At 43.5% G+C, this 72,089-nt stretch overlaps 1 protein-coding gene across 1 annotated transcript; it reads left to right on the top strand.

Annotated features, from left to right (window-relative positions):
- The first annotated feature begins 32,277 nt into the window (after nt 1-32,277).
- LOC125466545 (proproteinase E-like) lies at nt 32,278-66,351 on the top strand. The gene is made up of 10 exons (XM_059638034.1): nt 32,278-32,412; nt 32,592-32,708; nt 34,294-34,351; nt 37,968-38,062; nt 38,146-38,243; nt 38,386-38,514; nt 44,151-44,287; nt 57,848-57,990; nt 64,675-64,827; nt 66,241-66,351. Exons 1-10 carry the CDS (start codon nt 32,278-32,280, stop codon nt 66,349-66,351), a joined length of 1,176 nt encoding a protein of 391 aa, XP_059494017.1.
- The last annotated feature ends 5,738 nt before the right edge of the window (nt 66,352-72,089 follow it).

Here is a 72,089-nt window from a genome sequence, read left to right as displayed (position 1 = left end):
AGGTCAACATTTGGATCTATTTATATTTGACTGGAATTTGAACAAAGAGTCACTCGTTCATGTGATATTCAACAGTGTACTGCTGAAATGTATTCAAAGAAGCATGTTTGACCCTTTTCTGTGCTTGTAACTTCAAAGACCAGCTTTCACGGATAAGGATCACTGGTAAGCAGATGCTCCAGGCCATAATGCAATCTGAACATTAAATGGAAGACATCAGACAGGTATCTCTGAAATGATTTGTGTGGAATTAATACCATAACCACTGTGTTCATTGTATCACCATGAGTTCACCATTGCTGTGTTTCAATTGCTCTAGCTAATAACATCTCCCGAACAATAGGGGCATTATAGGGAAAGGCTTAGAAGTTTATTCTGCTTGTGGGGATTGCTCTGAGTGTTTAAACTGGAGACACTCTCTATGTTTTGCCTTTGTTATGAAATTGATGACCTGTAAACAGCTACTGGATGTTTAAGCACTGCTAGTAAGGTGAAAATTAGGGGAATTAGTCAGACTGCTAGTTAGGCCTCAGTGAGATCTCATTCACTCCAGCCCAATCTCACATGGGAGATCTTAAACATTAGGCTTCTCAGTTTTTCACATCCAGAAGTGCTATCACACGCAACCAAATGATTTCTTCCCCACCACCAAATCACTGTGATTTTTTTTTTACTATTAACTGCCACCAGTTAATCTAGCCAATTAGATATTTACATGCAAGACCTGTTATGGGCAATGCAAACCATCAAAAGTGAATGTGGGTTCGGGAGAGCAAAGTGGAGTTTGAATGGGAAATAAAGCACTGAATCCCCGGCAGTGTCCATGTCTCCGAAGGTATTGAGACCATTGATGGACACCACCTTCTCCCTCTTCAAGAACATCTGGGCACAAATGTAATCTCAGAAGAGGAGCAGAAAGTCACAGCCTGCTACCTAGACCTGTTCATAGCCAAAGCTCTAGGCCTCTCTGCTGAATAAGCAATGGATTAACATCTGTTTCAGATGAACACCCAAGAGGTTAACCTTTACCTTTCTCAATGATGTCATTGGCACATTTCCAGCCTGTAATGAGATGATTCATTGCCACTATACTGTTTGCTTATGTGCCCATTCAATGCCAATCAAACAAATCCAAGATCAGAACATTTGTATCTTAAATCTTCGGCTGCTTCACCAACGTCGTTTCCTCCAACATTAAGGTCAGATGTTCACCGATGATTGCACAATGTTCCGTACCATTCATGATTTCTCACATGCTAAAGCAGTCTGTGTTCAACTGTAACAAAATCTGGACAATATCCACGCTCAGACTGAAAAGTTTGAATGTTTGAAAGAAAGAAATGTTTGTGCCACACCAAGTGTTAGGCAATGACCTTCTCCAACAAGAGAGATTCTAACCATCAATCCTTGACCCTTAATAGTGTTACCATCACTGAATCCTCCACAATCGACTTCCTGGGGATGCCATTGACCAAAAACAGACTGGGACAAGTTACATAAATAAAGGGGCTACAAGAGCAGGTTCGAGGCTAGGAGTACTGCAGCAAGTAACTCAGTTCCTGACTTACTGCCTATGCACCAGCTACAACGCACAAGTCAGGAGTGTGATGGAACACTCTTCGCCCCCCCCCCCCCCCCCGCCTGGATCGCTCCAACAACACTTGGGAAGCTTGATACCATGCAGGACAAAGCAGCTCCATTGATTGGCACCACTTCCACAAACATTCAGTTTCCAAACCATCAATGGTCAGTAGCAGCATTTTGTATTATAAGGAGGATGTGGAAGCTTTGGAAAGGGTGCAGAGGAGATTTACTAGGATGTTGCCTGGTATGGAGGGAAGGTCTTACGAAGAAAGGCTGAGGGACTTGAGGCTGTTTTCATCAGAGAGAAGAAGGTTGAGAGGTGACTTAATTGAAACATATAAAATAATCAGAGGGTTAGATAGGGTGGATAGGGAGAGCCTTTTTCCTAGGATGGTGACGGCGAGCATGAGGGGGCATAGCTTTAAATTGAGGGGTAAAAGATATAGGACAGATGTCAGAGGTAGTTTCTTTACTCAGAGAGTAGTAAGGGAATGGAAAGCTTTGCCTGCAACGGTAGTAGACTCGCCAACTTTAGGTACATTTAAGTCGTCATTGGATAAGTATATGGACGTACATGGAATAGTGTAGGTTAGATGGGCTTGAGATTGGTATGACAGGTTGGCACAACATCAAGGGCCGAAGGGCCTGTACTGTGCTGTAATGTTCTATGTTCTATGTATTATCTACAAGATGCAGTGCAGAAATTCAATAAGGCTCCTTAGACAGTGCTTTCCAAACTCTCAAATACTGTCCTCTAAAATGGCAAGCGTAGACACAGGGGAACATTATCTCCTGTAAGTTCCTCTCCAAACCACTCACCATCTTGGCTTGGAAATATATCACAGTTCCTTCACTGTCGCTGGGTCAAAATCCTATAATTGCCTCCCTATGGACATTGTAGGTCAACCTACAGCATGTGGACTGCAGCGGTTCAAGAAAGCAGCTCACCACCACCTTCTCCAGGGCAACTGGGGACAAGCCACTGATGACCACTTTCCATGAATGAATTTTTAAAATGTCTTTTATAATATGAAAATAAGCTGGCCTATGTGACAAATTAGCTTTCTTCCCCCCTGACTTTGTGTTTCACTGTAATCTAAGAGTTTTACACACGGAAAGTTTCCATATACAGACAGGATTGTTAACACAGTGTAACAACTTACTGTGTTGCTGGATGCATTTGTTTCAACATTTTAGTTCTCTCTCTTGTTGTGCTTGCTTTCTGCATTCACTCTCTTAATTTTAGAGAATATGCCTTTCCTGCTGTCCAAGATGAGGTGCCTCCTTCTGCTTCCTAACTCAGACGCACAGTGTAAACTCCAAGCGGAACTTGTTGTGCATTACAGCTTTTGAATCGTACACTTATGGCTACACTGGGGACAATTGTAATCCTGTCAAGAAGCAGGTTTATCAAAAGGCATCACTGGGGGTTTACTCTTGAGAGTTTGGCCATGTATTCATTGGAGTTTAGAAGAATGAGAGATGATCAGATTGGAACAGACAAGATCCTGAGTCTCGGAGGTTATCTCCCTTTATGGGAGTGACTAGAATGAAATCAGGTGTCCACTTTAAGATGGAGATGAGGAAAAGTCTTTCCTCGCAGAGAGTTGTTAGTTTGTGGAATTCCTTCCCAGGATGGCAGTAGACACAGGGTCACTGAAAATTTAGAAGGCAGAGGTGAGTGACTCCTGACTAATAAGGATGTCAAAGCTAATTGAAGTTAGAATTCTGACTATAATCAGATCAGCACTAATCTTATTGAATTGGCAGGGTAGGCTGGAGGGCCCAAATGGTCTGCTTCTAATTCCTATATCATATTGATATTCATATCCCTGGAGGGTCTTTGATATGGTGAGGAGTGCCCCTACCTCTGAGCTAGGAGATCTGGCCTCAAGTCCCACCTACTCCAGAGGTATGTAATAATATCTCTGAACAGGTTGATTTGAAAATACCTGTTCTCCCTGTCTGGCAGTTATATTGGACAAGCTATGAAAGTCACATTCCACAGATACGTGCGACTCTCAATGTTATGAATTAAACCAAAGCTACCCCCATAGCCCCAAAGGTGCCTCAGAGCTGTCTCACCTTAGCCTTTCTAGACAGCTGCATTGGGAAGTCTACATTGTGGACAGGGTGTGTTACAGAAGCTTGAAGGTGCAGCTGGATAGGAAGCAGGATGCCACATGGTGGCTCAAGGAGATTGAGTCACAATTCCTGAAGTGGAAACCTCTTTAGTAATGCTCCATGACAGGACGGTGCAAAATGGGCCATAAGAAAGGGAGTCAAATCACCTGATTTAACAGGAACTTGCCTTCCTTTTAATATCAGAGCTAGTGAAAAGAAAGGGCAGGACTAAGATGCCAGTGCTGCTCAGTCTGACTCTTACCTGAGTTCACACTGAATCTGGTGCTCAGATAAAGATCATCCATGTTTAAAGGAAAAAAAGATTATGAAATTACACACTGTGGTTATATTGCTTGGTCTTGTCCCATGATGCAGGCAATTGGGAATGTTATGTATGTCTGGCTTAAAGTCCTAATCCAGGGTGGTTTCCTCTGAATTCACTCTATTCATTTCAGAAGCTCCATTCCAACCAGGATAGATGTTGTGATTAACTAGTCTTTCAGAAAGGTCAGGACTGAAGCAGTTTTCCCTTTGAAACTGCTTTTATCACTGAGTTTTAGTTCTCAGCTCACTTTCTCCATGTAACAATGAGAGAGGAGAATATACATCAATGCATTATTTAGAAGGTTGCAAACCGTTTCACAACTCATGAAACATGCTTACAAGTCTTGCAGATAACAATTTCTATCACGTATACCTAGAGGAGCGTTTGAAACTCTATTGGTTCAGGTAGCTATTGGCATTTAACATTAAAAAAATGAGTGCAGGGTCTTGTTGTGTCATATCCCTGACTCTGAGTTCAGAAGCTCTGGGATCTTGCAGTCTATCAGGCTGAGGAAGAGCCTTCATGTCCTTCTGATACCTTTACAGTGAATGGGAGAGGTTTGACACAGAGTGGCATCCCTTGAGCTCCAGCCTTTGGTTTCAGGCTGGTGAGTGTCCTGGGAAATGGAGTAACAGAGAATGTCTGATCATGTATCCCTAGATGTAGGTAGCCTTAACTCTTAAGGGAGAGTGACCCTGGGCAAGTAATAATGGATAAAATCTAGAGGTGGTGCACATCACTATATATCAAGAGCATATGGTATTATAACAATAACAGAAATTTAATCTTTACCAACTCCTCGTTGTCAACATTGTCAAATGTTCAGATCTCTGGAATTATTGGGCTCCATTTTCTGAAGACTGGCAATCTCTCCTTTTTTTGTTGTAAGAAGAAAGCTCTTTCTTTTCTGAGAGGAGACTGTGATCAAGGCCCCCTCAGAAGCATGGAGTTGTACTTCCATCCCAATGGTTCTTTCACAACGCACAACTGCCAGAGGAAGGCAAAGCTTGGGCCCTTTTCACAGCACTCAGCTGCTCTGTTCTGACACTCCTGATGGCCACTCTGTCAGCTCGTATCAAATACCAACTCTTTAAGGCAAGTGTGAGGTGAGGGTGCTGGAAGGGTAGGGTCCCAGGTGCCAGTTAAATAAAGTGCCAGCCAAGTAGGTAGTGGGTTACCAAGTGGGAATGGGTTACGACATCAGGATGTAACATGGTGGCGTATTCACAATATCACTAGACTTCTGAGGTGGGGGAAAGGGTTGGCTATTGGCCTGGTTCAGCCAGGAGAAGGTTCAGGGGATGGGAGAGGTATTGCTGGAGGTGTGAAGTAAGTATGGGTTCTGTGAATAATTGCTGAAGAGTTAGCCTAATGCGTTTAATAGCCTAACTTTTCTTCAATAACTATTTTACTTAATTTCATCAGACTCCTATGAAGTCATCAAATTAATTTAAATTTCAGAGAGTTCCAGGCAGAGAGGAATACATATTCAGGTTGTACAGGATATTGGTGAGGCGTCCTCTGGAGAACTGAGTGCAGTTCTGGTCGCCCTGTCATAGGGAGGATATTATTAAGCTGTAGAAGGTTCAGAAAAGATTTACCAGGACGTTGCTGGGAATAGAGTGTTTGAGTTATGGAGAGAGCCTGGGTAGGCTGGGACTTTTTTCCCTGGAGTGTAGAAGGTTGAGAGGTAACCTTACAGAGGTTTATAACATCATGAGGGATATAGATAAAGTGAATGGCATGTGTCTTTTCCCTGGGGTTGGGGATTTTTAAGGTGAGACGAGAAAGATTTTAAAAAGACATGGGGGCAATTTTTTATATGGAGTCATCTGTGTGTGGAATGAGCTTCCAAAGGAAGTGGTGGATGTTGGTACTATTACAACATTTAAAAGACATTTGGATAAGTACATGAGTAAAAAATGTTTGGAGGGATATGGGCCAAGTGCAGGCTGGCGGAACTAGCTTAGTTTAGAACTATGATTGGAATGGACTGGTTGGATCAAAGGATCTGTTTCTGTACTGTGTGACTAAAATCACCGCCCACCAGTTCCCTTCTCACTGTCAGCTTCTTCCCTGATCCAGCATCGCATCACTGCTCCCAGCCAACCAGCGATGAGTTCAAAGGTCTTGGTAAATTATCTGATATCCAGCTGAAGGAGGGAGAGGTAGAAACAATGTGTTAGGTAGTGCAAAACTTAAATGCTCCTGAAAGAAAAAAATATTTTCCAAAATGTTTAATCTCACAGTCATCAGGATATGTGCAAGAATAACAAATTTCAAATGATCACAATGCATACTGCAAAATAAACAAAGGACGATATAGCACAGGAACAGGCCCCTCCAACCTCCAAACCTGTGCCAACACCTTTCATCCTAAAACTGTTTTCACTTACAGAATCCGTTATACTCTATTCCCTTCCTAATCATGTTATTGTCTAGGTGCTTTCTGAATGTTTCTGTTGTATCTGCTTCCACCAACTCCTCTGGCAGCATGAAGAACTTGCCTCGCCTATCTCTTTTATACTCCCCACATCCCCTCCACTCACTGAACCTGTGGCCCCTAGTCATTGACCTCTCCACCCCCGCAAAAAGCCTCATACTTTCCATTTTATTCATGCCATTCATAATCTTTTAACTTTTATCAAGTCACCCCTCAACCTCCTGCATTCCAGTGAAAAGAAACCCGGTCTATTCAACTGTTCTTCATAGCTACAATCCCCCATACCAGGCAACATCCTGATAAACCTTTTCTGTACTGTCTCAAAGCGTCCACATACTTCTGGCAGTGTGGTGACTAGAACTATAAACAATATTCCAAATGTGGCCTGACTAACGTTTAATAACGCTGCAGCATAACTTGCCTGGCCTTATACTCAAAAAGAAGAAAAGATGCCGATTGGTTGGTATGTCAATGATGATTGGCCAAGGCGGTCCTGGAGAAGGCAATGGGGAGCTATTTGTTCCCCATGCTAACGGATAATTTATAAAAAAATGTGCAAAGTTTGAACATATTCCTTTTGTTTGCTCACCTATATTGCTTTGTGTTGAAATGCTCTCCAGTCAGCACCCTTCTCTCCTAGAGTGTAAAATGTTGTGAGGGTTTGAATTTGGCATTCATGCATTTGTCCAAGATGAGTGCATGAAAAGGTTCAGCAACATTTCTCTTTTCAGTGGTATTTGATAAAGAAACATTGTCCCCCAAAGTGTACATGACCTGCATGGATTCATCAGAGGGCTCAGCATGAATGGCACAACCACAGAAGGGTTACAGCACAGAAAGAGGCCATTCAACTCACAAGACTGCATTGTGAAGCACCACAAACTCTCCATAGAAGATATTTTTGTAAGCTACTATGTTGCTAAGCCCTGCGTGATTGAATTAGACTTTGCCATCCTCTCTGATGGTCTGGGCATTGTTTACTGTGTCTTGTCTGTTAGTAGCATGCTAAGCTTCTGTAATATCTCTCGTAATATCCTTCTCAAGGGTATTGAGCATTCATGGCTGGCTGAGCAGAGCTGAGAGTGTACACCCCCCTCTGGCACCAGCTTCCCACTGCTGCTTCTGCCTCCAGAACTTGTTGGGGGTCAGCTTTGACTAAGCCGCGTGGAGCTGGAGAAACACAGCAGGTCAGGCAGCATCAGAGAAGCAGGAAGGTTGACTTTTCGAGTTGGGATCCTTCTTCAGAAATGGGGGAATGGAAAGGGAGCTGAGAAATAAAGAGAGAGAGGAGGGGTGGGGCTGGGAAAGGTAGGTGGGATGGTGAGAGGTGAGTGCAGGTAGGGAGTGGTAGGGATTGGTCAGTGAGGTGGGAGGAGCGGATAGGTGGGAGAGAAGATGGGCTCGTTGTGTCAGGTCAAGGAGGCGGGGATGGGAAGAAGGGTTGGATGTGGGATGAGGCTGGGGGTGGGGAGATTTTAAAACTGGTGAATGCCATGTTTAGGCCATTGGGCTGTAGGCTCCTGAGGCGGAATATAAGATGCTACTCTTCCAGTTTGCGGTTGGTGTCATTGTGACTCTGGAGGAGGCCCGGGATGGACATGAGGTCTACTCTGAATGGTGAGTATTTGTGCCGGTACATGGATTTGTGATTCCTCAGTGTCCTCACACACCTTCACTCTATACTGTAATAGTCACTGCCAGGTCATCACACAGTGCAGTGGTGCATTCTGAGGAATTATTCTCTAGGATGTCCTGCAATGTTCTCACTGTGCATGAAGGCCCTGGAACTGAAATGAACAGGCTATGATTTATTGATGGCAAGGACGCACTATAACCCTTCACCATAAGCAGCCTGTGCACAGTTCAGTCGTTGGTGAAATTAAAGTCAGTATATTCATATCTGAGATTTGTAATTCCCGCTCTAGTCACTTCATAGAATCATAACTCTATGGAAACAGGCCTTCCAGCCCAAGAGGTCAACAACAACCCACCAAAGAGCATCCCACCTTCACCCTTACCCTAACCCTGTAACCCCATGTTTCCCATGGCTAACCCACCTAGCCTGCAATCCCCACAACTATGGACAATTTAGTATGGCAAGCACATCTTTGGAATGTGGGAAGAAATTACGGCACCCATAGGAAGCCCACGCAGACATGGGGAGAACATGCAAACTCCACACAGACAGTCGCCCGAGGGTGGAATCAAACCCAGGTCCTTGGCACTGTGAGGCAGCAATGCTAACCAGTGAGCCACCGTGCCACCCAAAGACAGGACTGCGATGTATTGGTGATAATGGGAACTGAAGATGCTGGAGAATCCAAGATAATAAAGTGTGAAGCTGGATGAACACAGCAGGCCAAGCAGCATCTCAGGAGCACAAAAGCTGATGTTTCGGGCCTGGACCCTTCATCAGAGAGGGGGATGGGGTGAGGGTTCTGGAATAAATATGGAGAGAGGGGAGGCGGACCAAAGATGGAGAGAAAAGAAGATAGGTGGAGAGGAGAGTATAGGCAGGGAGGTAGGGAGGGGATAGGTCAGTCCAGGGAAGACGGACAGGTCAAGGAGGTGGGATGAGGTTAGTAGGTAGGAAATGGAGGTGCAGCGTGGGGTGGGAGGAGGGGATGGGTGAGAGGAAGAACAGGTTAGGGAGGCAGAGGCAGGCTGGGCTGGTTTTGGGATGCAGTGGGGGGAGGGGAAGAGCTGGGCTGCACCTCCCAGTCGCGCACCATTTCAACTCCCCCTCCCATTCTTTAGACGACATGTCCATCATGGGCCTCCTGTAGTGCCACAATGATGCCACACGAAGGGTGCAGGAACAGCAACTCATATTCCGCTTGGGAACCCTGCAGCCCAATGGTATCAATGCGGACTTCACCAGCTTCAAAATCTCCCCTTCCCCCACCGCATCCCAAAACCAGCCCAGTTCGTGCCCTCCCCCCACTGCACCACACAACCAGCCCAGCTCTTCCCCTCCCCCCACTGCATCCCAAAACCAGCCCAGCCTGCCTCTGCCTCCCTAATCTGTTCTTCCTCTCACCCCAAGCTGCACCTCCATTTCCTACCTACCAACCTCATCCCACCTCCTTGACCTGTCCGTCTTCCCTGGACTGACCTATCCACTCCCTACCTCCCCACCTATACTCCCCTCTCCACCTATCTTCTTTTCTCTCCATCTTCGGTCCGCCTCCCCCTCTCTCCCTATTTATTCCAGAATCCTCACCCCATCCCCCTCTCTGATGAAGGGTCTAGGCCCGAAATGTCAGCTTTTGTGCTCCTGAGATGCTGCTTGGCCTGCTGTGTTCATCCAGCTTCACACTTTATTAACTGCGATGCATTGGCCAGGAATTGAAACCAGGCTTCCCACATGGGAGGTGAGAATTCTATCACCGAACCACTAATGCAACTACAGCAAGTTCTCTTTGTCTGCCTCTGTGGGAGAGGGGGATGTTGATGTAACATTTGTGTCCAGGGTCACCTCCTCTGTCCACTGGATCATTTCTGATGGCTAATCAAGCCCCCATTTTTTGTCCACCTCTAATTGCTCTTGAGAAGTTATTGGTAATCTTGAGAAGGGCATCATGAAGTGCTGCAGTCCATGTAATTTAGGAACATCTCAGTGTTGGGAGTGAGGCATTCGAAGATATTGACTTATTGGCACTGAAGGAACATCAATCATTTTCCAAGTTAGAATGCTTTGTGTCTTGGAGGGGAATTTATAGCTGGTGATATTCTCATGCATCGAGCTGTCATAGCTTCATATGGTATGGAGCCAGACCCTTTGGTCCAACTAGTCAACGCTGGCCAGGTTTCCAAACTAAACTAGTCCCACCAGCCTGCAGTTGTCCCATATCCCTTCAAACCTTTCTTATTCATGTATTTATCCAATTGTCTTTTAAATGGTGTAACTGTACTTGCATCTTTCCGTCCAGCTCATTGATAGAGGTAGTAGGAACTGCGGATTCTGGAGAATCTGAGCTAATAAGGTGTAGAGTTGGATGAACACAGCAGCCAAGCAGCATTGGAGGAGCAGGAAAGCTGGCGTTTCGGGCCTAGGCCCATTTCTGAAGAAGGGTCTAGGCCCGAAACATCAGCCTTCCTGCTCTGCTGATGCTGCTTGGCTGCTGTGTTCATCCAGCTCTACACCTTGTTATCATTGATGGAGGTCACGGTTTGGAAGGTGCTGTCAAAAGAGATTTGGTGAGCTGCTGCAGTGCATCTTGTAGATGGTGCATGCACTATTCCCATTGTGCAGGGATTTTGGAGGGTCTGGATATTGAAGGTGGTGTTTGGATACCCATCTTGTGAACTGTCTTGTCCTGCATGGCATTGAGATGTTTAAAATAAGTGGCTGATCCAGGTAAGAGGAGATTATTCTATTGCACTGCTGATTTGTGTCTGAAAGCTGGTTGAGAGCCTCTGTAGATTCAGGAGTAGATTCAGAAATCTCAGGATCTCCAGCCTCTGACTTGCAATATGACTTGATGAGTTTTTGATCAACAGTAACCAATTAAAACATCTCTGTGGCACTCCTTCAACACTGCACTAACATATCTGTTGATGTTTCCCTGGTCAGGCATCCTCAGGGAGTAATTAGCAGACAGCTAGTGCTGAAGGAGGAACTGCAGCTGATATTTAATACAAAACCAATGAACTCCTAGTACTCTCTGCATCTCGGGGAGTCCTTATAAAAACTACAATGGAAGTATTCCCTACAGGTATCAACACTATAAAGCATTTCAATTCTCCCAAGTCAAGGTTGGGGACAATTAAAGGAAACCGCAAATAAATTCAATAACTAATTCAGGCTAAGTGTAGGAATCACAGAATTCCTACAGTGCAGAAAGAGACCATTCAGCCCATCAAGTTTCATTGACCCTCTCAAGACTGTCCCTATAACCACATTCCTGTGGTTAACCCACCCACCCTGCATGGTCCACTATGGGGCGATGTAGAAGAGTGGAGATAATGTGGAAATGGAGTTGTCGAGTTGAATGGTTTAAATACATTCAAGACAAAGTTACGTAAGCCGATGAAGGACCATTCAGTCCATCTGGCCTGTTCCACCACTCAATGACATCATGGTTGAGCTTCTATCTCAACGTTACTTCCCTGCACTATACCATTAATATCTGGAAATTTATTGATCACTGTCTCAAAACTCAATAACAAAGCCTCCACAGCCCTCCAGGGTCAAGAATTTCAAAGATTCACTGTTACTGAGGGAACAAATGCCTCCTTATCTCATTCTTAAATAGTTTGCTCCACTTTCGGAGACAGGGTCCCCTGGTTTGAGACACCAGCAAGGGGTAATATCCTTCCTGCATCTGCCCATCAAGGGTTGTGTGTTTGAAACTCCAGAGATTACAGGCCCAGTCTCAATGTCCTCTCAGGACAATCCCATTATTCCGCCCCCGCAGAACGGGCAGCCCTCCGCTCCCTCCACTCCAACCCCAACCTCACCATCAAACCCGCAGACAAGGGTGGCGCAGTGGTAGTATGGCGCATTGACCTCTACATCGCCGAGGCCAGACGCCAACTCTCCGACACCACCTCCTACCGCCCCCTGGATCATGACCCCACACCCGAGCACCAAACCATCATCTCCAACACCATTCATGACCTCATCACCTCAGGGGACCTCCCACCCACAGCCTCCAACCTCATTGTTCCCCAACCCCGCCTGGCCCGTTTCTATCTCCTTCCCAAAATCCACAAACCTGCCTGCCCTGGTCGACCCATCGTGTCAGCCTGCTCCTGCCCCACCGAACTCACCTCCACCTATCTGGACTCCATTTTCTCCCCTTTGGTCCAGGAACTCCCCACCTACGTCCGTGACACCACCCACGCCCTCCACCTCCTCCAGGACTTCCAATTCCCTGGCCCCCAACACCTCATCTTCACCATGGACGTCCAGTCCCTATACACCTGCATTCCGCATGCAGATGGCCTCAAGGTCCTCCGCTTCTTCCTGTCCCGCAGGCCCGACCAGTCCCCCTCCACTGACACCCTCATCCGCCTAGCCAAACTCGTCCTCACCCTCAATAACTTCTCTTTTGACTCCTCCCACTCCCTACAGACTAAGGGGGTGGCCATGGGCACCCGCATGGGCCCCAGCTATGCATGCCTCTTTGTAGGTTACGTGGAACTGTCCCTCTTCCGCACCTACACAGGCCCCAAACCCCACCTCTTCCTCCGGTACATTGATGACTGTATCGACGCCGCCTCTTGCTCCCCAGAGGAGCTCGAACAGTTCATCTACTTCACCAACACCTTCCATCCCAACCTTCAGTTCACCTGGGCCATCTCCAGCACATCCCTCACCTTCCCGGACCTCTCAGTCTCCATCTCAGGCAACCAGCTTGTAACTGATGTCCATTTCAAGCCCACCGACTCCCACAGCTACCTAGAATACACCTCCTCCCACCCACCCTCCTGCAAAAATTCCATCCCGTATTCCCAATTCCTCCGCCTCCGCCGCATCTGCTCCCATGATAAGACATTCCACTCCCGCACATCCCAGATGTCCAAGTTCTTCAAGGAACGCAACATTCCCCCCCACAGTGATCGAGAACACCCTTGACCGCGTCTCCCATATTTCCCGCAACACATCCCTCACACCCCGCCCCCGCCACAACCGCCCAAAGAGGATCCTTCTCGTTCTCACACACCACCCTACCAACCTCTGGATACAACGCATCATCCTCCGACACTTCCGCCATTTACAATCTGACCCCACCACCCATTTTTCCATCCCCACCCCTGTCTGCTTTCCGGAGAGACCACTCTCTCCGTGACTCCCTTGTTCGCTACACACTGCCCTCCAACCCCACCACACCCGGCACCTTCCCCTGCAACCACAGGAAATGCTACACTTGCCCCCACACCTCCTCCCTCACCCCCATCCCAGGCCCCAAGACGACATTCCACATTAAGTAGAGGTTCACCTGCACATCTGCCAATGTGGTATACTGCATCCACTGTACCCGGTGTGGCTTCCTCTACATTGGGGAAACCAAGCGGAGGCTTGGAGACCGCTTTGCAGAACACCTCCGCTCAGTTCGCAACAAACAACTGCACCTCCCAGTCGCAAACCATTTCCACTCCCCCTCCCATTCTCTAGATGACATGTCCATCATGGGCCTCCTGCAGTGCCACAATGATGCCACCCGAAGGTTGCAGGAACAGCAACTCATATTCCGCCTGGGAACCCTGCAACCTAATGGTATCAATGTGGACTTCACCAGTTTCAAAATCTCCCCTTCCCCAACTGCATCCCTAAACCAGCCCAGTTCGTCCCCTCCCCCCACTGCACCACACAACCAGCCCAGCTCTTCCCCCCCACCCACTGCATCCCAAAACCAGTCCAACCTGTCTCTGCCTCCCTAACCGGTTCTTCCTCTCACCCATCCCTTCCTCCCACCCCAAGCCGCACCCCCATCTACCTACTAACCTCATCCCACCTCCTTGACCTGTCCGTCCTCCCTGGACGGACCTATCCCCTCCCTACCTCCCCGCCTATACTCTCTCCACCTTTCTTCTTTTCTTTCCAGCTTCGGTCCGCCTCCCCCTCTCTCCCTATTTATTCCAGTTCCCTCACCTCATCTCTCTCTCTGATGAAGGGTCTAGGCCCGAAACGTCAGTTTTTGTGCTCCTGAGATGCTGCTTGGCCTGCTGTGTTCATCCAGCCTCACATTTTATTATCTTGGAATTCTCCAGCATCTGCAGTTCCCATTATCTCTGACCCCATTATTCCAGGAATTAGTTTGGTGATGCTTTTGTTGACTAAGTGTGAATGAATAGGATAGAAAGTGAATCTTGTTAAGTGTAAACACTGATATGGGCCAATTGAACTAAATGGCTGCAAATTCCATCCAATTATATTTGGTGTTTACTTGCTGATTTCCACAATCGTGCTTTCTTTTATGACATTGCAAATCAAAGCCATGAACTTGTCTTTCAGCGCCATCTGCAGGTAAGCTACAGTTTTTCACATTCAGGGCCTAGAGACCAGCCCCACTGGAAAACTTCCACCCCAGAATGGCCTTGCCAATGGTTTGTGATTCCACGTCCTTAGAGAATGCCTCAAACAGCATCACAGCCAGTGTAGTCACTTCTGTAATACAGGATCGAAGTAATATATTGAATTAGTGATCAGGATAAAGGTCTAATCATGGAGGGTCTCGTGATTGGGATCAGGGAGTCTTGTGATTGGCACTTATAAACTCCAGCGACTATAATTCCAATTGACCCAGTCTCTCTTCATACATCAGTCCCATCATCCCAGGAATTTGTCAAACTTTTATTGCACTCCCTCGATAGATAGAACATCTTTCCTCAGATAAGACAACCAAAACTGTAGACAATACTCCATGTGTGGTCTCACCAAGGCCCTGTACTATTGCAGCAAGACATCCCTGCTCCTGTACTCGAACCATCTCACTATGAAGACCAACAAACCTGAATGCTTGTGATTGACTGCACCGGTAAAGAAGCCGTGCTGCAATGACATAGGGTTTTGGTGACACCACACCCTGAATAGAGGTACAGTTGTAGAGGAATATATTTGTTCATGTGGAGCTGCTTGAAGCTATGTGCAACATCCTTTGTGAATAAGTATTAGCTGTGAAGATAGAGCTACAGTCTGTCCATGGGGAATCTACGTAAGTCTCAATGCTACACAGTTGTATTTCCCCACTGTGGGCTTCTTACCTGAGGAAGGATATACTTGCCTTCAAAGGGGTGTGTTCATTGATCATGAAATTGATTCCTCAAAAGTGAGACCTGTCCCATGTGGAGAGAGCAAGTAGAAAGATCTTGTCAAGTCTAGAGTTTAGAAGATTGAGAGTTGGTCTCATTGAAATCTATAGAATCTTCTAGAGTTTGACAGGTTGGATGCTGGAAGTATTTTCTTTCAAGGCTGGTGGGTCAAGAAATCAGGATTTTATCATCTTAAAATGTGGAGTCAACTATTTAGGAATGAGATGAAGACAGATTTCTTCACTCAGCAGATTATGAATTTTTGGAAAAGTCTACTGCAAAGAGCTGTAACTGGTCAATAAACACAGAAATGTAAAAAATAGGAGTCACAATACACCATTCAGCGCTTTGAACCTGCTCCTCCATTCAGTATGGTCATGGCTGTTCATCTAATTCAGTGCCCTGTTCCCACTTCTGCCCCAATATCCTTTTGATCTTATCAGCCCTGAGAAACAGCTCAGTGGCTCACTGGTTAGCACAGCACCAGGGGCCCGGGTTCGATTTCACCCTCGGGTGACTGTCTGTGTGGAGTTTGTACCTTCTTCCTGTGTCTGTGTGGGTTTCCCTTCACAGCCCAAAGGTGTGCAGGTTAGATGGATTGGCCATGCTAAATTGTCCACAGTGTCCAGGGAAGTGTAAACTAAAGGATCAGCTGTGGAGTTATAGGAATAAGGTGGGATGCTGTGAGGGTTGATGTGGATTTGATGGGCTGAATGGCCTGCTTCCACTCTGTAGGGATTCTATGAAATATGTAACTCCTTCCTGAAAAAGGAAATTTGGGATTGAGATTATCACAGGGAACTTTGGATACAAGGAATCAAGGAGACAGAATGGGAATGTAGACTTGATGAACAACCCCAGCGGCTATAGGTTCAAGACCTGCTCCTGTTTATTATGTTCTTACAATGCTATGCCAGTGGAAAATGGACATGATATTTTTTGACAACTGCCTTTAAGTATTTCTTTTACAATAACATATTGTGGCAAAACATTTTACAACACAGACTATTTTGCCCCTCAATGCTAGCTCTCCACCCACTTGCTTTGTAAATGAAAACAAATAGCATTGATTCATTCAAATACAAATTAAATTGACCTTTTTTTAGAATGTCATGTTTTGTGATACAATATCAGAGTGATTTTAGACACAACATGCATTGAGCGAATGAACCTTCTAGGAGGAACATGTGACTTTGGATCGCTGATTGGGCAAGATATATAAATGACTTGGATGTGAACATAGGAGGTATGGTTAGTTAGTTTTCAGGGACACCAAAATTAGAGGTGTAGTGGACAGTGAAGAAGGTTACCTTAGAGTACAAAGGACTTTAAACAGAGGGCTAATGGGCTGAGAGGCACATGGACTTGAATTTAGATAAATGTGAGGCATTGCATTTTGGAAAGGCAAATCAAGGCAGGATTTATACACTTAATGTAAGGTCCTGGGGAGAGTTGCTGAACAAAGAGACCTTGGACTGCAGATTCATAGTTCCTTGAAAGTGGAGTCCCAGGTAGACAGGAGAGTGAAGAAGGCATTTGGTATGTGCACTTTATTGGTCAGTGCATTGAGTATCAGAGTTGGAAGGTGTGTTGTAGCTGTACAGGAAATTGATTAGGCTACTTTTGGAAAACTGCATTCACTTCTAGTCCCTCTGCTATAGCAAGGATGTTGTGAAACTTGAAAGGACTCAGAAAAGATTTATGAGGATATTTCTGGGATTAGAGGGTTTGAGCTATAGGGAGAGGCTGAATAGACTGGGGCTGTTTTCCATGGACAATCGGAGGCTGTAGGGTGACCTTATTGAAGTTTATAAAATCATAAGGGACGTGGATAGGGTGAATGGCCAAGGTCTTTTCCTCAGGCTGGGACCTCGACTGTTTCCAATTTATATAACTGACTCGCATGAAGGGACAGAAATTTGCTGATGACACAAATGTAAATAGGCAACAAAGTTATGAAGAACATAAGGAGGCATCAAAAAGATAAAAGTAAAGTGAAACTGCAAAGAAGTAACAAATGGAACACAAAGGAGCAAAATGTGAAAGTTCAATTTTGCAGGAAGAATTAGAAAGAAATATATAATCAAAGTGGTTAGGAAGTACAGAGCTCTATGTCAGTGTCAGTGCACTCAACAGAAGTGAAGAAAACTGGGAAACAAGCTCAAAACAAGTGTGTTCCTAAGATGCTGCTTGGCCTGCTGTGTTCATCCAGCTCCACACTTTGTTATCTGTGGTACCATTTTATTTTATTGTTTCATGGGATGAGGGCATCGCTGAGTGGCCAGCATTTATTGCCCATCCCTAGTTACCCTTGAGAAGGTGGTGGTGAGCTGCCTTCTTGAACCGCGGCAGTCCGAGTGCTGTAGGTTGACCCACAATACTCTTAAGGAGGGAATTCCAGGATCTTGACACCGTGACATTGAAGGAACAGTGATATATTTCCAAGCCAGGAGACGAGTGGCTTGGAGGGGTACTTGCAGGTAGTGGCGTTTTCCTGTATCAGCTGGCCTTGTCCTTCCAGATGGCAGAGTTTGCAAGTTTGGAAGGTTCTGTTGAAGGAGTTTTGGCAAGTTGTAACTGGCACACATTGCTGATAGCATGTGTCAGTCATGGAAGGAATAAATGTTGAAGGTGGTGAATTGGATGCTGATCAAGTGGGTTACTTTATCCGAAATGGTGTCAAACTACTTGAATGTTGTTGGAGCTGCACCCATCCAGGCAAGTGGGGAGTATTCCATCACACTCTCGTCTTGTGCCTTGGGCAGGCTTTGGGGAAGTCAGGGGATGAGTTACTTCCCACAGAATTCTCAGACTCTGACTTGCTTTTGTATCCACTGTATTGATCCACTGTATCCACAGCTGAATTTCTGATCAATAGTTACCCCAGGACATTGATAGCAAAGGGTTGAAAATACCATTGAAGTCTGAGTGGAGATGGGTAGATTCTCTCCTTATGGTGATGGTCATTGTCTGGGGCCATTCTGGGTAGCCAGTGTGCTACTTGCGTATTACTAATGTACATATGAGAGATGTGTGCGGTGAGTGGGTATAGAATATAGAACATAGAACATTACAGCGCAGTACAGGCCCTTCAGCCCTCGCTGTTGCGCTGACCTGTGAAACCAATCAGAAGCCCATCTAACCTACACTATTCCATTATCATCCATATGTTTACCCAATGGCCATTTAAATCCCCTTAAAGTTGGCGAGTCTACCACTGTTGCAGGCAGGGCATTCCACGCCCTTACTACTCTCGGAGTAAAGAGAGTATGTAGGAGTATAGCATGTGGGTGGGTGAGGTGGGGACAGGGAATTCAATGAAAAGGTCTCTCCCTGTTTACCACAGTAACTTTGTGTCACTGGAACTTTGGAATTTCATAGTCACCGTTGTCATGGCGCCATTCTTTGATGTCACCAATAAGCTTGATTCTTACTGAAAACACCGGATATTATGACATCAATCAGCTTAGATTTCAGCTCCAGCAACATCCCTTATTTCTTGCTTGATGTGTTTTAATGCTTTTGTCATTTCAATCACACGTTACCTTCATTGTCGACTGCCTTTACTTTTGAGATCAGCCTCCCTCAGAACGGCTGCAGGTTACAGGTAAGACATCAACTCAATCCTTCAAGCATTTACTCCTGGACCAGGGACAAAATTCCAAGCAAATGTAGGTTCTGACTTTTAAGAATGCGCTATTTGCGTGATACCACATGCTTTGGATCCCCTTATGTTGAAGGTCTTATTGATACAAATTGTATGCCGAGAAAATCCCACAAGCCCTTATGCTGTCAGAGAAGGGTCTAAATCTCTGATTTTGCTCTTTACACAAAGGCTATTGATGCTACAGACATCACCTTTAGATGACGCAACAAGTGCACATGCACGAAGAGGAACCCAATGCTATTGGGGATCAATAGAAAGCAGCAGCCATTTTCCAAGATGGCGCTGTTGGTAGTTGTGGGCCTGGCCCCTGGAGGCAGCCTCTTGCCTCTGGGAAGGCCCGGCACAGCTGGAGAAGACCAGGCACAGCCTTCCAATATAAGATGGCAAAATGTGGGGCTGGATGAACACAGCAGGCCAAGCAACATCTTAGGAGCACAAAAGCTGACTGATTTCTTGTCCCCTTTGTCCCGCATTATTGGTCTCTTTTCTAGTTGTGTGGCAGCCATTTTCTCATCATGGATAAACACTGTGTTTGGCAAAATGAACCAAACAGACTGACTGTTACATATGTAGCGATATATACATAGATATAGTTTTTTGGGCTACAAGGACCAAGGGGAGAAAGCAGGAACAGGGTACAGAGTTGGATGATCACCCATGATCATATTGAATAGTAGAGCAGGCTTGAAGGGGCGAATGGCCCATTCCTGCTCCTTTTCTCTATATTTCGATGGTCATCACATTGTGCTCGCAGTCCACTGACATTTCTTCTTCAAGTCCACAATAAGTGCACGTTGTTTCTGTCAACATCTCGTTGCAAGCAACATGTTTCCTGTGAGAAGTGTTCAGCAAGGCCCCCTCTACCTTCCCAGGTGGATGTGAAAAAGAATCTAAAACATTCCTCAAATAAAAACAGGGGAGCTGGCCTGAGAGTCCACGCCAATATTTATATGTCAGAAGAAAGCAGCCTGCCAGGTCACTGCAGTATTGGTGACTTAGGGAATATGTTCGTGTTTCCGATGCAGTTTCACTATGAAGTGCTGCAAAAGAATTTTATTGGCTTGAAGATGCTTTAGGGTGTGACAGGCACCCTGCAAAAGCTCCCACCGAGGCACCAGTCTTCTGTCCACCATTGTGGTCAAACTGGAGCCTTGAACATATCTGGAAACATGCCCTTGAACTGAGGGGTTCTGCTAGAACTATTTTAGAGGGCAGTTCAGAGTCAACCACGTGGTTGTGGTTCTGGCGTCACATGTAGGCCAGACCAGATTAGGATGAGGAGATGGCATTCCCTAAAGGACATTTGTGAATTTTTACAGGAATAAAAAAAAAGCTCTCTGGCTAACAATACTGAGACTAGCTTTCAATGTTGGAGATCAATGATCAAATTTGAATCCAACCAGTTGCTAGGCCGAGATTTGAACCCATGTCCCCAGAACATCACAATTACCACAATGTTGCCATCTGCTCCTAAGTACAGGAGGTGTGATGGAAGAGCAAGAACGCCACCCAAATGCAGAAGCCATTGCAATACATTAATGAAGGGAATATTGTACAGGAGGCTGATTCTCTAGCAAGTATTTCTCTCACTATTGATGTTACTCTGGAGTAAGGATTCAGACCCATTTGTAGGTTTATTCATTTATCACGAGTTTAAACTTTTGTTGCAAACACAGCTTGAACTTCACAGCAGGGCATTTTATGTCACCAATACTCTGATTGCATGCTCCCTTAAGGTTATAGGACATGACATCAGTATCCCATTATAACCAAGAAAACAGTGCAGCTTCAGGGTGGTGTGTGATGGAGAGGTGACATTTCCCTTTCCTGTGGGCAGTGTGAAGAATGACAAGCCAATACAGCCATCCAATGCACTCTTCAGGATTGAGAAATAAATTGACTAACCAGTCTACAAGAGGCCCTTCAATCTCTGTACTCTTCTGTCAATTCCCCAAAGCTCTGGCTCCGACAAGCTAAAATGGAGATACTGAATGGATAGGTTCCACTGAGGACACCTTCGGGGCCAGCAATAGATGACCTTACACAACTCTAGGCCTTGACTGCAGGCTGTTAGTATCAAACCCTGTGCTGGCAGACTGAGTGACACCAAGATGGTCAGTGGTGGTGTGAGAGTGGGCAGTCACCTGAAACTCCATAGGTTGGAATCCATCATGGTGGTGGTACCATTGTAGTTGCTTTTGTCATGCCCCTTGAAGCTTTCAATAAGATGAAGGTGGTTTCTGCCACTTTCTGTGACATTGTGGCCATGTTATCTGGCAGGCCGCTCATTGCTATGAACACTGGCTGATATGTGCTCATTGGGCTTCTTTGATGGGCCATGCATCTTCTCCACACTCTTTCCACCTAAAGTTAGCACCTATGTCCTCACAGCAGGATGAGTGCGAGATCTCACCTTTTGGTGAGCTGGTGTCTGTGGCATTCTACTCTCCTGCCCTGGATTCTGCACACCTGTGCCTATAGACTCTGACCTCTTCTAACCTGACTTATACATGTGTGTAGTACTAGTGGCTCAGTGGTTAGCACTGCAGCCTCATAGCGCCAGGGACCCAGGTTCGATTCCTGCCTCCGGTGACTGTCTGTGTGGAGCTTGCACATTCTCCCCGTGTCTGCGTGGGTTTCCTCCGGGTGTTCCGGTTTCCTCCCACAGTCCAAAGATGTGCAGGTTAGGTGGATCGGCCATGCTAAATTGCCTGTAGTGTACAGGGGTGTGTGCGTTATAGGGGGATGGGTCTGAGTAGGATGCTTCAAGGGGCGGTGAGGACATGTTGTGCCAAAGGTCCTGTTTCCACACTGTAGGGAATTTAATCTAATCTAAACTCCGAGCTGATGCTTTCAGAAATCAAGTGACTGAGACATGCTGCCAAAGAATACTTAGAGTCTGCTGAGGAAAGGAAGGAATTAACACTCAATGTTGACCAAGGAGAATGAATACAATGGTAGGCATGTTTTGCACCAGTCCTAGAAAATGTTAGTGAGGCCACATCTGTACTACTGTGCATAGTTCCTTACTGTAAAACGTTCGCAAATGTATTTGAAGCAGTTCAGGAAAGGTCCATCTGACTTATAAGTGGGATACTTGAGACTGGAGTGCTACCTTAAGAGGAAAAATTAACCAGTCTTGACTGGTATCCACTGGAATTCAGAAGAATGGGCAGCAACCTTATTGAAACATACAAGATCCTGTAGGGCTGTGGCAGAACGGATATTGGAGAATGTCTCCTTTTGTAGGATAGACTAAAACTAGGGGCAACAGCTTAACACTAAAGGATTTCCCATTTAAGGTGGAGAGAACTTATTTCTCTGAGGGTCATGAGTCTACTGAGGTGTATTCCTGAGAAAGGGACTGAGCTGAAGTTGTCGAATTTCTTTTAAGGCAGAAGACAATAGCTTCTTGACTAACAAGGGAGTCAAAGGTTTTCAGGGATAGATGGAAATGTAGTGTTCAGGTATAGATGGAAATGTAGTGTTCAGGTATATCAACCATGAGCTTATTGGATGGTGATGCAGGTGTGTAGTAGGTGTATCTAAACATATTTTCATATACGACAGAACTGGTGTTAAAGGAGAGGCCATGTGAAAGTTAAGAATAACTTAACGGTTGGGTGAAGGTAAAGAAAAATAAAGGGATATGGGATCCAGTTTGTTGGATGAAGAAACACCAACACTGGCCTAAGAAGTTTTGTTTCCATGTTGGAATTGTCTGGCGGATCTTTCTTTCCCAAGCAGGGAGACCCCAGCGCTAAAGGTGCACGGTTACCAAAGACACGGGGTATCTTGGGTTCCTCATGTACCCTGTGCATGGGCAGACTGAATATTGGCAATGTATGAGAAATATCATGGCTGAGTCTGTTCCTGTTCTTTGCCAAATTCCATCCGAGGTCACTGGTAAACAATGTGAATAAGAGCCCATGGCCCATTCATCACTCTGCAGCCCATACAGACCAATTTCACTGCCTGTGCAGCTAACCCTCCTCTACATGTCAAAAGCTCTGTTAAAATGTAATGCATTTTGGAGGGACTGACTGAAGCCAAGCGGAAACAGAGAAGTGATGGTTATGTATGTTAATTGAGGGTTAAGTGGGCATATATAGGTAGGGAATAAGTAATTAGCGGTTTAAAATTGGAATAAAACTCTGACTAGTAAAATATATGCCTGTACTCTGATTAACTAACTTCTAACCTCTGGTGTTTATCAACATGAGCCTTTCAGGCCACGTGGCTGGAATGAAGCATTGCTCTTAGCAGTTTAAGATTTTGATCATTATTGAAGTAGCATCATCACTCAAAGCACAAATTCCTGCCTTTAATACACACTGATTCTGTTGACGTGTTCAATTTCTATCCTTGAAGAGAAATTATCTCAGTCTCCAAACAAGCTCCCTACCTCTACCAGTTCTACGTTTTCTCCAATGTCCGGTGTTAGACTGTTCTTAGAACTGTTAATAATTCTGCAATAATTTGTAAAAGAAAGAGACTTGGCAAAAAGGTTTCATTGTTGCATTGTACAAGCCTCAATTTACAGTTTACAGGCAGATCATCTGCTGATGATTAAGTGGCCTGCACTGTAATGGGAGGATAGCATGCTGTACAAAGGAGCCTTGTGTAATAGTCATTTCCACTGCCCTATGATGTGTGAAAGGTTTTGTACTCTGTATTGACTTCTAAATGAATCTTTTTGCTTGCGAATAATTGGACTAATTGAGTGAATGAATTGCCGTTGCTCGTCAAGCTATCTTGCAATAGGAGAGTGATAAACTGCAGCAAATTGCCTTTAAAGACTTCCTTTATAGTTATGTAACACTGTTACATATTCTGCATAGTGGTATCTAATAAATAGATGTACTCCTACCAAGTGAGTAGGTTGTCATGTTTTGAATGCTACATTTTATGTTTTGCCCTTTTGAAAGTACTGTGCACGCATGTACCATTAGAGGGAGTCTGCTGGGAAGGGACAATAGACAATCTGTATGAAATATCTCATGCAGTTGTAATTCCAAATGCCTCTGGCTGGTTATGTAACTGTTTCTGACCCGAGAACTTCACAACAAACAATTCTGAGTTCTGATAGGTCAATTTAGTGATTGACAATGAATAACTTGACACCAGATAAATAAGAGCTGATTTATTCTCAACAAATAAATAACTTCATAGACTCACTACCTCTCAATATTTATCTGCCAGTAATTCTTAACTCAATATCTCTCAGTGGATTCAATATATCTTTTGTGACTTTTCTATCCCTTTACCTAAGCCTTCTGGTTGTAAAATTTTGTAAAATAATATACAGTATGTCAATTTTATTGTTGGAATATTGAAAATAGGAGTATAACACTCAGCCATCAAACTCACTTTGCCATTTAACATGACTGTGACTGATCCTTCAATTCAATGTTATACACCTGCTCTCTCCCCACTCCCAATGATACCTTTAACTTCTAAAAATCTATTTCCTTCTTAAAAACATTCAGTGACTTCACATTCAAAACCTTCTGTGTAGAGAATTCCACAGGCTTACCCCCCTCTGAGTGAAGAAATTTCTTCTCGTCTCAGTCCAAAATGGACTACTCCGCATCATGAGATTATGACCATTCATTCTAAGACCCCTGGCCAGGGGGAGTATCATCCCTGCATCCGGTCTCTCCAACCCTGTCAAACCTTTATAGTTTAAAATGAGGTCCTTGACTGGTCTGACTAGTGCCTTGCCTAGTTTTAGCAAGGCATCCCTATATTTATTCACCATTCCCTTTGATATAAAGGCCATTGCTCCATTTGCCTTCCCTATCACCAGATGAACTTGTATGCTAGCTGTTTTTGAATTTATACACAAGGACTCCCAATTGTGTTCTTGAAGGTACTAATCAATAATTTATTTGGGAGAGCAGTTGGCTCGTGTGAGGTTATGTAACTACTGCTGATGCTTAATGCAAGTTGATTAAACAAAGCAAAAGTGCTGGATGGCCTAAACTAATGCAGAAATTACAAAGTTTCTCCATATATAAAATTTATACAACATGTCTATTTTTAATCGATGTATAAAGACAATCGGTGTGTTTTAAAGTGAGAGAAACAAGGTATTGAGAAAGTCTTCTGACCTGATGACTTTGGGCTTCCAAAGAAAAGTCATTGTCGCCTGAAACATGAACTCTGTTTTCACAGATGCTGCCAGACCTGTTGAGTTTCTCCAACAATGTCTGTTTCTATTTTAGATCCCCAGTATCTGGTTTGATCGATGTATTTTAAAGGCTGGTTCATGTGCTCTAAACTGTCACTTTTATATTAGGAAGTAACTTCTATGTTGCACATGAGAAAGGTCAGAATAAATGGTGGGAGCTTTATAACAGTGGCGGATTTACTTTGCTGGGGAAGAGTCAAATTGTCTGTACTCCTTGTACCCAGGGCAGTCCAGATATGTTTTTGTGTTGGAAGTTAAAACTAAACTGGTTTCAAAAATTCTGTAAACCCTGAGAAGTTATAAATCCTCATTTACTTTGTCAAATAAAAGAAGGCATTATGAAAGGGGGTAATGGAAACATTGAAACATAGAAAATAGCTGCAGGAATAGGCCATTCGGCGCTTTGAGCATGCACTACCATTCACTATGATCATAGCTGATCATGCAGTTTCAGTAGCCCACTCCCGCTTTCTCTCCCCACACCCCTTGGTCCCTATAGCCACAAGTGCCACATCCAGATCCCAATCAATCTAAAGGTCCGCTTGAGAATAGTCCAGAGCAGTTTATGTCATCATGGAGGTGGGTGAAGATTAGGAAATTGTTCTGATTTTAGTGATCTATGTATGCTGAGAAAGTCTTTATGTGCAGTTTGGACCTGATATGGTTTGTAGCCTACTAAAATAAAACCAAAGGAAATAATTATTAGCTCAACCAGCACTAATGGCAGAGAAAAATAATAACTTCTTCATCAGCTGTGTGGAAGGCAGGTGAGGCTTCACCCTACTTGAATTTTGAGAGAGAGCAGATGTTGGAAGATTGCCCACTTGAATCTAGCGTTGTCCATCACAGGGTCTTGTGCCAAAGGTATTCACAAGCAGAATGATTTGGAAGTCTTGAAGTAACCAGAACAAGGAAAGTGACATAGACAGAAGAGAGTAAGTGGAAGTATTATTCCTGGGAGTAGCTGGAGATGATACTATTTCTCCAAAGCCCCATGGCATAGCAGAGGATGGTCCCGACAGAATAAAATAACTTTTAAGATTGATATGCTTGATAGGACAATTCTTGGAGGTGATATAAGGTAAATCTTAATGCGTAGCATAAGTAGTTATAAGCTATTGTATTATTCATTCATATTTGCTTTGTTAAATTTTCCTTCTGTCTGAGAAGGTTTGTTCTGTTGAAATGACATTTTTGTGGGATAGTTCTATTGGGTAAACTGCAATGTTCTGTTTTCTATTTAAAATATGAATGGTACATCACCAGGCAAGAGTCACATTGACAAGTCACAAGTTTACACTCCAAGTTCACGTTCCTAGTGAAAATGGAATCGCTGTAGCATCAAGCTGATTGTGCCAATCTGCTGAATTAGAGTCATGTCTTTTTGCTGTCCAGTACCTATAAATTGCCATGATAGAGTATCCTTTTGCAAATCATTATTGGAAATCTCTACATTTCAAAATGAATTGAATCAGAGGCTGATACCAACTTGTAAACTGTTCAGTATTCTCACCCTCTTTGTGGGGTTGTCAGCTGTACAGAGGAGGACATGAGTGGACATTTTGATGGGGAAGGCTGGAAGGACATTAAGGCTAGAACATAGAACATAGAACAGTACAGCACAGTACAGGCCCTTCGGCCCATGATGTTGTGCTGTGGAATAATCCAAATCCAAAAATAAAATAACCTAACCTACATTCCCCTCAATTCACTGCTGTCCATGTGCATGTTCAGCAGTTGCTTAAATGTCACTAATGACTCCGCTTCCACAACTACCACTGGTAAACTATTCCATGCGCTCACAACTCTCTGGGTGAAGAACCTCCCTCTGATGTCTCCTCTATACCTTCCTCCTAACACATTAAAACTATGACGCCTCATGGCAGTCAGTCCTGCCCTGGGGAAAAGTCTCTGGCTATCGACTCTATCCATGCCTCTCATTACCTTGTACACCTCGATCAGGCCACCTCTCTTCCTCCTTCTCTCCAGAGAAAAAAGTCTGAGTTCAGTCAACCTCTCCTCATAAGACAAGCCCTCCAGTCCAGGCAGCATCCTGGTAAACCTCCTTTGCACCCTCTCAAAGGCCTCCACATCTTTCCTATAATAGGGCAACCAGAACTGGACACAATATTCCAAGTGTGGTCTCACCAGGGTTTTGTAGAGCTGCAGCATAACCTCGCGGCTCTTAAACTCAATCCCCCTGTTAATGAAAGCCAAAACACCATATGCTTTCCTAACAACCTTATCCACCTGGGTGGGAACTTTGAGGGAGCTATGCACTTGAACACCAAGATCCTGCTGTTACTCCACACTGCCGACAATCCTGCCTTTAATCCTATATTCAGCATTTAAGTTCGACCTTCCAAAATGCATCACTTCGCATTTATCCAGGTTGAACTCCATCTGCCATTTCTCAGCCCAGCTCTGCATTCTGTCAATGTCTCGCTGAAGACTGCAATAGCCCTCGATACTATCAACGGCACCTCCAACCTTTGTGTCATCAGCAAACATACTAACCCACCCCTCAACCTCCTCATCCAAGTCATTTATAAAAACTACAAAGAGCAGAGACCCAAGAACAGAGCCCTGCAACAACTCTCTGCATCCTGTCAGCCAACCAATTCTGAATCCAAACAGCCAAATCACCCTCTATCCCATACCTCCTGACTTTATGATGAGCCTGCCGTGGGGAACCTTATCAAATGCCTTGCTGAAGTTGTGCCAAAATTTTACCCTAATCCTAAGGTCTATCTAACCTCCACCCCTACCTCATACTATCATCCATATGCCTATCTAATAGCCGCTTAAGTGCCTCTAATGAGGCCAACTCCACTATCCTGTCCGGAAATGCATTCCACGCCCCGACCACTCTCTGAGTAAAGAACCTACTTCTGATGTCTCCCCTATATCTACCTCCATTCACTTTAAAGCTATGCCCCTTTGTAACAGCTACCTCCACGCTAGGAAAAAGTCTCTGGCTGTCCATTCTATCTGTACCTCTGATCATTTTGTACATCTCTATCAAGTCACCTCTCATCCTTCGTCGTTCTAAAGAGAAAAACCCTAAATCTCTCAACCTTTCCTCGGAAGACATTTCCTCCATTCCAGGCAACATCCTGGTAAATCTCTCTGCACCTTTTCCAATACTTCCACATATCTTTCCTGTTATGAGGTGACCAAAACTGGACACAATACTCCAGATTGGGCCAAACCAGGCTTTTGTATAGCTGGATCATAACTTCACGGCCCTTGAACTCAATCCCTCTATTCATGAAAGCTAACACACCATGTGCCTTCTTACAACTCTATCCACCTGGGTGGCAGCTTTCAGGGAACTGTGAACATGAATCCCAAGATCCTTCTGCTCCTCCGCACTGCCAAAAATCTTTCAGTTAACCCTGTATTCTGCTTTCAAGGTTGTCCTTCCAAAATGAATCACCTCACACTTTTCACGGTTAAACTCCATCTGCCACTTCTCAGCCCAGCTCTGCATCCAATCAATGTTTGTAACCTAGAACAGCCCTCCACACTGTCCACAACATGATCCACCTTCATTTTGTCTGCAAACTCGTTAATCCAGCCTTCCACTCCTTCATCCAAATCATTTACAAAAATTGCAAATAGAAGAGGAACCAGAACAGATCTTTGTGCTATACCACTCGTAACTGAGCACCATGCTGAATATTTTCCATCCACCACCATCCTTTGTCTTCTAGGGGACAGCCAATTCTGAATCCAATCTGTCACATCCCTCCCTATCCCATGCCTCCTTACCTTCTGCACGAGCCTTCCAGGGGAACCTTATCAAACTCCTCACTTAAATCCATGTATACCACATCCACTGCTCCACCTTCATCCACGTGTTAGGTCACCTCTTCAAAGAATTCAATAAGGTTTGTGAGGCATGATCTACCCCTCACAAATCCATGCTGACTATCCCAAATAAAACTGTGCTTTCCCAAATGATCATAAATCCTATCTCTTAGAGCCCTTTCCAATAATTTGTCCACCACTGACGTAAGACTAACTGGCCTGTAATTTCCGGGGTTATCCCTATTCCCTTTTTTGAACAAGAGAATGACATTTGTCTCTCCAATCTTCTGGCTCTATAGCCAGGGACAGTGAGGACGAAAAGATCATCCCCTTATAATGACAATTGTGCGTCTGCTCTTTTCACTCGACCATCCTCCTAATGTCTACCTTATCGATTTTGTTCAGTATTTACTTGGCACCAGGTTTTGCAGGAGCAGTAATCATTAATCTCATACTGCATTATTCCAGGTATCAGACTGGCACAGTGGCTCAGTGGTCAGTGCTGCTGCCTCACAGCACCAGGTTCTTGGGTTTGATCCCAGCCTCATGTGACTGTCTGTGTGGAGTTTGTGCTTTCTTTTCCTGTGTCTGCGTGGGTTTCCTCCCACAGTCCAAAGATGTGCAGGTTGGGTGGATTGGCCATGGTAAACTGTCCCTGTAGAGACAAGGTATTTGCAGGCTCGGTGGTTTAGCTATGGGGATGGGTCGGTTCTCGGTGGGATGCTCTTCGGAGGGTCAGTGCTGATTTAATGGGCTGAATGTCCTCTTTCTGCATTGTAGGGATTCTATGATCATATCATTTACACTGAACCAGAAAAGGAAGCTTGAATTACTTCGTGGAATGTTAACGTCCCTGGCAAGGTCAGTATTTTGTTCCTGTCCTGAACTGCTCTTGATTTGGATGGGTTATTAGTCACAGAGGGCTACAGTGCAGAAAAGGGCTCTTTGGCCCATTAAGTCTGTGCTAGTCAAAAACTATTCTAATCCCATGTTCTTTATTTTATTATATGCTGTTTAGCCAATGATTGAGTGGGTTCATGCCCATCCACACAATCTGTGTGCAAGGGGGAGAGCAACATCAGGCACAGGACATATAGGAATAACACACATTACTGAAGTAACTTCACAGAGGCTGGTATTCTATCACCAAGTCACCCTTTACTTACATGTACACGGTACACTGGCTGTGGCCAGCCAGCTCAGAGCTAGTCCCCCAAACTGAGGAGATTCCAAGTCCCCTGTTTATATATTTTTTCTTCCTACACTACCACCGCGCAGCAGTAGCACCTTTTCCCCCCCTTCAGTACCCATGTTGAGTGTGTGTGTAAGTGAAGACAGCATATGCAGAAGTCTTTATTCAATATTTCCACCAGGAAAACACCTATGTGGTCAGGAACCAATAACACGCAAAGCCTGAGATAGAACATAGAACATTACAGCGCAGTACAGGCCCTTTGGCCTTCAATGTTGCGCCGACCTGTGAAACCAAACTGAAGCCCATCTGTCCTGCACTATTCCATTATCATCCATATGTTTATCCAATGACCATTTAAATGCGCTCAAAGATGGCGAGTCTACCACGGTTGCAGGCAGGGCATTCCACTCCCTTACTACTCTCTGAATAAAGAACCTACCTCTGACATCTGTCCTATATCTATCACCCCTCAATTTAAAGCTATGTCCCTTCGTGCTAGCTGCCACCATCCGAGGAAAAAGGCTCTCACTGTCCAGCCTATCTAATCCTCTGATCATCTTCTATGTCTCTATTAAGTCACCTCTTAACCTTCTTCTCTCTAATGAAAACAGCCTCAAGTCCCTCAGCCTTTCCTCATAAGACCTTCCCTCCATACCAGGCAACATCCTGGTAAATCTCCTCTGTACCCTTTCCAATGCTTTCACATCCTTCCTATAATGCGGCGACCAGAACTGTATGCAATACTCCAAGTGTGGCCACAACAGAGTTTTGTACAGCTGCAACATGACCTCATGGCTCCAAAACTCAATCCCTCTACCAATAAAACTTAACACTCTGTACGCCTTCTTAACAGGCCTATCAACCTGGGTGGCAACTTTCAGGGATCTATGCACATGGACACTGAGATCTCTCTGCTCATCCACACTACCAAGAATCTTACCATTAGCCTAGTTCTCTGTATTCCTGTTACTCCTTCCAAAGTGAATCACTTTATGCTTTTCTGCATTAAACTCCATTTGCCACCTCTCAGCTCATCTCTGCAGCTTATCTATATCCCTCTGTAACCTGCAACACCCTTCCGCACTATCTATAACTCAACCGACTTTAGTGTCATCTGCAAATTTACTAGCCCATCCTTCTACACCCTCATCCAGGTCATTTATAAAATTGACAAACGGCAGTAGCCCCAAAACAGATCCTTGCGGTCCACCACTAGCAACTGAACTCCAGGATGAACATTTCCCATCAACCACCACCCTCTGTGTTCTACTAACTAGCCAATTTTTGATCCAAACCGCTAAATCACCCTCAATCCCATGACTCCGTATTTTATGCAACAGCCTACCATGGGGAACCTAATCAAACGCTTTTACTAAAATCCATATACACGACATCAACCGCTTTACCCTCATCCATCTGTTTGGTCACCTTCTTAAAGAACTCAATCAGGTTTGTGAGGCACGACCTACCCTTCACAAAACCGTGTTGACTATCCCTAATCAAATTATTCCTTTCCAGATGATTTTAAATCCTATCTTTTATAATACTTTCCAACACTTGACCCATAACCGAAGTTAGGCTCACTGGTCTGTAATTACCAGGATTGTCCCTCCTCCCCTTCTTGAACAAAGGGACAACATTTGCTATCCTCCAGTCTTCTGGCACTATTCCTGAACATAATGACGGCATAAAGATCAAAGCCAAAGGTTCTACAATCTCCTCCCTAGCTTCCCAGAGAATCCTGGGATAAACCCCATACAACACAGGGGACTTATCTATTTTCACACCTTCCAGAATTGCTAAAACCTCCTCCTTGTGAACCTCAATCCCGTCTAGTCTAATAGTCTGTATCTCAGTATTCTCCTCAATAACATTGCCTCTTTCCTGTGTGAACACTGATGAAAAACAATATAGATGGGCAATGCTTGCATTCTGACCCCATTTTCGCTGGCTTATTAGGCCAATTCAGAGAACATTTGAGTCAATGTATTATTGTGGGTCTGGAGTCACATATAGGCCAGTCCAGGCAAGGATGGCAGATCTCCTTCCTTAAAGGACATTAGTGAAACAGATTACTTTTATTGTAGTAATCTGATGATGATGCTCGGATCATGGACTAGCTTTCAATTCCAAATTGTAATTGATTGAATTTAAATTCCACCAACTGCCATGGATGGTTCTTCTAGCAGCTCGCAGGGTGTCACTTCTCTTCATTCAGAGATTTTCTGTACAGCACAGTTCTGTGTCCTATCCCTCAGCCAATTTACCACCAACCCCTTACTTTCACGTTATTCCATTACCTGAATATGTGAGTTGTTGGTACTTTATCAAATGCCTTTTGGAAGTTCATATTATCAACAGTCGACTGTCCCTTAGTAATCCACCATCCTACAAATGAGAATTAATGTCATCTTTGATGCTCTGCTGCCTTAATTCCATTATCGTAGTTGAATTTTTTTTAAAATCAGGATTAACCTTTCCTTTTAGGTCAGACAGGGTATGAACGTTGGAAAAAGACACATAATGTCAAATTTTGCACTCATCAGCATGAGTCAAAGGAAGAGGAGAGTGCTGATTGGTTGGAAAGTACTCCTGATTGTTGAGGTATTGCCATGGAAAATTCACCAGTTGGTGATGGTTGGTAGTTGACTGCTAACCTTTGTTTAAAGTTAAACGAGGCAAGTTGACAGGAGTCAAAAGACAGTCCTGAGAAATGAATCTGTGATTGTCATCTATTTTATTCAGTTAAAAGAGAAGCAAAGTGTATCTTCTTTGACTGTGACAGGATCCTATTTTGTTGATTATATATAGCTTCCGATACCCAAATTTTCAACACAGTGCAGGCCTGATTGACAAACCTAATTGTAACTGTAATTCTTCACACAGCTCTCCCCTCTCATACAGCAACAATATTGGTTTCCCCTTGTACTGGTATTTATATGATGTGATCTCATCAGTGCAAGATAAAAACTTTTGACAAAATGTATCAAATTTAAACTGAAAGAAGCGTGGGTGCTGTAAATCAGAAATAAAAGCAGAGGTTGCTGGAAAATCTCAGCAGGTCTGGCAGCATTTATGGAGAGAGATCAGTTAATGTTTTGGGTTGAATGACCCTTTTTCAGAACGAGTTTGACTGGATTGTTCCAGTCAAACTCATTCTGAAAAAGGGTCAGTCAACCCAAAACATTAACTCTGATTTCTCTCCACAGATGTTGCCAGACCTGCTGAGTTTTTATGGCAATTTCTGTTTTTGCATCTAATTTGAGCAGTTCTATCAATATTTCTGCCTACTCCTCATCCTTGTTAATTATGACAGTGTCTGTATCCTTTTCTTTTATAAGGAAGATGTAAAACATTCATTCAGTACCTGAGAGCTGTACTCCACCTCCATTAGGAGATTTCTATTTCCATAATATTGGCACAAACATCCTTTAATGCTTTAACATGTTTAGAAAGATTGTTGGCTTCTCTTTTATGTTTTCCACCAATCTTTCATAATGCCCCTTTGACCTTCTATCGTTCTCAATATCTCCCAAAATCCATTGTATTCTGCCTGACGATTGAATCTGTATCTGGTATTTTTATCATAAATATTTCTTTTTAATTTTAACCCTCCTTTGTCACTATGGACCCATAGCTTTGGAGGCCATATCTTGTCTTCTTTTGGAAATATGTGTTTGGTTTGCCCTAGATTTATTTCTGTCTGGAAGGCCTAATATTATTTACCTGGTCACTATCAGTTTCCAGTTTACCTATGCTCAATCTATTCTCAAATCACTGACATTAACTCTTTTTTCCATTTGTGCCCTTGATATTTCTCCATGACCTTCCTTCAGTGTTATAAATTAATTATGATCATTACTACCCAAATGCTTCGCAGCGATGCACTCCACTTTGGTTACTTCATAGTTGCGGTATATCTGGCATTGCTTCATTCTTTGTTGGGATAGAAGCAGACAGTCTTCCTGTACAAACTTCAGGAATTCTTCACCCCTGCCATTCTACCATCCTACCCCATAACCCCTTTACCCACCATACCCTCCTGCTCAATACATATCTGATACACATACCTTCTCTCTATGGTTTTTCAAAGAGCGTTTGGAAGCATTTAACCTCTTTATTCACTGGAGTACGGCATCCAGTGCTGTAAAAGCTTCAACTCCGATCCACTGTGTTGCTCCGTCTATAGTTTGCTGAACTGAGGCAAGTTTTCAAGGATCCTGCAACTGACAAGGTCTCAGAAAATTGTGAGGAAGCTGCGTGTGTATTTTATTTTGTCTGATCACAGCAGAGAGGGGATTTCTATTCCTGGTTGAAAAACCTAAACCATCGTCACTGTTTCATATTTGAGGGAAAAATGAATTGGCAGCCAATTGGCACATAGCAAAGAGCAGTTTGATAAAGATGACCACATAATCTGTGGTAGTGATGAATTGAGGGATAAATATTGACGAGGACACTGGGAATAGTTCTACTATTCTTCTTTTAAATAGTGATGTGGGTTCTTTTATGTACACTCATGAAAGCAAATGCGGCCTCTATTTAGTGATTCACCCAAGAAGGGCCAATGCTGTACTAGAACATTAATCACTGTGCACAAAAGTCCAGAGTGATGCTCCTTTAAAATTTATACATGAGATGTGGGCATTGCTGGTTGGGTCAACATTTACTGCCTGTCCCTAGTTGCCCTTGAGAAAGTGATGGTGAGTTGCTTTCTTGAACCACTGCAGTCCATGTGCTGTGGATGGAAACATAACGCTATTAGAGAGGGAGTTCCAGGATTTTGATGCAGCAATATTGAAGTAATGTCAATACATTTCCACGTCAGGATAGGGAGTAAACCTGAGCCTGTAACCAACTCTCCTAAAGGCACCACTTGTGCCAAAGCTGCCATTTCTTCCTCTCTGCCATTAATTGGAATTGGTTCAGTAGAGCCTGTACACCTATTCAAACACAGGAGGCGGCTGGGCTTTTTGGGATGGTGTCCAAAGTACCTGCCTGTAAAATTGAAACCAGGTTTTTGTGAACTAAGTGCCAAAGTCTGCTTGTAACTCACTGTGGTGGGTCTTTGACGTTCCCCGCATGGTTCGGGAATCTGGTGGACAAACAGTGAACAATGGTCGATCTACATGACTCTTTTGTTTTCACAGTTCGACTGAAGGAAAATGAGAGAAGTTCTTCTCACCTTTCTGTTTATAGCCAGCAGTAAGTCAGAAACTACACTTTTTTCAATTTCTTCCTGCATTGTATCTTGAAGATAAACATTAATATTGCATCTTGCTTCAGTTATCTGATATTTTCAAAAGGTTTATGACTATTGTGGAGATTAGTGCTGGAATGTTAATATCACAGGGCCAAGTAATCCAAGCCTGTTAATGTTTTGGGGGCCTGGGCTCAATTTCCACCAAGGCAGCTTGACTTTAAAATGCACCTACTAAATCTGAAATTGAAAGCTAATTTCACCAACATGACACAATACCAATTATCATAAAAACTCCTGTGGTTCACTAATGCCCTTTTAGGGAAGGAAATCTGCTGTCCTTACCCAGTCTGGCCCACATGTAACTCCACACCCACAGAAATGTGATTGACTCTACTGCCCTTTGAATTCTGATCATTGGGATGTCTGTACCTTTTAATCTGTAATGCTGAGACAACAAGTAAAGAGTTGTAGATGGTAACAGAGGATTGTATAATTGAGGGGCAGCAGGGAATGGGGGCAAGATGCAGGGACCTAGTGAAGGAGATCCTCAACAACTTGTTGTATTGAGATTAAGGACAAAAGTTATAAGAATGATGGTTGCAGAGGTACCCTAGACACTGTAAAAAAGAAACTAAAACAGAAATTGCTGGAGAAACTCAGCAGGTGCCAGTGTTTGTGGAATCAATGTTTTGGTCCAGTGACCCTTGTTCACTTTTGACAGTAGCCAAGAAAAGCTGGGATAGAAGCTGATGACAGGGAGTGGTGAGGGAAAAGGAGTGAGCAGACGGGTGGAAAGGGCAAGAGAACGACAGTTAGACAGTCAAAGAGAAGGATAATGGTAAGCGTCAGGGGAAAAAACACTGATAATAAGGACCATAAATAGGTGAAAATAGATTGGCTGTGCTAAAAGCAACCCATGTGATTACAAGGGCCTGTCATGTGACTTTAGGTAATGGACATGGAAGAAGATACTCATTATTGTAATATTATTAGTAAAATTGTTGAAGTTGACATTGAAGTCCTGAAGGCTGCCGGGTCCTCAAGTGGAAAATGGGGGGCTGTTCTTCCAGCTTGTGCTGAGCTTCTCTGAAGCACTACAGCAAGCCTGAGACAGAAATATTGGTCAGGGAACAGGGTGGTGTATTGAAACGGCAGGCAACTGGAAGTTCAGGGTTACTTTTGTAGATAATGTAGGTGTTCTGCAAAGCAAACTCTCAGGTTGTGCTTTGTCTCTGCAGTGTAGAGGAGACCACATTGTGAGCAGCAAATACAGAAGACATAATAGGAGAGATAGTAGGCACTGCAGATGCTGGACAACGCAAGATAACAAGGTATAGAGCTGGATGAACACAGCAGGCCAAGCAGCAGCAAAGCTTCAGAATTTCTGAAGAAGGGTCTAGGCCCGAAACGTCAGCTTTCCTGCTCCTCTCATGCTGCATGGCCTGCTGTGTTCGTCCAGCTCCACATCTTGTTAACCCACTGGGAGGATTCTTCCTTGTGTAGTTGCCACTGGCCAAATAGTTTAATAGCTGTCACAGTGAAACCATTTGGAGCTGTTATTAAAGCTGTTATAGCAACTCACTTCTAAAATTTCAGGTCCATCAGGCAAAGTCAACATGGTTTTGTAAAAGTGAAATCATGTTTAATCAATTTGTTGGACTTCTTTGAAGAAGTAACGCACACTAGATAAAGGGGAACTGTTGGTGTATTGTATTTAGATTTCCAGAAGGTATTTGATAAGGTGTCATGTCAAAGATATTTGGGGCAAATGAAAGCTCATGGTGTTTATGGGTAACCTATTGGCATGGATAGGAGATTGGCTGGCTAACAGAAAACAGTAGGCATAAATGGGTCAGTTCCTTGTTGGCAGAGCATAACAAATAAAGTGCCACAGGGATCAGTCCAAAAGCTTCAACTTTTTAGATTATTTAATAGTTTAGGTGAAGAATGTTGGTATAGTTGCCAAATTTGCTGATGACTCAATTAACGTAGTAAAGTAAGTCATGAAAAATAAACAAAACAAGATCACAAAGGGGTATGGATAGGTTAAGCGTGAGGCCAAAGATGTGGCAAATGGAGTTGATCTACCTATATGGCCTGCAGTGGTTCAAGTAGCCAGTTCACCACCACCTTCTCAAGGGCAGCTAGACACTGGTAATAAATGCTGGTGCAGACAGCGACACGCAGTAATTAATTTAAAAAAAGCTTGAGTGCAATGCTGAGAAAATGCTACATTACTGTTTTTTAGATGAGGTGTTCAGTGTACTTTGTGTCTGATCTTTGAAGCAGTGTTAAAGATCCTGAACAGAGGGATTCCACCCCATTGATATGGCCGATATCTATCTGTCTTTCAGTCGTTATTGTTTAAAAAGATTACCCAGTGATTATCTTATTATGATTAGTTCATATATCTTAATATCTTACCTAAATTGGCCACTGCATTTGCTGCACTATGATCAATGTACTTTGAGGGTGCTTCTTTCATTGCAAGAGACGTGGAGCCATCTAGGGGATGCGCAAGTTGCTACATACATGCAAGTCTTTCTACCTTCCTTAATGTTATGTGCAGCAATATGTTAGCGTTAGCATCATGTTTAAAGTTCTGTGAGAATAGATGATGGTATTGTTTTGATCACTGACTATTGATTCTTTGTTTTCAGCCTATGCTTTTGACTTCAGCTGTGGAGACCCAGTCTACAAACCTGATTTAAATGAGAACAGTAACAATGTAATACCATTCAGCTGGCCGTGGCAGGTAAATGAAGACAGAGACATGGTCAGTGCGCAAAATGCCACTGTATTGTACTGCAAACATCATTGCATGTTTGTTACTTCCAGGTTTCATTGCAAGCTAAAAGAGGAATATCATATTCCCATATGTGTGGAGGGGCCCTCATTGACCCAACGTGGATCTTGACTGCTGGGAAATGCATTAAGTGAGTAATGACTGCTGGAATTAGAACTATTTTTCAACCTTAAAATTAGTGTGTGCACCCTTTCAGAAGAGTAGCAATAAGTCACCCTCTCCATCTTTGCATTACCATGACTAACATTAATATCCTTTTCTTCTCTTTAAAGCGAAGACTTGAAATACCGTGTTGTATTGGGGAAATATGACTTGACGTTGACTGAAGGTTCAGAACAATACATTGAACCTATCAAAATGATTTCTCACCCAATGTTTAATCCCAAATGTATCACTTGTGGGTAAGTGCCAGCATGCATTGAATTAAGTGTCCACTTGGAGATTATTACTTGTACAAATGTTGAACATGTCCTTTAAACCTGAAGCGGCATTTGGAATTATCTGACCTCAAGTATGCTCGACTTTAAATTTATTGCAAAATTCATTTGGATTACATTTAGAATATTGATACATACAGGCAAGACAGGAACAGAAAGGAAGCAGCAGGATAGACTAGAGGCTGTGAAAATCTTAGGACATTAACAGTTCTATAATTTGCCAGAGACTTTTTAGTAGTGGAACTGCTTGAGCTGTTAAACATATATCCCATATTCCTCTTGTGAGCAGTCCGCATTTGCTGGTACAAGTATACATGGTAGCCTCAAGTGGACCAAATGTACATTGTAATTTTTCAGTACAGTACAGAGACTGCAAAGGCAGATGGGATATTCGCTTTAGATTGTGAAGATCTTGGTTTTGTTGAATTCTACCAATTTGTAACGTTTGATTAACTTTCTAGCTTTTAACTTGGCTTAACACAGTATGATATTCACTATAGGAGTGAACCCTTTTTTTCTGCTTTGGTGTGGTCTTCTGTTCTGCCTTTGGTGGAGTTTTGATAATCTTTGAAAGTAGCACAAAACTTTAATACAACAGTAGAGTTGGAGACTTGGGGATGTTGTAGTATAAGGGGTTAAATCTGCATGTGCAGTATGGAAATAAAACACTGCATCGCTTCCTGTGGTAATATACATTGTTATAAAACATTGCAGCCTCATGGTAACATAGAGCCACAGTAAGAATGTTGCTTAAATAAAGCGAATGTTTTCTTTACCTTAGCAGGCTCTGTAATTTTTTTTAGCAGTCCAACCAGAAAACAATACAAGAAAAATTAGTGACAATGACAGCCAATGATGCTCTGTCAATCGGAAAGAAAATGGATGTGGGATAAAACAAGCCATTGATTTGCTATCATCTGTTTGGCCCTCTCACCCAACAGAACCTTTGCCCTGTTCACTCTTTTATGTTGGATACCACTTCATGTCTGTCTGCTCATAGTCTTTAGTACTTATTGAAAATAGGAAGGGCAGTAGAACTCATTCAATCTGGACTGAGTTACTATGCTAGTTCTAAGTTCTAACAGTTTATTTCCATGCCTTAAAACATCTTTAAATTTAACCTCTGTAAAATTCTCATTTAATCCCAGTTGGGATTATCTTTCTCGAGAATTTTCTGAGTCAGCAGTCATTGATTATGAGGTCTGACCGCTCCCCCCCCCCCACCCCAGATCCCCCAACCCAGTCTAAAACAATCAAGCACTTTACTAGAATCTGTGATTAGATAAATACTAGGTGTGGTTATCCTCAAGACAGCAAATATCATAACAGATGTAATGGCAAGGCAAGGCAGCTTTGAAACAAACTGAAGTCAGAGCTTCCTGCGCTAAACAACAGGCTGGGATAAAAAGTCTGTTGAACTAGGAACCAAAACTTTGCTTTCATAACCTCTTGAAAACCAACAGGCCTGAAAAAGCTAACTTCAAGCTGTTGATGGGAAGGAAGAATTCATTCATGAAAGGAAGATTAGATTGTCACTGTGGACCTTCCAACCCACTGTTGCTTCAAAAGCTTGAACAATAGCTGGAATCTTTTGAAAGTGAGGAGGTTCATTAGTAACAGTTCTGGATGTTTTTCTGCTTTCCACTTGTAGGCTGGATAGTTGGTCATGTACAATCACACAGCAACTAATGAGTTACATCCTCATAAACATGAAATACAACACATCACGTGGCTTGGGGCTCATGCTGTTGCCTCATGAGGTTAAAGGTCCGGGTACTATCCTTAATGGTCATCTGGGCAGGCATTTATTCCCTCAAAGCCAGGAGCATCATTCTTACATGTCTGAGGGCTTTCGCAAACCACAGTTGCTGCCACCCCTATCTTGAACTGTTAGCTGGACCTCAGGAACTGGGAGCCCCTACTCTGTATTTTCCCTGAATGAACTTCTATCCAACACCCTTGACTCTTATTCCATTGACATTCCCCCAACATGGTAGAACTACCGCACAGTTCCACTCAATCTGTCATCCAATATCTGTCACCCTTGACGTATTGTTTATTACCCTTGACTCAGAATTTCGCTTCTTGTCTTTCCATACAGCCCTTGATCTCTCACAATCATGTGTCCCTTATAGTCTTCTGGAATTTCTTCTACAGTCTGGCTTCTTCCCTGTGACATGAAAAGACTGAACCCTCTCTCTCCCTTCTTCAGTCAGTTAAACCCCTCTGCTCTTCATTGTCTCCTTCCTTGTAGTTGAACAAAGCTCTACATACAAGAAAGTACATGCTCCAAATCCAACAGGAAAACAACCTCACTTACCACATGCCATGTTTATGCAGTCAAACAATCGAAGGCATGTGTTTCTTGTTGGTTGATTACTTCAGTAGAAAGATACACTTAAGTTTGTTCAGCTTATCTTTGGTCACAAAGCACCGTTTCCTCTGCTGGAGTGGAGATTGTGTCCTATAGGATGTGCATGATGGCAAACAATTTTCCTTGTACAAGAACAAAGGTGATTGAGAAGATTACACCAATGACTCCATTTGTACATTACCCTTTGGCTCCAGCTCGTCTGCACACTATACTTCAACTACTGCTGGAATCAGCAGCTTCCTGTTTCAGTCCATAATTAAAAGCGCAGGAAAATAAAATGACATTTTACATTTCTTAGAGTCAGTCTAATGATGGTCTATCCTCAAGCCCAAAAAATAGGAGGCACAACGTGACTTCAGAGCAGGCAGTTCCATATATGACCTTCTCCATTCATTTATTTGCAGGGAAGTGCAAATATTTGTTATAAAGCAGAGGTTGAGCCCCTTCTGACGACAAAAACTGAAACACCCAAAGAGGAGCACTTTACCTTATAAACTATTTACAAAGGTGAATTGCCTTTCAGCAACTTCCAGTAGTTAAATAAAATAAACCCCAACACTTACTTTTACAATCAACAAATAAAACAGTTTATTTATCTAATTCTAAGTGAACAAATCAACTAAATTATTAACAAACCAAATAAACCCCTTCTATTTACTATAGATAATAAAATGTGAGGCTGGATGAACAGGGCAGGCCCAGCAGCATCTCAGGAGCACAAAAGCTGACGTTTCGGGCCTAGACCCTTCATCAGAGAGGGGGTTGGGGTGAGGGTTCTGGAATAAATAGGGAGAGAGGGGGAGGCGGACCGAAGATGGAGAGAAAAGAAGATAGGTGGAGAGGAGAGTATAGGTGGGGAGGTAGGGAGGGGATAGGTCAGCCCAGGGAAGATGGACAGGACAAGGAGTTGGGATGAGGTTAGTAGGTAGGAGATGGAGGTGTGGCTTGGGGTGGGAGGAAGGGATGGGTGAGAGGAAGAACAGGTTAGGGAGGCAGAGACAGGTTGGACTGGTTTTGGGATGCAGTGGATGGAGGGGAAGAGCTGGGCTGGTTGTGTGGTGCAGTGGGGGGAGGGGACGAACTGGGCTGGTTTAGGGATGCAGTGGGGGAAGGGGAGATTTTGAAGCTGGTGAATTCCACATTGATACCATTGGGCTACAGGGTTCCCAGGCGGAATATGAGTTGCTGTTCCTGCACCCTTCGGGTGGCATCATTGTGGCACTGCAGGAGGCCCATGATGGACATGTCATCTAGAGAATGGGAGGGGGAGTGGAAATGGTTTGCGACTGGGAGGTGCAGTTGTTTGTTGCGAACTGAGCGGAGGTGTTCTGCAAAGCGGTCCCCAAGCCTCCGCTTGGTTTCCCCAATGTAGAGGAAGCCGCACCGGGTACAGTGGATGCAGTATACCACATTGGCAGATGTGCAGGTAAAATTCTAGTAGTATGCTGTTCTAATAAATGAGCCTCAATTATATAAAATGAAAAAATATATAAATTTTAGTCTTTCAAAATTACAGCGAGATTGTGTCTTCCAGAATCCTCTGTGCCTCCACTGTCAATTGTTCTGTCAGTAATATTAACTAGTTGTACCGTGCGTACCTTTGGTTTTTCTTAGGTGGTGCTTTCTCTAAAACTTAGAGAAGCCTATGAAACCCAACAATTCTTTCTTGAGAGCTGTTAACTCTGGCAGTGGCAGTTAGTTCCCCTCCCTTTGCCCAACCGCCCTCTTCGTTTATACCCGTGATGACATATCAGTTTCTTACAATAGAATTGGTCCGATGTTATCAAAGCCATCAGGTTTAAATTTAATTGGTTTTTGGTATCTAAGAGCCTGGTTTAAATTTGTTGGCTAAATTCAAAACTAGTCTTGGTATCAAAACAAAACTGGTGTTTTTGGCCCACTAACTATCTACAGCCTTTTGATTCAAATGTTTCAATTCAGGTGCTCTCTGTACTTGCAGACTTCCAAGCAGCTCACAGGCTTTTTAAAATCTCTAAGCATAGAAAAAGCACATCGTCTTTTAAAGGGTCCATGCACTGCTTTCCTCCTGAGTATTTTACAAACACCAAATTCTAATGCTCTGCCTCCCAATCCACAAATACTCTACTCAACTTCACAACACTGTAGTTAATACCACTCCACCTGATTGTTGTGAATCTCACAATGGCATCTGACATGACCGGGAGGACTGGCCACTCACAGATCCAAGAGGAAATTTGCTACCCTCCTGAGCTCGCAACTTTGCGTGGTCCTTCCATGACAAGGAATACAATCAAGACACACTCACAAAGAGAGGAAATTAGGTCAAACCAAACCAGAACTCCTTAGATCATGCAAGAGATACAGGCCATGATTTTTCAATTTTATTTCAAAAATCATGACCTGTGTCACTTGCACTATCCAAAAGCTCTGGTTTTGTTCATCCAGGCAGGCTTTCAGAGGTCAACTCCTTGCCAAGCCCACTTTCAGTCCCTCCAATTGCCCCCCGTCTGGAGTAATTGGAGGACGCCCCCATTAACCCTGTAGGTGCGACAACCTGGATTCCTAGGAAACTAGCCACCTTTCCCATCCACTAGGGAGCTGGGTAATCAGGAAGGTGGCGAGCTGAAGCCGATGTGTGACAATTAATTTATCACTCAAGAGCTTTATTTGGTGATGGGTTAAGAGGGTCACCCATCGATCGCTTCATCCAACACATAATTAGTGAGGTGGTGAGAAGAGAGTGAGTATCTTACCAGAGCTGACTCACCTAGTAATTTTTCCCTTTGTGCCACTTCCCTCACCACCTCCAGGGAGACAAAAATCCTTCTCAGAGTAAGATGAAGCCAGGAAAGAATAGGTTACAGATGTTAGTTTGATAGTACAAGTGAGAAGCAGGCTTAAAATTAGAAACTTCATAGGTGACGTTTAGAAGGTAATAAGAGAGAGTATGAGAGAATATTGGCAGCTAACATGGTACAGAATGTAAAAGTATTCTATAGGCAGATAAATACTAAAAGTGATGGTGTTCCTATAAACCTGCTTGTCTCTCTAGGTGGTGTAGATTTGTGTTTTGGGTGGTGCTCAATAAAACCTTGCTTTGAGAGACATTCTATTTTACTAACTCTTGCCAATAGGCATCTGACCTTTGTACAGTGAATTATAATCTCCAGGTTTATTGTCATATTCAATTTCATTATAAATAGAACTTTAAATTTGATGGTAAGCTGTGCATCATTCTTTGTAGGTTTGATTTAGCTTTATTAAAGCTCTCCTGGCCAGTCGTTTTCACTGACAAGATTAGACTAACCTGTCTCCCTGCAGCAGGGGAAGAACTACCAGATAATTACACATGCGTGGTCACTGGATGGGGAAAATTGAATGGTACAGTATGTAATTTTTCATTAGCTTTTTACAGCCCAAATTCATTTCTTTTAATATAAGTAGACTGTCTGTCTGCTTAGTGCTTCAGCTCAGATTGACTTGGGTCATGTGATTAACTGCATGTGGGAGCATTGAGCTTGTGGAGAAACTGCAGAAGTCTGAGGTACAGAGGGATCTGGATGTTCTGGTACATGAATTACAAATCTTTATAATGATGCTACAGCAAATGCTCAGAAATACAAATGAAGTGTTGTTCTTCATTGCAAAGGGAATTGAATATCAAAGTAGGATGGTTTAGTCCAGTTGGACAAGGAAGTATTGAGAACAGCCCAGGAGTATTGGGTAGAGGTTTGGTCTTGTCATTGAAGAGAGGATGGAATCACATTGGAAATAGTTCAGAGAAAGTTCATTTAGCTGAATCTTGGGATGAACTGATTATCTTAGGAGGAAATGTTGGACAGGCTGGGCCATTGGAGTTTGGAAGAATGGGAGATAATCTTATCGCGACATAGTCTTAGTGAGCTAACAGGGGGCCTGACAAGGTGAGTGATGAGCTGCTGTTTCCCCTTTTTGGGAGACGTTAGAACTAGGGGTCACAGATTAAAAATTAAGGGTTATTCAGTAGGGGAATTAAGGGTTAGGGGGCATTGACAGGAAAGTAGAGTTGAGGGTTATCAGATCAGCCATAATCTCATTGCATGGTAGAGGAGCCTTGATGGGCTGAATGGCCTACTTCTGCCCCGATATCTTATTAAATATTATTAATTGTTTTAACAAAGATCTGTAGCTTGGGTTGCAGTTGCAGTTGTTGGTTGGTTCGCTGAGCTGACTGGTTTTCATGCAAACATTTTGTCTCCTTTCTAGGTGTCAGTGCTTTGTAGCCTCCGCTGAAGCGCTGTTGTTCTGTCCCACTCTGAATTTATAAAGTCCAGGATGATGTCACCTAGAAGGGAGATGAAACGCTTGTATGAAAACCACGCAGCTTGGCAAACCAACCAACAACTCTGTATTATTAACTTCTTCCACTTAAGACTATGAAATTCTCCTCTCTAGAGAGCATTGGAGGCGAGATCACTTTAAGGCTGTGTTATACAGGTTTATGATTGATAAGGGAATGAAAGGATATCATAGATGAACATAAAAGCTGAGTTGGAGCCGCAATCAGAACACTCATGTTCCTTTCGAATTGCAGAACATCCCCAAGGAACTGATTGGTTCCTGCTTCTCATTTGCATACTCATGTGTGTATCGAGAGGGGTGAGGCTGTTATCAGGGAGGATAGATGAGAGCTGGGATATTTACTGACATTTTTCCCCATAGTTAATATGATCACCTGTTAAATACTTTGATCCAATCCAGGTTCACAAATGAATATTGGTTGATGCTTGGGAGGATGAGGACTCCACAACACTTGGCTGGCCTGTGATTTCTTGGGACAGGGTTTGTTTTTTATTCCCCTCCCACCAACTTTGTATATTTTTTTAAAAAATGTCATTCATGCGATGTTGTCCTCACGGCCAAGGCCAGCATTCATTGCCCATCCCTATTTGCTCTGCTAAAGATGGCGATGAGTTTCCATGAACCATTGCAGTTTGTGTGGTGTCGAGGCACCCACGGTGCAGGAAGGCAGTTCCTATATGTGACCCACTGACACTGAAGGAACAGTGATATATTTCTAAGTCAGGATGGTCAGTGGCTGGGAGGGGAACTCGCAGGTGATGGTGTTCCCGTGCATATGCTGGCCTCTTTCTTCTGGATGGAAATGGTTGTGAGTTTGGAAGATGCTGCCACAGTATCTTTGGTGAATTCCTGCAATGCATCTTATAGATAATACACACCCTTCCGACTGTCCATCCTAGTGAAGGGTGTGAATGTTGAAGCAGATGCATGTGGTGCCAATCAGTTGGGCTATTTCATCCTGGAGAGTTTTAAACTCATTCAATTTAGTTGAAGTTGCACTCATCCAGGCAAGTGGGGAGAATTCCATCACACTCCTGACTTGTGCCTTGCAGATGGTGGACAGGCGTTGGGGAGTCAGGAGGTGAGCTGCTCGCTGTGGTATTTCCAGTCTCTGACCTGCTCTTGGACTAATTCAGTTTCTGGTCAGTAACCCCAGGATATTGATACTGGTGGCTTCTGTTATATGTAATGCCATTCACGCTGGCACTTGGGTCACAAAGGACACAAAAGCCATAGGAAATCCAGAGTATCACATTGACCCAACATCAAACCATTGTTCGAATGCATTCATCGCATGGATGACATTTTTAAAAAAATAAACGAAGTTAGTGGGAAGGGATTATTCTCTGTCCCACAGTGAGGACTCGTCACTGGTTATTCTTCAAGGGGCAGGGTTTCTGAGTCCAGTCTAATTTCTGATCCCTGATCAGTCATCTTCCACTTTACTACAGTGAGAACCAGTGTTAAAGATGCAGAAAGGCATCTATAGTTACCCTATAGCCAATACAAATACTTAATCAGTTCGAGAACAACGGAATAAAAAGCCCTGCTGAATTTTAATTTTCCTCTTGAAAACCTTGCCAGTAAGAATTTAATCTGTTGGAAATGGGATGCGATATCTGCATCTGGGTCCCCGCTGCCATTTTTACAGACCTGCTGAGTTTTCCTTACTCCATAAAATAATTCAGACTTTATTCTATGCAACCTCTAAATTCAACCTTGCCAACTGTTGCTTTACCTTTAAATTGATGTTATAATTTCAGCTTCAGCAGCTACTTGTGACATAAATTCCCTGTTCCAATAGCCCTCTGTCAAGCAAAGAGTGAACATTACAGGACAAGAACGAGAACCAGCTGTATGCGGGGTCAAATACATCTCTGCTACAAGAAGTGTGACCTTGTTGAGGGACGCTTAAAAATTAAGTGCATGGGGAATGTTCAAAGTACTCCACAGTGTTCAGAGTCATAGTCGTACAACATGGAAACAGTCCCTTCAGTCCAACCAGAGATAGTAAGAACTGCCGATGCTGGAGTCAGAGATAACACAGTGTGGAGCTGGAGGAACACAACAGAGCAGGCAGCACCAGAGGAGCAGGAAAGCTGACGTTTCGAGTTGGGACCCTTCTTCAGAAATGGGGGAGGGGAAGAGGGCTCTGAAATAGAGAGAGGAGGGTCGGGGTTGGGGAAGGTGGGTGAGATGGTAGGTGAGTGCAGGTAGGCAGTGTTAGGGATTGGTCAGTCAGGGGCGAATAGGTGGGAGAGGAGATGGACAAGTTGTATCAGGTCAGGGAGACAGGGATGAGAGGGAAGGTTGGTCATGGGATGAGGCCAGGTGTGGGGAGACCTCGAAACTGTCAAAGTCCACATTGACACCATTGGGATGTAGGCTCCCAAGGCAGAATATGAGGTGCAGCTCCTCCAGTTTCCATGTGGCATCATTGTGACACTAGAGGAGGCCCAAGATATGGACATGTCACCCAGGGAGTGGGAGGGGGAGTTGAAATGATTCACAAATGGAAGGTGTTGCCGTTTGTTGTGAACAGAACACAGCTGCTATACCAAGTAGTCTCCGAGCCTCCGCTTGGTCTCGATGATGTAGAGGAGGCCACATTGGAAGCAGCGGACGTAATAGACCACACTGACAGATATGCAGGTGAACCTCTGTCTGATGTGGAAGGTTTTGTTTTGGTGCCTGGGATGGAGGTGAGGGGGATGATGTAGGGGCAGATGTAGCACTTCCTGCAGTTGCTGGGAAAGGAGGCAGGGGTGGTGGGGCTTGTTGGGAATGTGGAGCGGACAAACGAGTCGTGGAGAGAGTGGTCCCTATGGAAGGCAGATAAGGGTGGGGAGGGAAATATATCCTTCGTAATGGGGTCAGATTGTGGGTGGCGGAAGTGGTGGAGAATGATATTTTAAATACGGAGATTAGTGGGGTGATATGTGAGGACAAGGAGGATTCTACCTTTGTTTTTGTCGCAGGGAGGGGATGTGAGGGCAGAGGTGTGGGAAATGCAAGAGACACGGTCGAAAGCATTGTTGAGCACCGAAGGGGGGAAGTTACAGTTCTTGAAATAAGAGGACATCTGGGATATAAGGGAATGCAACACCTCATCGTGGGAGCAGACGCGGCAGAAGCAGTGGAATTCGGAATAGGGGTTCGCATCCATGCAGGAAGGTGGGTGAGAGGAGGTGTGGACTAGGTAGCTGTGGGAGTCAGTGGGCTTGAAATAGATATCGGCATTCCTTTGCAGGACTGGGAGAGGGAGGCACGGAGCTGGGGGTAGGCTTGATTGTAGGGCCAGAAGATGTCGGTGGTTTGCTGAGAGCGTGGACTTGAGGAGCCGCAGAAAAAACCTTTTTTGGAGGATCTGGATGTTGAATATTTAGAGTTTGTTGCGGTCTGGGCCAAATTGGGATGGTCTGAATGTGGATTGCAGTCCATTTGGGATGATCCAGTTCAGTAGGCTATTCCTTAGGCGACATGTCCATCATGGGCCTCCTGCAGTGCAACAATGATGCCATCCGAAGCTTGTAGGAACAGCAACTCATATTCTGCTTGGGAACCCTGCAGCCCAATAGTATCAATGTGGGCTTCACAAACTTCAAAATCTCCCCTTCCCCCACTGCATCCCAAAACCAGCCCAGTTCTTCCCCGCCTCCCTAACCTGTCCTTCATCTCACCTATCCCCTCCTCCCACCTCTGGCCGCACCTCCATTTCCCACCTACCAACCTCATCCCACCTCCTTGACCTGTCCGTCTTCCCTGGGCTGACCTATCCCCTCCCTACCTCCCCGCCTATACTCTCCTCTCCACCTATCTTCTTTTCTCTCCATCTTTGGTCCGCCTCCCCCTCTCCCTATTTATTCCAGTTCCCTCTCCCCATCCCCCTCTCTGATGAAGAGTCCAGGCCCGAAACGTCAGCTTTTGTGCTCTTGAGGTGCTGCTCGGCCTGCTGTGTTCATCCAGCTCCACACTTTGTTATCTTATATCTGATATTGACTCATTGTGACTGCTCATTGCTGATTCTGCAAGGTTCTGACATTTATTGTCATTTAAACATTTTTCTGAAAATTGTATTAGTCCATATTTGTTCAGAAAACCTCATCTGCAAACCTGTGACCTTCAAAAAATTTCCAACGAGTTAGTAAGGCAGAAGCTGTGTTGAGCTTTCTTATCCTTGAAGAAAACAAGGTGAAAGTAAGCTGTTAAAGACACAGGGATGAACTCTGCACAACACAACACCCTTGCCTTTAAACTAGCGGACTTGGTCAGGAATGGCAACCTGATCCATAATAACCCCTTTATACTGTGGTTAAAAAAAACTTGCTCTTTTTTAATCTGCAATGCAACTCGCGATTTATCTTTGAGCACAGGACTGAAAGTTGCTGCAAATTATTCATTTGATACCACTGTCACATCTTGTGAATCCATATGAATTTGTCTGAAGCTGCTTTCAATAACTTTCTCCAAGTTTTTAATACTCTTCTAACTCCAGACAGAACTAGTTTGTGGCGCATGATGCCACGAGGTTTGTGCTTGTGGTTTTATTCTGTACATTCTCTACCCTGATCTCTGCTGGTAGTTTGCAGCCTATTATTGTTCTGTCTTGTCTATGAATGTTTCTGCCTGACTCTGCCAGAATCTGCAAATACTTTCATTTCAACTATTATATATAATCCTGTCTTCTCCCCTCCCATAAGACCATTCCACTCCTTCACAGTCTCTTGTACATGACTGCTGTAGCATCATGATATCTATCGGCATCTCCTTATTATGTCAATTCTCCTATTACACTAACGCAATTGTCTTGTTTTTCTTCATTAATCTTGTATTTAAGTCCTCTAATCTTAGTAAAGTATCACCTTTAAATCATAATCCTTTAATTTCTGGAAGTACTTTTATTTTAGTGTAAATTATCCCTGCAGCTAGCCATTTTAATTGCGATTTTCCCTGTCTTTTACAACATTTGCAGGGTCATTGTATTGTGGTCAGAATGATTGAACTGATCAGGAATGGGCTTGAATTTATTTTCTTTATTCCTTCATGGGGTGTGGGAGTGAGTGGCAAGGCTGGCATTTGTTGCCCATCCTTAATTTCCCTTGAACTGAGAGGCTCACTGGGTCATGTCAGAGAGTGGTTGAGCCTCCTCTAGAGTTAAGAGATTTTGCTGAAAAGAAATTGAGTTACAGCACCATCTGGTGGTTAATGATAGCACTTCTGAATTTGCTCCTCTGATGCTGCTTGGCCTGCTGTGTTCATCCAGCTCTACATCTTGTTATCTCTAATGAAAGTACTTGTCCCTTTTAGTTAAGGATTGTGGATTCAAGTCTTAGTTCCAAGAATATGATTTAGATCAACACTGGTGATTAGCTCATTTATAGAATCAGAGTCATATATCATGGAAACAGATCCTTGAACACAGCATGCCGAGCAGCATCTTCGGAGCACAAAAGCTGACGTTTTGGGCCTAGACCCTTCATCAGACCCTTTTTTCTGATGAAGGGTCTAGGCCTGAAACATCAGCTTTTGTGCTCCTGAGATGCTGCTTGGGCTGCTGTGTTCATCCAGCCCCACACTTTGTTATCTTGGATTCTCCAGCATCTGCAGTTCCCATTATCTTTGGTCCAACCAGTCCATGGTGAACACAATTCCAAACTAAACTAGTCCCACCTGCCTGTACTTGGCCCGTATCCCTCCAATGTTTCTTATTCATTTACTTATCCAAATGTCTTAAACGTTGTAACTGTACCTATGTCCTTTACTGGAAGTTCATTGCACACACGAGCCTCTCTCTGTAAAAACATTACCCCTCGTGTCTTTTCTAAATCTTTCTCCTCTCACCTTAAAAAAAATCATAAATCATTGATCATCATAGAATCCCTACAGTGTGGAAACAGGCCTTTTGGCCCAACAAGTCCACATTGACCCTCAGAACATCCCACCCAGACCCAACCCCTATTACCCACCTAATCTACACATCCCTGAACACTATGGGCAATTTAGCATGGCCAATCTACCCTAACCTACACATCTTTGGACTGTGGGTGGAAACCCATGCAGACACGGGAAGAATGTGCAAACTCCACACAGACAGTCGCCCAAGGGTGGAATCGAGCCCGGATCCCTGGTGCTGTGAGGCAGCAGCGCTAAGCACTGAGCCAATGTGCTACCCCAAAATAAGTCCCCTAGTCTTGAAATCCCCTGCCCTATGGAAGAGACACCTGCCATTCACCTTATCTATACTCGCCATGATTTTATAAACCTCTGAACAATCACCTGTCAACTTCTTACACGCCAGTGAAAAAAGTCCCAGCATATCCAGCCTCTCCTTAAAACTCAATCCCTACATTCCTGGTAAGTCTTTTCTGAGCCTTTTCCTGCTTAATAATATCCTTCCAAAAACAGGGAGTCCAGAACTAGACACAGTATTCCAGAAGAGGCCTCAACGTGATGTCCCAACTCACAAACACAAAGGTCTGAGCAATAACAGTGAATGTGCTAAATGCCTTCTTAATCACCCTGTCTGCATGCGACACAAACCTTTTGCAGCGCAGAGTGAAACCAACAGTGTGTATTCAATTTCCACACCCGTTTAGATTACCATAAAGGACTTTCCTTCTCAACCTTTCCCCTTACCTGAGGCATAGAGACTCACATTAGACAGAGAAAACTGCTGGTGTTTTAATGAGAGTGCAGTCCTCTGGTGACTTTACCTTTTTCCCAGTATTAGGACTGTAGGAATGCTGTCCTGTTCCATGGGCTGTTGTTTGAATGAAATTTAAAACAAATGACCCAGGTACCCTCTCAGATAAATGCAAAAGTTGTTACTTTAAGAAAAGCAGGACTCTGCTCTCGGCTCATATCACAGCTATCACCTAAATCAGAATTAAAATGGAAGCAAAATACTGTTTGTTCTGAAAAGCTGGAATAAAAACAGTGGATGGTAGTGAAAGTCAGCAGCTTCTGTGCAGAGAGAACAGAGTTAAAGTTTCAAGCCCAGTACTTGAAACAGTGTTCCAAAGGAAAGAGCCACAACAGACTTGAAACATTAACCCTTTTCCCCTCTCCATAGCTTCTGTCCAGCTGAGCTCCTTCAACTCTCTACACATCCCTGTGTTTGTATGACAAAGATAGATCAGTTGGTGGTTCATTTCTTTACTGTTTGTGGGAGATTGCTGTGCACAATTTGGCCTCCTCGAATTCTATGTTATCACAATGTTTATGCTTTTAAAGTATTCATTGACTGCAGAGCACTTTGAATCACTCTGAAGTAGTAAGGTATGATAGGAATACCAGTCTTTCTTGCTATCTTTCCTTTCGGCCAATGAACGATAAGGTATTGTATTTGGGTACCGGCACCCAGAATTCCAGTAATCACCAGGGAGCAGGTTCTGTCATCTCTCTGTCCCTTCAAACGGTGCTGGCCAGAGGCAACTACACAAGAAAGAATTCTCCCAGTGGGTTAACAAGACGTAGAGCTGGATGAACACAGCAGGCCAAGCAGCATCTTAGGAGCAAGAAAGCCAGCGTTTTGGGCCTAGACTCTTATTTGCTTCCATGCTCATTTTATTATTATTCAAACAACACCTGCACTTTATTGGACTAGAGTTTTAAACTAGAAACAAGCTTTTTTGTAGTATCTTCCCCAACCTTAGGACATTCAAAACTGGACATCCAACGACGTATTTTGGCAGAGTAGTCACCATTGTAGGGAAACTTAATAGTTAATTGTAGAGCAAGGTCCCAGAAAACAGCAATAAGTTAAATGGACAGGGAATTTATTTTAGCTGCTGACTGAGGGATGAATATTGGCTTGGACACCCGGAGAACTTCTGTACGCATCTTCAGGCAGAACTACATGATGCCCACGGCAGAGGGAAGACAAGGCTCCGGTTTAAGGTCTTGACTGATAGATGGTTTCTGCCTTGGACGCCTGGGTCTTTGTTGAATCTGCCAGTGCTGCCTGGTCTCTCACGGGCAGGACCTCTGTAAGCACCTGATGCAGGACAACATGAATAGAATCATCCCACAGTAGTCAGAATATTATTTATCAATATTGTTATAGTATTTGTTAGATGTTCTGAAACATTAACATCTCAAGCTGCTCAGTATCTCATTTCCTGTCATACCTGCAGGAATTGAGTTTCTTTTAAGGTGCAACATTTAAATATAACTCAATCCTAAAGAAATGATCCCAAAACATGACAACAATGAAAGGACAGTCTATTTGGACGTAACCTGTTGTTTTAACTAGAGAGTTAAATACCTGATTCTGAATTGAGCAGACATCAGATACTATTGCACTTACAGTTGAGTGCCCTGTCATTCTCCAGTAGTCACAACATACTTTAAAATGTTCTACTTTGTCACTGATACGGAAATTTTAATCTTCATCTCCATTAGGTTTAAGATAAAATGACTCATCAACGAGGATCCTTTTATGAACAACATAATTATTGATGTATTATAAAATAAGACTTGGAGTCATTAAGTCATACAATATGGAACAGGCCCTTCGGCTCAACCAGTCAATGCCGAACATAATCCCAAACTGAACTAGTCCCACCTGCCTACTCCTGGGCTGTATCCCTCCAAAATTTTCCTATTCATGTACTTAACCAAATGTCTTTTAAAGTTACATTTGTACCCACATCCACCACTTCCTCAGAATGTTCAGCAATATTTCAAATCAAGTTAAAACAATTTGAAGTGTAGAAATATAAATATTTACCTTGTAAATAACACTAGACACATATACCAATTAAAGATAAAAGAACTTTCTCTTTGGAGAATAACCTCAGCAGGTAAAAAATACGAGATAACAAGATGTGGAGCTGGGTGAACACAGCAGGCTAAGTAGCATCATAGGAGCAGGAAGGCTGACGTTTAGGTCCTAATCGGCCAACAATTTCTTGAAGGAAAAAGGAATGAGGTATGAAATATTCAAGATGACTTCTGACATGTCAACAAACAAAGGCAGTTCTCTGTGGGACTTTTGTAGATGCAGTTCATTCAGGAAACATCATAAACACTTCTTCCAGAGGCTTTTCAGAGGACAGTTGGCTCAGTATCTCTCTGACCCCCTCTCTGCCTCTCACTCACTCACTCACTTAGTCCTGTATGCCAAGTGAACCCCAAACAAAATCCAAAACAGTAACTCCTGACGGCCATGCAGGTATGTGATTTGTAGGAAATAAGTCTTAGCAATTAAGTTATCCCTTGTGACCTCCAAAATGTGTCTTTAGAAATAAAATGTTCTCATTTGTCCTTTTAGTAACCTGTTTGTAAATTAAAATGAACCAGTCCAGGTGTCTCCACAGTGTTTTCAAATGAACCATCGTCCACAGTCCATTAACATGAATCCTCAGAGTGGCTTTCATTGGAAATAAAATGGAGGCAAGCACCAGCAGGTGAAGTGGACATGGACAATGCAGACACAATCAGCCAAAAACCAATCATCAGTCTATTTACCAATTGGACATTGTCTAATATGAACTTAACTGCAAGAATGGGCCATTCAGCCCATTGAGCCAATTCTGTTTAATTAGTGATTCCATATTTTAACTCCATTTAGCTAAGTGTGAGGTGCTGCACTTTGGGAGAACAAATGCTAAGGAAAAGTATACAGTTAATAGCTGGACTCTGCACAGCACTGACTTACAGAAGGATCTTGGGTTTCAAGTTTATAGATCCCTGAAAGTGGTCACTTAAGTAGATAGTGTGGTTGGTCAGAGAATTAAGTTTAAGAGTGAGGATGCCATGTTGCAACTTTATAAGACTTTGGTTAGGCTATGCTTAGAGTATCACATTACAGGAAGGATGTGGAGAGGGTGCAGAAGAGGTTTGCCAGAATGCTACCTAGATTGCAGAGTATGAGCTAACAGGAGAGGCTAGAAAATCTTGGGTTGTTTTCTCTTGAGCATCTGAGGCTGAGGGGAGACTTGACAGAATTCTGTAAAATTATGAGGTGCATAGACAGGATAAATGGTCAGAACCTTTCTCCCAGAGTTGGAATGTCTAATTCTATGGAGTGTGCATTTAAGGTGAGAGGTGAAAGTTCAAAGGAGACGTACGGGGAAGGTTTTTTACCCAGAGTGGATGCGCTGCCATGGATGGTGGTGGAGGCAGATGCGATAAGGTATGTAGAGGACTTTTAGATAAGCACGTTAATATATAAGGAATGGAGCAGCATGGGCCAAGGGCAGGCAGAAGAGATCAGTTTAATTTGGCATCATGTTAAGCACAACATTGTGGGCTGAAGGGCCTGTTCATGTGCTATACTGCCCTAATTACCCATTATGACTACATAAACATTAATATACTGCCTGAATCGAAACCTTTCTGCCTCATTTCTTTAAAGTGGCAGCTTATTGTAAATTTCAACAATGTATGAGCTTTATTGGGGCTGGTGCTGGGTGGAGAATTCTTCCCTTTATTGGAATATTCTGTTCCCTGGTAGCAGCCTGGAACAGTGTAAAACTCAACTTAAGGCCAAAGCACGAGTTTCGAGATCACCCTCCCTCCAAACACTCCAACAACCCCCGACAAAGAAAATTGCCTCTCTCTCCTGACCCTACCAAATCATTTAGTTATCTTAAATAGCTCCATTAGGTCATCCCCAAACCACCTCTACTGGAGGGAAAATGACCCTAGGTGGTGAAGTCTGTCCGCCGTACTTAACCTGGTTTGAGAAAGCTGATTTGTTTGCTGAGCTGGTAGGTTGGTTTACAGATGTTTCATCACCGTACTTGGCAACAACATCACTGCGCCTCTGATGAAGCGTTGTTGGTCTCTCCCACTTGTTATTTATGTGGGTCTGGTCTGATGTGGTGGTAGACCTCCTTTCCGGTTCTGCTTTGTAGTGGTTGGCATATGAGGTCTGTTTCCACATATTTGTTGATGGAGTTCTAGGTTGAGTACCAGGCCTGTAGGAATTCCCATGCATGTCTTCGATTGGCTTGTCCTGGGATGGTTGCATTGTCCCAGTCAAATTGGTGGTCTTCTTTGTCCAAATATGGAAGCATGTGATAGCTGGTTGTGTCTCCTGGTAGCTAGTTGGTGCTCATGTACCCTGATAGCTAGTTTTCTCCCAGTCTGTCCCTCGTAGTGTTTGTGGCAGTCCTTACATGGGATTTTATGTATAACGTTGGTCCTGTTGTGGGTGTGGGATCCTTTGTTCTTGTTCATTGTTGGCGTAGTGTAGCTGTGGATTTGTGCGCTATCACAATTCCTAGTGGTTGGAGTAGTCTGGTGGCCATCTCTGATATGTTCTTGATGTATGGCAGGGTGACTGATGCTCTCGGGCGTGTTGGATCTTCCTGTTGTTGTCTGTTGGGTAAGTGTTGGTGGACTATGCTTTTTGGGTAGCCGTTTATAAGGACACTGTGGAGATGTTCTTCTTTGGCTTTGTGCAGTTCTGGGATGTTGCAGTGTGTTATGGCTCTTTTGAACAGAGTTCTGATGCAGCTCCGCTTATGGCTGATGGGATGGCTGCTGTTGCAGTTACACATTTGGACCGTTATGGATGGCCTTCCTGTATACACAAGTCTGGAGCTCACTGTTGGCTCTTTGTTGTACCACTAAGTCCACTGCTGTGACCACTAGGAATCGTGATAGCACACAAACCTGCAGCTACACTACAACAACTACTGATAAGAACAATGGATCCTGTTCCCACAACTAACAGGGCCAGCATTCTGTATAAAATCCCATGTAAGGACCTGCCACAAACACTACATCGGACAGACTGGGAGAAAACTCGCTATCAGGGTACATGAGCACCAACTAGTTACCAAGAGGAGTGCCCAACCAGCACTCGTTTCCATGGCACAGACAAAGAAGGCCAACAATTTGACTAGGACAAGCCAACCAAACACATGCATAAGAATTCCTCAAGGCTTGGCCCTCAACCTGGAACTCCATCAACAAACATGTGGAAATAGACTCCATATACCGGCCACTATGAAGCAGAACCGGAAATGAGGCCAACCATCACATCACATCGACCCACATGAATAACAAATAGGAAGGACCAACAACACTTCATCGGAGGTGCATAGATGGTGTTACTGAGTATGGTGACAAAACATCTGCAAACCAACCTACCAGCTCAGCGAACAAATCAATAACCCCACTTAATTATGGCACTTTCTGTGAGTACAAATGGATGGATGGGATGGAGTATCCCTGTCCGTGAGGTTCTGGGTTTGAGTTTCACTCCAGGCCTTGATGGTCTAGGAAGGTGCATCCATAACAAGGCCAATGGAATGATTATCCACTTGTAAACACTTCAAACACACACCAAAGGCAGATGTATAGACTGAGAGAGATTCCTGGTCACTCACGTGATAGAAAGAGTATTGGAATCTCAACCGTCACTGTCCAAAGCTCTATGCTGCAACATGGCTGCAAAAGTGCATGTTGCCATAACAACCTGGACTCCCAGAGTGGGTCTGTAACACCTCATCCCTTCACAGGTATGAGGTACTGCCAGCTGACGGTTTCTAATTGGATGTTATATTGTCATTCCTTTTTATTTGTCCAGAGTGAAACATTATCTGTCTTTCTATGAACTGATACCCTGTGTTTAATATTATGTAGCCAAAGGGCCTAAACCTCGCAAGATGCAGCAAGCCCTACTTCCAGTAGTCGAACACGATATCTGCAGCAGGTCCGACTGGTGGGGAAGTAACGTGATGGACACCATGATCTGTGTTGGAGGGTATTCCAAGACTGCGTGTGAAGTATGTCATTAAATCTGTACGTTTCAAACATTACTGTGGCATGCACTCATCAAAGGGAGCTGTCACCTTTGCTTACACCTGATGACAGTTTGTAAGTTTGTTTTTAGGACATGGGCATCATTGAGAACAGCAGCCTGTCCTTGGGAAGATGGTGCTGGTGGATCATAGGGACAGGACTGAAAGTGTGATAGAATTCATTGCGTTAATGGCCCTTCACTTCAAAGACCCAACTTAAAATCTAGTCTAGTCAGAAGGGATAAATGCCTTTGCTTTTGGAATTTCATGAGAACTCATTCCATCAGCGAGCTCCCACTAATACCAGTGTGACAATGACCAAATAATCTGTCCTTTTTTTTGTGATGGTAACTGAAGGAAAATTATGTCCAGGACACCAACAATCACTCGTCTGCTCTTCTCCCAAATCTTCTAAAGGTAAGAGCAGAATGGGCCTCCGGTGTAACATCTCATTTGAAGATATTGCCTCCGTGCGCCCCCCCCCCCCCCCATCCCTTCCCTCCCTCCTACCTGCCTGCCCCCATTACCCCCAATAGGGATTGAGGAGGAGCAGCAAGGCAAGCAGAGAGAACCTGCACAGGTTGCAAGAAGTGAATGAAGGAGGTGAGAACATGAGTCTTCAAGAGTAACATGTTGTAACTGGGCCTCACAGAGGAGCAGTGTGTGATGTGACTGTATTTTAGTGAGGAGGCAGTGGCCTTTATATCGGTGTTACCTGAATACTAAAGGCGATGACTTGGAATCTCCTAAAGGTGAGGAAGATGAAGAAGAACACAAAAAGATGCAGAGGAGGAGTTTCACCCACCAGGCCCACTGAACCCCGAGACTGAGAACATTGCAACATTCTGCTGAAACACCCAGAGCACTGACACTCCCTCCTTTCATCTGACACACTGACCCTCACAATGTCCAACTTCGTGAGAGTTCAATTGTGGAGGCCAACAGCTGATCAAAATCTCTTCAGACACGCTCCAGCCTGAATTTGACAAATGGCTATGTAGCTGATGTCTGCTATGTAAACTCTCCCTGAGACTCTTGTGAGTTTGACTACTTATTCTCGTACTTCAAGGTTCCCAATGGAATTAGCAGGTGTCAGGGGCAGTACCACCTCTATCATCATTAATCTCCAGCAATGTAATGATTCAAAGTGCTGCTCTTCTTGTTGACGGTGGTTCTATTCTATTCAAGATAAGTACAACTTGACCACTCGTCTTTCAAGAGTATAGGAGGTGGAAGCTCACTTAACCTATTATGAAGGCATTTGAGCCGGTAGTGGTGGGTGACTGTGATGATCTGTGTCCAGTAAATACTGGTTACAGATTGTTGGGCTTGGCTGTGTTACAATTCTAATCTAACAAAACATTCCTGGTCTTTCAGAAACAAAATGTTCACCCCAAGGTTACAGTACTTCCTCTGAACTGTCTTATCATCATTTCTAGAAGGAAATAAAGCTATTGTTCAAGCCTCCTCCAAACTGTCACAAAAACTTTCAATCCCTGTGCTTTGGAAGCCAAACTCAAACCAATGCTTTTCAATGTTTAGCTCCTGCTGTCATTAACCTCACAGTACAAACAAACTTCCACTAACACTCCAGAATGTTTGCAATGATCTGCTCTCTGACCTAGTTTTAAGCCTTTTGCACCCTTATGCCTCTTGTTTAAAATTCAAATGTTAAAAGTAGCATTTATATATAAATCACACACTTGCAAGGGTGAGTTTTCTGGTTTTGTTGGCAGTCCTGCCTTTTTAGCTTGTCTTGCTTGCCTCCTTTTGCTGTCTGAAGGATTCAGAATCAATACTTGAGAATGCTCCGCAAGTTGTTCTTTCTTGCAAGATTTTCTCTCTGCTCAAGGTGGACATGTCACATTTCCTGAGGTTTTCCTTCAAGGAATCATACATTGCAGAAAAAAGAATCATTTTGGTGAAGCTTTTCATCTTGCCCTTGTCAGGTCAATTTGCAAGAATACCAATTCAAGGGGAAAATGAACATTTTTACTACATTGGCTAAATAGTTTCTTCATGGCAGTGTTTCTACCAATCAGAGCCCATTTTTCAATCAATCAGGAGTCTCCTTATATGCTGTATAAATGTGTGTTTCCCTTTGAATTGGTATTCTTGCAGATTGTTTTGATGAGCACAAGGCTAAAAGACATAAACAAAAAGTCTTTTTTCAGCAATTAGTATGCTTCAATCAACAGAGGACACGAGTCGAGTAAGATCTCAGCAAAATTAAAACAATGTGTTCCATGAATTGCATGGAAGACTGCAACTGCTGACAAAAAAAAAATTAAGGTCTTGAATTAGGGAGCTATTGACAGCGCTCAGAAAGGATTAATTAAGGAATATTTTTGGAATGGGATCAGGAGAAAGTGAAACACTCAAAGTGAGTATGAATAGAACACATATACAGTCTCCATACAGCCCTACAAGTTCATACCAACCCTCTGAAGATCATCCGACCCAGACCCATCTCCTTACCCTATCCTAGTAGCCCTGCATTTTCCATGGCTAGCCTAAACAACCCTGGACAGTATGGTCAATTTTCCATGGCCATTCCACATAGCCTGCACATAATTGGACTGTGGGAGAAAACTGGAGCACTAGAGGAAACTGACACAGACACCGGGAGAATGTGCAAACTCCAAACAGACAGTTGCCTGAGGGTGGAATCAAGCCTGAATCCCTGACATTGTGTGGCAGCTGTGCTAACCACTGAACATCAGAACCATGTCAGCAATGTTCTTGAAACATAGAAATGGGATTTTGGACAGAACAGAAATGAATGGTTAGCACATAGAATTTGTTCTGACATTGTTTGCTAAAATTTAGAATTTACTGGGGTTGAGTTCAGAAAATTATCTTAAAGATGGAGTAATATCTACAGCTGATGAAAAGGTGGCAATTGGGCTCCGGTCTTATTCAGAATATTCTTTACAGAATCAACAGAAGATGAGTAGGAAAATTATCGATGTTGTTACATTAATGCTGATTAATTTAAACTCTTCTGAACCTAATCATTACACATAGTTCCATTAGTTTAAGGCAAGCTGTCCTAGTTTCATAAATATGTAATGTGCAACCATATAAATAATCTGTGATAAGTTGTTTCATTAGGTGTTTATAGTCAGAAACTTTTGTATTTTATAAGTCATCCTAAAGAAACCTTCAGCATAATGACACTTTTTTTTCAATATGTAAGGTGTAATTAACTCCTTTTCTTATATATTTTTATCTAATGCATTTTTCTAATCAACCCGTTCAGTGATCACGTACCACAGGAGGACCCTTTTGTTTTCTCATACACATTTTACTTTCCTGTCCAATCCAGAACTCAAAGAAGGTTGTAACATTCAGGAAACAGACAAAAAGTATGATAACATTTGAGTTCCAATGTCGAATACAATGTTTGACTATTCCAAAATATTAATTACATTCAGTTTTACCTCGGAACAGGGGCACAGCTTAGAGTCATGCATCACAAAAACAGACCCTTTGGTCCAACCAGTCCATGCCAAACATAATCCCAAAATAAACTGGTCCCACCTGCCCATTCCTGGCCCATTAGCCTTCCAAAACATTCGTATTCGCATATTTATCCAAGTATCTTATAAATTGGTAACTGTACCCACATCCACCACTTCCTCTGGAAGTTCATTCCACACACGATTGTGTAAAATAAAAAATTGCCCCTCATGTCCTGTTTAAATTTCTCATTTTAAAAATGTGCCCCTAGACTTGAAATCCCTTATGTTAGGGTAAAGACAACTACCATCAACCATATCCTTACCCCTCATTATTTTATAAACCTTTATAAGGTCGCCTCTCAATCTCCTATGCTCCAGTGAAAATAGTCCCAGCCTATCCAGCCTTTCCTTATAAATCAAACCTTCTGTACCTGGCAACATCCTGGTAAATCTCCTTCCAAACGCTGTCTAGCTTAATAATGTCCTTCTTATAGCTGGGCACCTGGAACTAGACACAATATTCCAGAAGTTGCCTTACTAATGTCCTGTTCAAACTCAACGTGACTTTCCAATTCCTATACTCCCAAGGACTGAGCAAAGTTGGCAACCATGCCAAATGTCTTTTTAACTACCCTGTCTATACATGACGCAAACTTCAAAACATCATGTACCTGAGCCCCTTGGTCCCTCTGTTCTACAACATGACGCAAGGCCCTACGCTTCTATATTCTATAAACCCTACCCTTCTTTATTGTACCAAAATGCAATACATCGCATTTATCCAGGTCAAGATCCCTTTGTAATCTTAGCAAACCTTCTTCACTGTCTAGTATGCCACCAATTTTGATGTTGACCACAAACTGGTTTCAAAGTTTTCAGTAAGCTATTCAAAACAGGTAAGGGAGTCACTGAAGAGGAGTTCTCAGGTCACATTTATTTTGGAAAAAAAGTTACAAGCCAGCTCCACGCAGAAGAGAACTGTTGAGCCATGCTCCTGAAAAAGGCAATTGAACCATACCGGGTTTCTTGTCAACAAATATACTGTAGTTTATGACTCAGTGAGGTGTGATGAACATGTGGATGGCTCTGTGCTGTTAGAACTCGGCAAAACACTTTTGGAGTTAGTACATGGAACTCAGGAACACTCCCTATTGGAGTCAGAGGTCTAGGACACTCACAAACTGTTGAAGTTTGGGAGAAGCTGTGTTCCACTGATATCTCAGTACGGCTGTGAAAGAGGATGAAGGAAACTCACAAGGAGTAATTTTTTTTCATCCATCTGAGCCACATTAGACCCTAGGAAGCAAACCTAAGCACAGTCCGGCCTTGGTGAAGCTCGCTGTCTGTGAAAAACTGGAATTGTGCAATTGAACATGTGCTGAAGTGCATTTTCAAAAGTCCAGTTGAGTGTGGACCCAGGAAAGCAAAATCAGGAATCAGCATGTTTACGTTCCTTGAGGACTTAGGGTGAAGGATTCCATCAGCATCCCACATGAATGTGGAACCCATCAATATTTCCATCAAATGCAACAACAAATATACTGTCAATCTACAAGAATTGCAGAAACATCACTGGTCTAGTTTGTGACAATGTTTCTGAATGAAGAGGTGAACAAGTGACAGCAAAGTTGGATTTTATGTTTAACAACAGTTCTGAAGGCACACAATTTTGGTTTCAATATATCGAGGAATAAAATGAAATAGGTAAATAATGAAAATGTGCTGGTCTGTGCTGAATTTTGTTCATCAGGCTGTTCTAAAACAAATCAGTGGCCTGATGTTTTATAGCCTCAGCCCTGGGGTAATGAGAAAAGGAGGATTCCCTTTGGCTCTTCAATCCTATCTCTTCGTTCAGCTGTTGGCTGATCTGATTCTGGTTCGAGCTACTTGTAGTCTGTAATCTGTAATAGCTTTAACTTAAGAAAAAGCAAGCAATTTCAGGTTTGAAATTGCCAATTGACTAATTTTCAACAGTTTTTGGAGAGAGATTTCCAGATTTCCATGACATTACAGTTTGTGTATGACAACAGCAATGCATTAAACCTACCGGTTGAAGGTATTCATCATGCATCACTTAAAGTGTCTACAGATTTTATATTTATAAATTTAACCTAGTTTGAAAAGTATAGGCGTGATAAATTAAGAGGTAGCAAACTATGGCTGTTGAATAATTCTGAAATAAATAACAAGATTGTAATTTTCTGTTTGATATTGGTCTGCATTGGGATTTTCAGTTTTCTTCATTCTTTCAAGGATGTCGCTGGTAAGTTGCATCGCTTGGCCATTTTAGTGTCAACCACATTGCTGTGGGTCTGAAATCATGTTTCGGCCAGACAGCGTGTGGATGGCATATTTCCTTCCTGCAAGGGCATTAATGAATCAGATTACAACAAGTGGTGATAAATTCATGGTCACCAAAACTGAGATTAGCTTTCCGTTCCAGATTTACAAATAGAATTCAATAAATATTTGGAATTAAGAGTCTAATGATGACCATGAACGCATTGTCAATTGTTGGAAAAACTCATCTGGTTCGCTAATGTCCCTCAGGGAAGGAAACTGGCATCCTTACCTGGTCTGGCTTGCATGTAATTCCAGAAACATTGCAATATGGTTGACTCTTAACTGCCCTCTGGGATGGGCAATAACTGTTGGCCTAGCCTCATCCCATGAATGAATAAAAACTGAATTTAAACTCCACCACCTTCCATGGTGGGTCTCAAACCCACATTCTCAGAGTTTAGGCCTGTGGATATCTGTAATACAAGCCAGTGACATTGCCACAACACCACCATCATTCTGCACCCCCACTCCCAGCTCCTTTAGCATTCCAGTTAATTCCGTTTTGGAAGATGCAGGATAATGATAAAACACTGAGTTTCAGAATAAGTGATCCTGCAGTCTCACCTGTTGGGATTTACATTGAATGAACGATGTACATGCATCCCACAAACATCCAACTGTTGTACTTTCCAGTTGGAATCAGTTTGACAACCCAAGAAATTGGATATGACTTTTTGATTTCGCGGATTGACATCTGGTCTGGAAAATGCTATGTGGAGCTCAGCAGATGCTAATAGAGCTTTTGTAAATTCTGAGACAGTAAAACTTTTAAAAACCAATTGAATCTAAGACTGCCAAATGCAATGTATATTCTCTTTTCAAGCAAAGAAACTGTATAATGGAGAGATTTCTTTCATCTCAGGGTGACCCAGGAAGTCCTTTGAATTGTTTTGGTAGCGATGGTAGATGGTATGTCAACGGAGTGGGGAGTTTTGCAGGGTCCTATCCATGTAACACAGCGAGAAAGCCAACAGTCTATACCCGGGTATCTGCCTTCAACAGCTGGATCAATGATGTAAGTCCATCTTTAAACGACAACCAGGAAGGTACCATTTTTCCCGATTTTATATTTCTGCGCTTTAAGTAAACTGTGAATATAGAGTTAGTTCAGCCTTTTAGAGGATGACGAAGTGATAGTCTATTTGAAACCAAAAGAACTGCAGATGCTGTAAATCAGAAACAAAGAAAAGAAGTTGCTGGAAAAGCTCAGCATGTCTGGCAGCATCTGTGGAGAGAAATCAGAGTTAACATTTCCGAACGAGTGATAATATGTTTTGTCCTAAGTAGGTAAATGATACTTCAGGTATTGTAGATGCCATACAGTGTGGAAGCAGGCCATTCAGCCCATAGCAATTCTCCAAATAGCATCCCATCCCTGGAAGCCTACATTTCCCATGGCTACTTCATTTATTCCCTGGACATGACAGGCAATGTATCATGGCCAATCCATCTAATGTGCACACCTTTGGACAGTGAGAGGAAACCAGAGCACCTGGAAGAAACCCACGCAGACACGGGGAGAATGTGCAAACTTCACACAAACAGTTGCCTGAGGGTGGAATTGAACCCAGGCCCCTAGCACTGTGAGGCTGCAGTGCTAACCAGTGATACAGCATGTCACCCCAAGGTATGGTCTTTAAAGAACTAATCCTTCAAAGTTAAAACACTCTAAAAGGTCAAAAAACCCAAAAGAACTGTGGATGCTGGAAATCAGAAACAAGGAAATAATTGCTGGAGAAACTCAACAGGTCTAGTGGAGAGAAAGCAGTGCTAATGTTTCAGATACAGTGACCTTTCCTCAGAACCTTAACGGGTCTATCAATTGTAGGTGACAAAGGAAGTTATTGACTATATAAGATTAAATAAAAGGATTTATAAAGTCACCAGATGTAGTCATAACTCTGAGGGTTGGGAAGTTTACAGAAAACAGCAAAAGATGACAAAGAAAATTATAAGGAAAGTGAGAATGGACTGTAGATGCAATCTAGCAAAAAAAAAACTTAAAATGTACTGTAAAAGCTTGTATAGGTGTTTAAAAAGGAATCATTTGGCTAAGATGAATGTGCACCCATTAAAAATAACGTTAGGAGAATTTCTGATGTGACATCTTTCCTTTCCTTTATTCGTTCACGAGATGTAGGAGTCTCTCACAGGCCCACATTTGGTGTTCGTTGTTAATTGCCCTTGAACTGAGGGCCTTGTTTGACCATTTCAGATGGCAGTTAAGAGCTAACTAATTTACTCTGGGTCTGGGCTGAGTAAGAGTGGCAGATTTTTTTTCCCCTAAAGGGCATTAGTGGATGTTTTTATTACAGCAATTGGCAACAGCTGTCATGGTGGCCATTATTTAGACTGGCTTGGTATCTTGCTGGCTGCAGCTGAAAGGTCTGTTGTGCTAAGATTTGAAACTACTATCTCTAAACATTAGCCTGGGCGTCTGGACTGTCAGCCCAGAGACTATTGCATCCTTATCATGGATCTGCTGAAGGAATCAGTGGATATGAAGTCAGTGCAGCAGGGTGTAATTAAGATTATGTAAACTGGTCCAACAGGCAGGTCCACACATGACCATGTAGCTACCAAAAGCATTCTGTAACAAGCTGCTCATCCAATCAAAGGCTTTAGTCCATCTGGAGCAATTGTAGAAGAGAAATAGTCGTCCAACGGGAGGAAGCTGTGAATGTGTCAATCAGGCTGAGGCCGTGGGCCATGCCGGTGAGCCTGTGGATTAGGGACCAGGAGGGATTCAGGGGCAGAGATAATGGGAACTGCAGATGCTGGAGATTCCAAGATAATAAAATGTGAAGCTGGATGAACACAGCAGGCCAAGCAGCATCTCAGGAGCACAAAAGCTGATGTTTCAGGCCTAGGATGAAGGGTCTAGGCCCGAAACATCAGCTTTTGTGCTCCTGAGATGCTGCTTGGCCTGCTGTGTTCATCTGGCTTCACAGTTTGTTATCTGGGATTCAGGGGCAGAATTGAAATGAATCTTTTTCCTGGTCACGTGAGGAGAATGAGAATGAGAATGAGGATGGAATGGGCCTTTGGTGGAGGATGGGGTTTGGGTGGACAGCTGTTTAGAGTGTTGGGAGGAAAGACAGTCACGAGAATGAAGGTCAGGCGAGCTGCTGGGAGGTGTGCGGGTCAGGGGTCAGGGTGGCTGCTGGGAGAGAAGCGGGGGGGCGTGAGGGTAAGGGAAGCTGCTGAGAGAGGAGGGGCGAGTGTCAGGGAGGCTGCTGGGAGAGGGGGTGAGGGTCAGGGAGGCTGCTGAGAGAAGGGGCGAGGGTCACGATGGCTGCTGGGAGAGGGCCAGGGAACTGGGGGTGTGGGGTTGTGGGTGTGTGTTACTAGAGTGAAAGGTGGCTGAGTGAGGGGTGTGTATCGCAGGTTGTTGTGGGTGGTAGTGGTGTGTAGTGGTTGGGGGGGACACGGTTGGTGCTACGCAGGCGATGGGGAGAATGATCGTGACTCTCTGGTTCAGAGGTCAATGTGACTGAGTGGAACACACCCATCACCCACTGTTACCCCTCCATCCAGTACCAAAGCAGCAACTAACTTCCAATCCTTACCTTATTGTGAATTGTACAGAGTCCAACTCAGAGTGTGGCTGAACACAGTCAAACCAAGGTCACTGAACATTGTTTAAACTCAATCCATAGCTTGCTCCTGGAGCCCATTTCCTTCCTTGGCGATCAGAACTTGGGGTCTAACATTTTTCTCTCTCTAACCCTTTCTTTGACAGAAAGGCCACTCAGTGCTTTGATTAGTGAGCTCACCTGCATGGCTCTTTTCAGTGGCACTAGTTTTGTTAATTACATTCCACTAATCAATTTATTGCTCTGGAATTGTTTGTCATTTGAAAATCTTATTTACTATTGTGTGCTATTTGTACCACCCCCATCAGTGAGAGAAAAGTTGAGGTGTGACCCTCCCCATGTGAAAAGATTGGACCCTGGGGTAAGTGTTCAGCCATAGTGAATGATGGCACACACTCGATGGACCAAATGGCCTACTTGTATTCCTATTTCTTATATGTAGAGAGGTCAGAGTACTTGAAAACATTTGCCTTCTTTCTTAACGGCTTTGAAGGAAATATTGAACATCTGGCCTGAATAGTTTTTAAGAGTTTGCTCTCACATTGTGGTTTCGTGTTATCTTCAGAAGCAGAGGCCTAACTGGAAGTTAAAGTAATATCAGTATGATGCAGGCCTCAGAATTCAGCAACTGGCTCCTCAGATGATTTAATTATTCTTATGATTCAGGTTACGAGTCAAATTTGGGAGTTGCCGACTTCGTAAATGTTTATTTCCATATCCCCAGCCTGAAGGCATCCAATTGTTGTTCATTTTGTTCTCAAGTACAATAAGCAGGTGATACTAAAAGATTCTAGCTTCTGTAATAGAATTGTTAAACCTTGAAAATCTCCAGACTTCTAATAATCTGTTCACTTCAGTTCTACCTCGAGAAGCAAACAGCATTGAAGAACTAGAGGGTTGTATAACAGACGCATTGAATGTAAATACTTAACTGATGCTAATCCAGTGCAGTGCTTAGGAGGTGCTGCCATATTTGAAATGCTGTCTCTCAAGTGGGACATTAAACCAAAGCTCTGCTTGGCCCTTCCTTGTTCATGTAAATGATCCCAGGTCATGCTTTTAATGAGTCTGAGAGTTCTCCCTAACCAACATTATTCTTCACAGAATCACTATTATTACAGTGAAGAAGGAGGCCATTCAGCCCATAATATCTACACTGGCTCTCGAAAGGACCACCTCACTTTGTACCACACTCTCACCTGTTAGTGGGAGCTTGCTGTGCACATTTCCTAAGTTGCAACAGTGGCTACACCTGAAAAGGAGTTCATTGTCTATAAAGCACTTTAGACCATCCTCGGGTTGTACATAAATTCAAGACTTTAATTTCTTCCCCACTGCGCATTCAGAATAATCTAAATATTGCTCAATTGTTGACGTGGAACAGCTCAGTAACAAGCTCCAAGTTTAATCTGCACTATAACCTTGAGGTCCAGGCTAGAGAGAAAGGCTTCCTAATGCTATGCGTGTGAATGGCAGAGTTACGTTGTGGAGTGAATTTAAGGCAGAAGTGAAAATAGTGGGAGGATGAACATCTATTCCCTGAAGAAGGTTGACCTTGTTATCCAAAGGTCTGTTTTCCAAATTGTAGAGTATTAATTATGACAAAACAATGTGACCTGGTTCAGGTTAGTGAATGTGGATCACTATCACAAGTTGGCCTGTAATAATCCACATATTCTGCAATTGGTGAGGAAACACTGGTGCTTTGAACGATGACCATTATATGGGGCTGCTTATGAAGCGCTCTAATATGCAGGGCTTGGAGTCTGAGACGATTGTGTTCTTATATATGAAGGAGCTGCTCTTTAAACGTTGCTTATCAACTGATGGAACCTCTATGAAATGATCAGACTCTACCTCTGGTGTCTCCATTTTTCTCCGCTTGCTTGGAATACTTTTGAATATGGCGTTGCCCTGAGCCAAAACACTGAAGGCAATGTGAAAAACTCAACAAAGTTATTTGTTTAAGTCATGCTTAACTTTTAAATCAGCACAGAAACTCTTCTCCATTGTTCTCTGATACATTGCTCTTCCTTGTTTGAGGTACGCTTATTTGAAAGGGAAGGAAATCCAAAAATTGGGATTTAATGGTGCTTATTGGTATAATGTTGGGAAAATGCTAGAAGACATTATTAGGGGTTGAGCGTATGATCACCTGACGAGATTGGAAGTATCTCAAGAATTCTAACATAGCTTTAGGTTTTGGTTTAATAACCTGAATGAGTTGACAAGAAGGAGTGACTAAATTACTGGCAATCTTGTTGATATTACACATCTTGACATTCAGCAATCCATCAACAATGTGCTCAACACACAATACACTTAGGGTAGATTCATCATGTGCAATTAAAGGCCAGCTAGTCAACTTGCAATCACACTGGTTTCAATTTTACAGGCAGAGGAAATATATATGGTCTCCACAAAAACACAGAAACATTGAATATAGGAGCAAGAGTTGGTCATTCAGTCCTTCAGGCCTGCTTCGGCATTCAGTATGATCATGGCTGATCTTCTATCTCAACACCATATTCCTTGAAGGCTTTATTGTTTAAAAATCTATTCATTTCTTTCTTTGAGTATATGCAGCAACTTGGATTCGATAACCTTCTGCAGTTAAAGTTTGTCATGACAGGACCTTTGTGGAACCTATTTTAAGATATCTGCTCTTCACCTTGTTTCGAATCGTTCAACATTAGGGACATAGAACATAGAACATAGAACATTACGGCTCAGCACAAGCCCTTCGGCCCTCGAAGTTGCGCCGGCCTGTGAAACCAATCTGAAGCCCATCTAACCTACACTATTCCATTATTATCCATATGTTTATCCAATGACCATTTAAATGCCCTGAAAGTTGTCAAGCCCACTACAGTGGCAGGCAGGGCATTCCACGCCCTTACTACACTCTGAGTAAAGAACCTACCTCTGACATCTGTCCTATATCCATCACCCCTCAATTTAAAGCTATGTCCCCTCATGCTAGACATCATCATCTGAGGAAAAAGGCTCTCACCGTCCACCCTATCTAATCCTCTGATCATCTTGTATGTCTCTATTAAGTTGCCTCTTAGCTGACATCTCTCTAACAAAAACAACCTCGAGTCCCTCAGCCTTTCCTCATAAGACCTTCCGTCCATGCCAGGCAACATCCTAGTAAATCTCCTCTGCACCCTTTCCAAAGCTTCCACATCCTTCTTATAATGTGGTGACCAGAACTGTACGCAATACTCCAAGTGCAGCCGCACTAGAGTTTTGTACAGCTGCAACATGACCTCATGGCTCTGAAACTCAATCCCTCTACCAATAAAACCTAACACACCATACACCTTCTATTTATGATCCTCAAGTCTTATGAATGAGCAGAGATAGAAGTGGGCATGAATATCTTGTTTCAGAGATAAGGTCTAGCTGGTCACACTCTCACCTCTGGGTCAGAGGGTAATGAGTTCCAGTCCCACTCCACACCAAGATCTAGAATGCCTCTCCAGTACAATACAGAGGGAGTGCTGCTCACTTGGTGGTGTTAGTTTTTAGATAAGACATTGGTCCATCTCTCCTGGTCCCTGGATGGTCTGAGACTGGCATTGGGACCACTCAGAACAGAACACACTGAACACATGATAACTTCCCAGAGATTTAAGCTGTCCATGGGCAATTATGCCAGAAGCTTTCCTAACTCTGAGTTAGAGATGGACACTTTTGAGAGCTCAGACTTGCCCACGTTAACGGTGAACCGGGAGTAGTTAGGGGCATTAAAACCTGCTTGAAACCCTGATAAAAATTAACTCAGCAATCCCTCAAAATGACCGCAATGTGACAACCTCCCCTCCATGACACCTGATGCCCCACTCTCTCATGACATCCCACTGTACCCCCTAGAACACTCAGCCCTTGTAGGGCTACATGAAAATTCATGTAGCTCAACCCCAATACTTCCCCTCAACATTTAACCAGTCTTACCCATTTTCCTACCAGTGTTTCCTCTCTCACATCTGCCTCGCAATCTCCACACCAATCCTCCTGCTGGCCCACACTCCTCCATGCTGACAAACCCATCACCCAACCCCTTCATACAGTGACCCTTCCTCAGAGCTCAGAACCCTGTTGAGGAAGGGCCACTTGACCCGAAATGTGAACTCTGTTTCTCTCTCCAGAGGTGCTGCCAGAACTGCTGAATTTTTCTGGTAATTTCTGTTTTTGTCCTTTCACCCACTTATGTGCTACCCCATCTCCTCACCAAGACAGTTTCTGCATTGACCTTCTTCCCTTATCAAAGTGGCCTTAGCTTTTGTACTCTGGAATACAGCAGTTCCGGCTGTAGAAGGGGAACATTGATTGACCTCCAGCATGGATCCAATGGGATGAGGGAACGGGAATAAATAGGGAGAGGGGGAGGCGGACCGAAGATGGAGAGAAAACAAGATAGGTAGAGAGGAGAGTATAGGTGGGGAGGTAGGGAGGGAATAGGTCAGTCCAGGGAAGACGGACAGGTCAAGGAGGTGGGATGAGGTTAGTAGGTAGGAAATGGGGGTGCGGCTTGGGGTGGGAGGAAGGGATGGGTGAGAAGAAGAACAGGTTAGGGAAGCAGAGACAGGCTGGGCTTGTTTTGTGATGCAGTGGGGGGAGGGGACGAGCTGGGCTGGTTTTGGGATGCAGTAGGGGAAGGGGGGATTTTGAAGCT

The sequence above is a fragment of the Stegostoma tigrinum genome, chromosome 28 (genome assembly GCF_030684315.1).
Source record: "Stegostoma tigrinum isolate sSteTig4 chromosome 28, sSteTig4.hap1, whole genome shotgun sequence".
In the NCBI taxonomy this organism is placed as follows: domain Eukaryota; kingdom Metazoa; phylum Chordata; class Chondrichthyes; order Orectolobiformes; family Stegostomatidae; genus Stegostoma; species Stegostoma tigrinum.
The sequence above is the reverse complement of the archived record's forward strand: the minus strand, read 5'-3'. Positions and strand labels throughout refer to the sequence as shown.

Bases quoted from the DNA above. Each gene is read 5' to 3' on its own strand.
- LOC125466545 (XM_059638034.1), top strand. From the start codon at position 32,278: ATGGTTCTTCTAGCAGCTCGCAGGGTGTCACTTCTCTTCATTCAGAGA. The intron at 34,352-37,967 runs GTGAGGAAGCTG...CTTTGTTTTCAG, and splicing joins TGACAAGGTCTCAGAAAATT to CCTATGCTTTTGACTTCAGC. The intron at 38,515-44,150 runs GTAAGTGCCAGC...CATTCTTTGTAG, and splicing joins CCCAAATGTATCACTTGTGG to GTTTGATTTAGCTTTATTAA.